At 35.4% G+C, this 72089-nt stretch overlaps 2 protein-coding genes across 3 annotated transcripts; both read right to left on the bottom strand.

Moving 5' to 3' along the window:
* Positions 1 to 1449: 1449 nt before the first annotated feature.
* LOC121412197 lies at positions 1450 to 13558 on the bottom strand. The gene is made up of 7 exons (XM_041605106.1): positions 13476 to 13558; positions 6894 to 7165; positions 6213 to 6520; positions 5928 to 6073; positions 3474 to 3637; positions 3039 to 3129; positions 1450 to 2405 (listed from the first exon to the last, which is right to left on the bottom strand). Exons 2-7 carry the CDS (start codon positions 7161 to 7163, stop codon positions 2032 to 2034), a joined length of 1353 nt encoding a protein of 450 aa, XP_041461040.1. The 5' UTR covers positions 7164 to 7165; positions 13476 to 13558; the 3' UTR covers positions 1450 to 2031.
* Positions 13559 to 17956: 4398 nt separating this feature from the next.
* Positions 17957 to 34820, bottom strand: LOC121410750 (TELO2-interacting protein 2-like). 2 transcript variants are annotated; one of them, XM_041603029.1, is made up of 11 exons: positions 34319 to 34820; positions 27461 to 27662; positions 25635 to 26195; positions 24794 to 25023; positions 23109 to 23177; positions 22565 to 22618; positions 21978 to 22145; positions 21141 to 21281; positions 20679 to 20791; positions 19387 to 19475; positions 17957 to 18608 (listed from the first exon to the last, which is right to left on the bottom strand). In XM_041603029.1, the coding sequence occupies exons 1-11, from the start codon at positions 34409 to 34411 to the stop codon at positions 18454 to 18456; spliced, it is 1875 nt and encodes a 624-aa protein (XP_041458963.1). In that variant the 5' UTR covers positions 34412 to 34820; the 3' UTR covers positions 17957 to 18453. The 2 variants fall into 2 exon arrangements, with proteins under 2 accessions (XP_041458963.1, XP_041458965.1); XM_041603031.1 differs by lacking the exon at positions 23109 to 23177.
* Between the last annotated feature and the right edge of the window lie 37269 nt (positions 34821 to 72089).

A 72089-nucleotide genomic window follows, 5' to 3' on the forward strand; every position in this document is an offset into this window, starting at 1 on the left:
TGGGGTGGATTTTGGGGCAGTTTCCTCCCCCATCCCATGTCTCACCCAAAAAAATCACGACCACCTCCTCCCCTCGGTGGCATAGCTACGGAGGGTCCTGGGGGCACGTGCCCCCCCCCCTGAGATTTGGTGTGTCCCCCCAGGTGCCCCCTGAAAAAAAAAAATTGGCAGAGCAAAAAAGGGAGAAAGAGAAAAAGGAAAAGAAGTGGAAAGACAGAAGAAAAAATAAGAGGAAAATAAGATGAGGAACACGAGTGAATGAAATAGTGTGAGGGGAAGACTTGCAAAAAAAAATCTTTCATGTTACTATATAAAATTTTTGCTTGCGCTTCGCGCCAGAATTGCCTGTTCGATGAGATTTATATCTTGCTCAATAGGCTGATATGGAACAAGTTTTGAAGTCAATATACAAAATATATTTTAGCTCAGACAACGAGCTTCATTATTTTACAAATTTAAGTGCTCTGTAAAATTTTCGTTTTATGGTCTACAAATCAGCATTTTAAGCTCACGCTGCGTGGTCACATTGTTTGATTAGCCAGGTTACTATTGTCTACGTGTACTCCATAAAGTTCCATTAAACAAAAGTATTCAGATTCTAGGTCTAAATCTAAAACATGCGCGATACACTGCATGTTCTTCATTGAAAATGTACTTAAATTATCCAGTTTCACATCAAAATATCAATTGTCTGCTCACGCTTCACGATCGCATTTTAATGATATTGAACTAAAAATATCTTATTTATGATTTACAGAATATGAGTAGAGTTTCCCGCTTTTAGGTCTAAAATCTCAATTTTCTTCCTCTCGCGCTTCGCGCTCGCATCAATTGTTTAGTTACATACCCATCCCATTTCTTAATACAAAGAGTGTTTAGAATGACCAATTTTTTTAGGTCGGAATGTGAAATATTTTTTTTGAAATATATACCGTCTTCGTGGGTAACTGCATGTAAGCAGTCGTTACTAGGTCCCTTGACGATAATGCTAGAACTGTTAATAAAAATTTCTGCTCGCGCTTGGCGTTCGCAGTAACCATCTAGTTACATACCATCTTGTTCAGGATCACACATAACATTGCCCAAAATATCAAATTTTCAGAACAAAATACACGAAAGTAAAAAAAAATAATCGCTCGCGCTTCGCGCTCGCACTTTTTATAAGGCTCATGAGATTATTTCATGTTTATGTTGTTTTATAAGAATAAAGACTGATCGGGGAAAATTTCGGGCCCCGTCCCCTATTTTGCGAAAGTCGGATCCGCCCTTGTGACACATACATACATACACACCGGAAAAAAATGGTGCCCCCTGAAAAAGGAAGGACCCCCAGTGCCCCCCACCCAGAAAAAAATCCTAGCTACGCCACTGCCCCCTCCTCCCCCAAAAATGATAACAAAGAAAGAAAATATGTTGAAAATGAGAAAAAGATGAAAGATACTATGATAGTATTTTCTGATTAGGTCAAAGTCTGTAATGAAATTAATTTTTATGTAACAAATGCTAAATTCTCGCGGCTTTTTATAAATTTTGCCCAATTCGCTAGGTTTTACTACATCAAAGTGTTTAATCATTCACTTGGACCTAATTCGATGAGAAGAACACAGGTAATAGTGTTGACACAGGTCAAAATAAGCTTTACCAAACGAAAGACAATGAATATTATCTGATTTTTTTCAACAAGGAATAGAATTCAAAATATTTGGACAAAAAGTGTAACTCAGTTACCACATGCATAAGGCGCAGTCACATTTCCCCTACGACGGCCGTACGGCAAAACGAAAACAGCAGTTTTAACATTTTTTTACCAGCTACATATAGATGGTTTGAATAAAAATGAATAAAGCTCTTGTTTTCGTCTTGCCGTATAGGGGATATGTGACTAATCCATTATTCTATTATCTATTTTTTTCTTTACTTTCTATAATATCGTCTATATGGTCTAGTCCGTCAACTATCCTGACCTAACAGCTTACTATACCAGAGGATCGAGTTAAAAAGTTCAATCGATCCCTATATCGAAATAAAGCACTATTCCACATCACTGAATTTTTGTTTCATGTAAACATCATTTAGACACTTGGTAATCTCCTCCGTGAAGTAGTACCACTTCTTGCCATGGACCTCTTTGTCCACCTTGTCCGGATGATAGTGACTGATGGCCTTCAACAGCAGCTTCTTGGTAGCAAGTTTCTCATTCAACGTTGCCCCTGGAGCTTTGGGTGGCCATGTCTTGTACAGAGTTACGACATACTCCTCGGGAGATAGGTTTGAGAAGCCTTTGAGCTTATCAAGGTCTGCCTTCATATCAGCCAGAGCTGCATCCTTCTCCTTGTTCTCCTCACTGCCCTTGTCAAGTCGCTTTTGGAATTCCTCAATATACTTCTTGCTCTCCTCGAACCAATCTGGGATAAGTATTGGGGATTAGAAGTTATTTACGAGTATTGTTTTATTCTCATGAGTCAATCCTTTCAATGTACAAAGAGTATTGTCTTTATTGTAACACTTAACTAATTGACACCCCATTTAAGAGACCATTTGCACAGAAGTTGCTTTGCCATCCATGATAATTATTCCAAACAACCCATCAGATTCAAGGATTTAAGGGAAATTAACATTGGATGGCACACTCCATATTATATTGCAAATTCTTTGGTTCAGAAGTATAACTTTTCGAGGATATTTTTTGTGACTATACTGCAAGTGGCACCTTGCCACAGAAATGTCCCTCACCTCCACCCCAACGGGTTACTCCGCTCATCACCACTTGATGGTGTACACTAAATAGTATTCAGCCATGTACTTGGCACAAAAGGAGACCCTAGCCTTACAAGCCCTGTTTTCTTTTTTTCATGGGTTCTCCTTGTCTGTCGTCTAATAAGTTCGTTATTTGCTGTGCTTCTTTTTTCTATTGTAACAATGTTTTATGATTAACCGATTTGCATTTGCAGAATGTAAAATCACTTGTAAGACAAAATGTATGTGCAGAAAGATAGATGATATCTTATCTTATGAAATATGTATATAGGCCTACTTACCAACGTTATGGAAGTTTCTTGGAGCCATACTAAGGGCAAGCTCTATAGCCCTTTTATGGCAATTCTTTCCTTTCACTGTTAACTTCAGGACCTAGTACCAATGATAACATACATTATCATTGCGTTATACATGTGATACAATTAAACCATATATTTGTTATAAATTAAAATTTTGGCTGTTTGTGTTATTTTCTATTTGTTTGTATTTTATCAAACATATAAACAGTGGGGAAAAGAATAATGCAATGCTAATAAACTGTCGATAAGATTTGCTAAGAGGTGAGGAAAAATCATATTAATGCACATCTTGTATTACATCTTTATCTGTAATTTCATCACAATGATTTCATCACAATCACAATTATGGTCCGGATGTTTTATTCATTCCCTTTTCTTCTTTTCAAAAAAATACTTTTCGTATTCTATATTCTTTACCTTGCCATAAATCCTTCCCATCCGGCTATAAGCAATAGCTTCTTGTTCAATATCACTTCCTTTACACAAGATAGCAGACTGTCTGTACCAGTCCATGATGGACCACACTAACTCTACGTTCAGATCCACATTGTCCTTCAGTCCTGTCTCCAAGAGCGCATCGCCTAAAATTAATGGTTGGCATGTTTACAACAAAAGGGGAAACGGAAGATTAATACGACAATTAAACGTCATCTATCTTTAAAATCGAATCGATTTTAAACAAGGCCTAAATTACAAGATATAATATTTAACACATATACTTCTAAGATTAAAAAAATAAATAAATAAAATCACTTCATCTTAAACTGTGAAATGGCAATCTATAGATTTCATCATGTATACACTGTCATGACTACAGTCCTAAAGAACATTCCGTTATTTGCTAAACTGGGACTAACATAATGTCAGTAAGTATTCATGAACACTCATATCTAATTAGTTTACATAATGTGTACACAATGTAATGGTATTAAAGTAACAATATTCAATTTAACTTATTTGTTGTGAATAATCAAAGAAAGTGCTAAACTGGGTTTGAAATAACTTCATAACAGGGATTCTAGTAGACATATTCATTAACCAGGGGCGTCGAACCATATTCCGGATTAGGGGAGAGAGCAAAAGTGAAAAACAAAAATGTCCAAGATTATAGATGAGATCTGCTAGCCAAATTATAATACATTTTTTTGGCTTAAATTGATATTTTTGTATGTTTAATAGTATTTTGTGCCAATTAAGTTTAATGCTTTACAATGCCTTTAAACATATATATAAATATACATATTTCCATTGAATTATTAATTTTTCAAGTTGTAAAAATTATTTGTAGTGGGGGCGATCGCCCCTTTGCTGCCCCCCTCCCCCATGCAACGCTTCTGACTTTAACCCTATTGCGACATTCCCAGGTGTGTGAAGGTGCCGAATTGCGAAATCTTTGTCTGTCCAATGAGGTTACTATTTGAAACATAGCAGTCGGATATTGCCCAACAGGAAGAGATATTTAGACAACAGACTGAAATACTTTATTCAGGGCGTACATCGCGAAAGTGACTTATATATACGGTCAATGTGATACGACTCTATCATCAGTTAAACTTGTTTTATGACGTTTTCTTTAAATGTATATCGTATTCCCGGTTCGGAGATTGAATATACATTTTTCTATTATACTACTGCCATTCTGGTCCCGTTTAAATGCTCTCTTGTTCTTTGCCTATATTCTCTTTCTATAGTTCATTACGTGTCAATGTAGATGTATCTCTGGGACACAAACGCTGCTGTTCAAAACAATTTTCGTAAGTTTTTGGTGAAAGTAAATTTGGGCATTATCAATCAGTCATTTATCTATTTTACAATTTCTTAAGTTCTGATGAAGGTGAATTTGGGCATTATCAATTACAATTTTCCTAAGTTCTGATGAAAGTGAATTTGGGCATTATCAATTACTAAATTATCTATATTACAATTTTCCTAAGTTCTGATGAAAGTGAATTTGGGCATTATCAATCACTCATTTATCTATACACTGTTAAAAAAACCCTGAATTTACAGAAAAAGGAAAGAAGATTTTGCAAAAAGCAATAACAGAATCATTCTGTAAATTCATAAAACATGAATTTTTCTGCAATTTAACAGAACAGGTCTGTTTAAAAAGGGGAAAAGGGTGTGTTATTAAAGGAAATTTGTAAGGTTCCGTACACTAAATACCAATTTCCTGTAAGATTACGCAATCTGGTAAGATTACAGGTGTTCTCGAGACTCTGCTGCAGGAACTTCTTTTATTTTAAGGACATATTTTCTAACAGTGTATTACGATTTTCCTAAGTTCTGATGAAAGTGAATTTGGGCATTATCAATCACTCATTTATCTATATTACAATTTTCCTAAGTTCTGATGAAAGTGAATTTGGGCATTATCAATCACTCATTTATCTATATTACAATTATCCTAAGTTCTGATGAAAGTGAATTTGGGCATTATCAATAACTCATTTATCTATATTACAATTTTCCTAAGTTCTGATGAAAGTGAATTTGGGCATTATCAATCACTCATTTATCTATATTACAATTTCCTAAGTTCTGATGAAAGTGATTTTGGGCATTATCAATCACTCATTTATCTATATTACAATTTTCCTAAGTTCTGATGAAAGTGAATTTGGGCATTATCAATCACTCATTTATCTATATTACAATTTTCCTAAGTTCTGATGAAAGTGACTTTGGGCATTATCAATCACTCATTTATCTATATTACGATTTTCCTAAGTTCTGATGAAAGTGAATTTGGGCATTCATCATATCAATCGATCATTAATCATCTACATGTACATGTATATTCATTATTCCTTGGTTGATATCGAACAATCTGGCAGAAGGACAAATGTAACGTTTGAACTTGGAACGTACCAGTAGCCCTTGCCTTTCCAGCTTCTGCGAGACACGTATGCTGATGAACATCCTCCTTGAGAACTTCCACTTCGGAAAGAATGGTTGGGTCTTTGCCACACATTCTAGCTGCCTCTTGGATAGGGAAATAGCACTCTTTCATAAACCTGTAGATATTGAAAGTAATTCATCATAATCGATAATAATATTGTTTGGATTAAGACCTATTTAGGAATGTAAAGTATATCGAATTAATTACCAAAATATCATTTGCAATCTGAATCATTACAATATTGTAAAGCTTACCTAAAACATTCTTTGTACTTGAGCTCTCCAAGTGCTGTTAGTCCTTGACCGAAGAGGTGGGTTGCCAGTTGGATGTAGTCTTCTGCCTTTTTCTTGCCATCTGACATGTGAGCAAGAGTTTCAGTAAGGAAGCACATTTTCTCTTGCTCATCTTCATAAGATTTGTTAATCCATTCGATGGCTTCCTCTCCACACTTCTGCATGGATGTTTGTAGGTGGTCGGTCCAGGCGGCGGTCTTACAGGACTTCAGCAGAAGTGCCTTGTTGAAGTTCCGGAGGGCATCGTTGAAGTGACGCCTGGCGATGATCTTGAATATATAAATGGCATTTTTATTTAAAAAGAAAAGGGAAGAGTATAGGTCTATATATACCAAATAATAGGCAAAAATAGTCTAAACTGAATGGCTCTAAATTTCATGGATTAAAACAAAAATGGAACCACTAAAGTTGTTGACTAGCCGAACACTAGATGTATATTTACTGAGCTCAAATATTTTAATCTAAATTTGAATTTGAAAATGATTATTTTAAAGATTCAAGTTAAATCCATTGTGTGACGGATCACTGACCAAATCTGATCAGGATTTGTCCTTTTTTTGTAAATTTGAGATCTCAAAGCACTTGATGATAATATCAATAAATATGAATAACCAATGTTCATTTCTCAGTTCCATATCTCACCTTCTGCACTTTTTGATCTCTGTCTGTCACTGACCCGTGCAGTGAAGCCAACTTCCAGGTTGCCATGGCAATATTCTTGATTGCCGAGACCGCATCATCGTCATTATCGCTGCAGCTGTAAGCACATCGGTACCACTCAAGAGCAGACTCTAGTCTCCCACTCTGGATGATAAACCCGAAACCCTCTTGGGAAGATTTAAAGAAACTGTTGCCATATTGCCGTTGCTGTTTCGACAAAGACTGTGCACCGGGTGCTCGAGAAGCCGCCATTCCTGATTAAGGAGAATACGCCTTTATAGTTACCATATACATTCATATTCAGACATAATATATAGTTTCAAGATTGCAAAAGTATTTCTTCTTATTAAAAAAATGTTTGCTTGCTATTCTGGTAGTAATATAGCAACAAAGCTTAGCAGCTAATAAAATCGAGATTTCCATGGTAGTTATTATAATTTCAAAGATTATAGTGTCGATGTAATAAGGACCTGGATGGGCGGGTCCAACTTTCGCCAATGATGGGAAGGGGAGATTACATTTGCATCCACATTTTCCCCGATAGGTCGACAAAAGCTTATTTTAGTTGTAGCTTTTTGAGGAGAAAAGTTCTTAAGGACTTATGTTTTAAGTACAGCCAGGTATATCTAAAGGCCAGTGCACACCTTATGACGTACTGGTCAACGATCCGATTTTGGAACAAATCACATTTTGCTCATTTTCTGAACATGTGAATTAAAAGAATTGTATTATTTGAGGTTCAAATTAATAATAATATTTCACATTTACATAGCGCTTAATACATCGGAACGATGTCTCTAAGCACTTTATATACAGACGTTACCCCGGTCATCGGATCCTTGCATGCATGCATACAATGTATGCACCTTCTCAACTCCCTGGGGAACGTTCCAACAAGAGTTCCAAGACTCAATTGCTAGGCATACTACTTATAGGCTTTCACATCCTACTGGGTACCCATTTAACACCGGGTGGAGAGTGACAAAGTGTGGATTAACGCCTTGCCAAAGGCGTTAACCGATTTAACCGAAACGATACTATTCTGGATGATTGCAAGCCTTTATTTTGGAGTAAAAGCCAAATTGGTTTAAATTCGTAGCCAATCGTACGATTGCTATGCCGTATTACGACTAGATATTATATCTTTTTTCTAATAATGAGGATAGCACAGTCACACATTTGAACATAGAAGATGAAGAACATTACACTGTAAGATATTCAATGTCTCAACATTAACACCAAATTCTACTGCGTTTTATTAAAAAATCGGATCGCAGACCTAATCGTAAAAGTGCGCGGTGGCCTTTAGCTTTAACCTTACTAATAGTCTCTCAAAATGCGCGAGGGCGATCAAATTTGTGGATATTTCATGTATGTAAAACCCATATGTGGCCCATATGGTTTGTCCCACCTATAACCCAGATAATAAAAACCATATGGGCCCCATGTGGTATCTATATGGGCGATGTGGTCTTATTTCAGGGTCGACCGAGCCCAGATAGAAACATATAAAACCCATATGGGGCCCATATGGGTTTCCCCACCTAGAACCCACATAATAAAACCATATGGGCCCCATGTGGTATCTATATGGGCGAAGTGGCATAATTATGGATCGACTGAGCCCAGATAGAAACATATAAAACCCATATGGGGCCTATATGGGTTTTCCCACCTTGAACCCAAATAATAAAACCATATGGGCCCCATGTGGTATCTATATGGGCGAAGTGGCATAATTATGGATCGCCTGAGCCCATATAGGAACATATAAAACCCATATGGGGCCCATATGGGTTTTCCCACCTAGAACCCACATAATAAAACCATATGGGCCCCATGAGGTATATATATGGGCGAAGTGGCATAATTATGGATCGACTGAGCCCAGATAGAAACATATAAAAACCATATGGGGCCCATATGGGTTTTCCCACCTAGAACCCAGATAATAAAACCATATGGGCCCCATGTGGTATCTATATGGGCGAAGTGGCATAATTATGGATCGACTGAGCCCAGATAGAATCATATAAAACCCATGTGGGGCCTATATGGGTTTTCCCACCTAGAACCATGTGGGCCCCATGTGGTATCTATATGGGCGAAGTGGCATAATTACCCAGATAGCAAAATATCTGGGCCCCATATGGGTCCAATGTGGGTTATCTGGGACCCATATGGCCCATATGGAAACCATATGGGCTAGAAGTGGGTAGGTCCACATGGGGCCCATATATATTGGGCCCATCTGGGTTATAGGCCTATCTGGGCCCATATGTACCAGATGAATATCATCTGGGCTGGAGATGGGCATTTCCAAGTGGGACCCAGATGGGCTAAAATATATGGGACCCATCTGGGTTAAATCTGGGCCCATATGGACCAGATGAATATCATCTGGGCTGGAGATGGGCATTTCCAAGTGGGACCCAGATGGGCTAAAATATATGGGACCCATCTGGGTTAAATTTGGGCCCATATGGCCCATATGGAAACCATATGGGCTAGAAGTGGGTAGGTCCACATGGGGCCCATATATATTGGGCCCATCTGGGTTATAGGCCTATCTGGGCCCATATGTACCAGATGAATATCATCTGGGCTGGAGATGGGCATTTTCAAGTGGGACCCAAATGGGCAAACATGTATGGGACCCATCTGGGATGTATCTGGGCCCATATGTACCAGATGAATATCATCTGGGCTAGAGATGAGCATTTCCAAGTGGGACCCAGGTGGGCTAAAATATGTGGGGCCCATCTGGGTTATATCTGGGTCCATATTGTTATGTGATGATAAGACATATCTCACATATTCAATATTATATCAAGTATGATCGATACTTAATCAATACTTCTACAGGAAGTATACCAGCTCCAACTTTCATTAGAAAGTATTACTCATTCTTCTTCCAGCTAAACTTCTGACGCACACACATTTTATGGGTTTCTTATTCACTACATTTCATGTTCTCCCTAAAAGGTCAACTCCCCCAATTCAGAGTAAAGTTATGACGTACAGATTGTTTTGGTCAAGCGTCCAAGGTTGACCAACACCTTTTTGGTTGTAAAGAGTCTAGACCAGACCAATGTATAAGGGGTTCACTTCTGAACCCAAATCAGAGTAGAGATTGGTTATAGATTATTACAGAATGCAGATTGGTTAGACTTTACAGATTGTTCCAGCATACAGATAGATTAGAGATTGGAGTTTAGAGAGTATAGTCACCATCAGACTTACTCATGTATTTGTATTTGTCATCAACTTAGTTATCATCTTCAATAAATGTATATATGAACTGTATAGGCTTTGCATTGCTTCGTCTCATTTAGTCTGGTTGAAAGCAAAAGTGCATAAGATCCAACCCCAACACAACAATATGTACCAGATGAATATCATCTGGGCTGGAGATGGGCATTTCCAAGTGGGACCCAGATGGGCTAAATTATGTGGGACCCATCTGGGATATATCTGGGCCCATATGTACCAGATGAATATCAGCTGGGCTGGAGATGGGCATATCACTGGATCGATCGATCTAGACTGCAGTCATGAATATTCATTACAACAGTAAATGACCAAAATTTTAGCTAAAACAGCTACAATAATTGAAATGTTTATGTTTATGCAAGGATTCAATCGTAAAAAAGTATGTAATTTATGACTATAAAATTAAAAATCGAAACATTTAATTTCAGGACAAAATTTTCAAGGCTAAATATTGAAAATAGTTATTAACCGTTGCCTGTCAAGTATAGAAAACTCGCTGTATATATAGAAGTCAATAACAATCTTGATTCAGTGGTTAGGTGTAGGATAGGATTAGGATAGGATTATGATTTAGGGTTAGAATATAGGATTATGATAGAGATAAGAGTATTGGGTTGTAAAGTCACCTTAATGACACAAATTAATACTTTTTTTAATTGATTAAACACAGTATTGTTTTCATATGGGGCAACCCATATGGAGCCCATATGGGAGCAATGTGGGCCTGCCCATATTCAACCCACACTATACCCACTTGGCCCAAATGGGCCCCACATAGGGTGTACATATGGGTCCCAGATTGGCAAAGTGGGGCCCATATGGGCCCATACATAGCCCAAATGGGCCCCATATGGTTTACATGGGTACGATGTGGGCCTGCCCATATTTACCCCATGCGAAACCCAAGCCCATATGGGCCCCAGACGGGGTGTACAGTGCAAAAAGCACAAGGGGCCCAGATGGGCCCATATATAGCCCACATGGGCAACCCAAATGGGTCCCATATTGGCCAGATAGGGCCCATATGGGCCCATACATAGCCGAAATGGGCCCCATATGGTTTACATGGGTACCATGTGGGCCTGCCCATATTTACCCCACGCAAAACCCTGACCCATATGGGCCCAAGACGGGGTGTACGGTGCAAAAAACACAAAATCAAACATTCTGAGCAGTTCTTTTTTATCATGAACAAGTTGCATATCCATCAAATAAAACAAATTTATAGGCCTACTTATATAATAAAGACCGTTTGCCTAGACTCATAAAGACTGTTCATATCTGAGGGATGAATTAATGCGAGCGCGAAGCGCGAGCTGAAAATTGTTCATTATTCCAATCTGAAAACTGGACATTCTAAGCACTTATAATCTATGAATATGATGGGTATCTAACTAATCAAGATGGAGGCGCGAAGTGCAAGCTGTAAATTTGATTTTCCGAGCTGAAAACCGGATTTTCTATGCACTTTTTGTAATCATCTAACAAAATCTAATCATCTAACAAAACATCTAACAAAAGCTGTTTTTTTATATAAGCCTACTGGCCTAAAAGGGAACAATTAAACACTACCTAACATGTTGACAAATTTTGAAGAGTATATGGATCTCACTACATAAATCATGTGAGCGGCAGCTGAATTCCTCTTTTTTTAGATGTAGACCCACCTAAAAAAAAACCAAACCATATCATTTTTACTTTTTATAATCATGAGCAGGATGAGTACACTCGTACAAATATTGGGCAGCATACTGTCCACACAACAATGGTTAAAACTTTATCCAATTCTGGGTAGTTTTAAACCAATGTGTGTTTGGGTGAAAACTACACAGTATTGGTTGAAAACTACCTATACATGTTGGATAATTTTTTAACCAATTGTTGTCTGGACAGTATGTTGCCTAACATTTTAAGAGTGTACTAAACAATACAAACCGCAAACTGAAAACATTTGATAAACTGTCGTGAAAAGGGGACACTTAATTGACTGTTTGTGGAAATTCAGGAAGATCTCACTAATCGAATGATACGAGCTACAACAAAGTAGTAATACCTGGGGTGATACCTCGAATCACGAGCAGATTTTTGCATATTAAGTTGATTTGAAAACGGGATTTTAAGTCATATACGTCATATTGTCACTAAACACTCATGCAATGCCAGCGCTAAGTAAGAGGGAAATTTGTTATTTCATCTATTGTTCAATGCCCTGAATGTTTTTTTTATTTTACAATTATTCCCCTCCTCTTATGTCATTAACCCCCTTATCTTTCTTCGTTTTCTCCTCCCCCCCCCCGCCCCTTCGTTCTGTTTGCGCCGACCGCAAATAGGGGACAGCGGCCGATTCGCCCCCCCCCCCCTTCCTGGATTCGCCAAGCCTTGTGTTTACGACATATACCAAGACTCTCTCCCCTTCTAACCCTGCTTTAAATCTTGCACTATTTAGACGTCTTGCCCCCCCCCCCTCTCAAAAACCTCTCTATCATAACATTCTTCTGTGTCCCCAATAACTATCATGTAACAAAACAACAACAAACAAACCAGAAGTATGAAAGTACTCATGGGTGGAAATCCAAGGGGGAGGCGTCCCCACTACCCAAAATAGTAGGGGGACACCAATGTCCCCCTACTATTTTTGGTCTTTTATGATAAAAAGAAAGAAAGAAGTACATCATTCAAAGTCGAGATAAGACAAGTATTTTGGACGAGATGACCACACTTTTTGGGTGATAACTTTTTTTATGTGTGTTTAAATTTTTGTGTTCAAATTACCTTACATTTTGGGGTAACAACTTTTTTTTTTGCTTGTCAAATTTTCCAGCCCCTGGTTCCCCCTACCTTTGGGAAGATATTTCCGCCATTGAAAGTGCTTCTTAACAAGACACTGTTGTCAGAACCCCTATCTGGTAACGATTTTTTTTTTAAACAGAGGGTGCTGGAGTAAATTTGGATAGAAATTTGGCAAGAAAAATAAAAGGTCTTCTCTATAAAATGTAGTTAATTTTGGTTACATTTAAGCTATTAATCACATCTACCAGATTTCCAGGGGGTGTTTCCTATCGAGGATAACAGCTTCAGGAACCCTAGCATCTCCCGCTTTTTAGGGCAATGACCACCACCACCACCACCACCACCTCCACCACCATCACCAATATAATATAAGACTTGTCACTTAATTGTTTTTTATTATATTTTGACTAAGTAACGTATGCATTTTGTCAAGCAGAAATACTCATATTCCACAGATTTTATACAAAATTTAGTGACAGTATTGTAGGCCTATGTACTCACGGAAATGTTGAGATTTTAAGATGATCGGTACAGACTTCCATCCAACCCTCTGTAGAAACAGTCTCAGTCAGGCCTGGCCTCAGTCGATCCCGGGAGTCGATCATACCGTATCTGGCCGAGACACTGATGTTGCGTGTAGTTAACAGAGTGGGGGAATCCCCATACATAATAAACATAATAACATCTACCGCGTTATAAAATTGCAAATACAGAATCTTTGTGCAGGGGAATTTCGCAATACATTTCAAGGTGATTCATGATAACACTTTACGAAGGGGAGGGATGCCGACATGCTGTTTATCGTTTAGACAAGAATTAATTAAAATCACCATGGAATTTGATTACAGAAATTATCTACATTGTGGATATTTTTAACCGACCCCTGTCATTCACAGCCTCGTCATTCTCTTTTCCCTCACTCCCCACCCCCTCTACACATTATGACATACACACCAATACACCGTCATTGAGCTGTACGAGGAGTTCAGACCTGGGCATGATAAAAAAATATATATATTTTTTGTTGGTCTAAGGTTTGAGACGACTCTAGGTAAAAAAAAAAGAAGCTTCTCATGGGTTAGGGTATAAGAATGGTAGAATATAAGTTAAAATGCAAAATAATACCCTGCATCAGCTGTGTAAGAGCAACATAAAGGCATGTGATAGGGGAATCTGTGAGACAAACTATTAAAACTTGACGTTTTTTTATCTCTTACAGTAAATAATAGGGATATTATGAGTTTCACAACACACACTTTTCATACTCTCTTTCCTGTTCCCTCCCCTTTCCTTCCTTCACTTTTCCTTGAAAAGTCCAGAGGGGTCGTCGTCGACCTTCTCCCCGCCCCCTCCGTGTGCCACCGCCCCTGCATCTATGTAGACTCCAAGTTCTGAAGCTGTGGCCAATGAGACAATTTAGCCCACTATCTTCTTTTAATTGAACAGTTATCATCATATTACATTATCATATTACATTATCATATATATATATATATATATATATATATATATATATATATATATATATATAGTAACAAAATATGCTGGAGATAAATGGTAATGCTTTCAAAGCCAATATAGTTTTTATTTCCTCGAATTTTCGACGGACCTCCGTCTTCTTCAGGAGTATATACAATAAAATTCGAGAAAATAAAAACTATATTGGCTTTGAAAGCATTACCATTTATCTCCAGCATATTTTGTTACTATAGTATTAGAGAAGCCAATACGTGAAACTTTAAGATATATATATATATACGTATATATATATACATATATCCCTAAAATTCTGAAAATGGGTATCCGTTTTTGTCTCACCTGCATAGCAGAGTGAGACTATAGGCGCCGCTTTTCCGACGGCGACGGCGGCGGCGTCAACATCAAATCTTAACCTAAGGTTAAGTTTTTGAAATGACATCATAACCTAGAAAGTATATGGACCTAGTTCATTAAACTTGGACATAAGGTTAATCAAGTATCACCAAACATCCAAGTATCACGTCACATGACCAAGGTCAAAGGTCATTTAGGGTCAATGAACTTTGGCCGATTGGGGGTATCTGTTGAATTACAATCAAAACTTTAAAAGTATGTTGGTCTAGTTTATAAAACTTGGACATAAGAGTAATCAAGTATCACTGAACATCCTGTGCGCATTTTAGGTCACATGACGAAGGTCAAAGGTCAATGAACTTTGGCAATAATGGGGGTATCTGTTGAATTTCCATCATAACTTTGCAAGTTTATTGATCTGACTTTTTAAACTTGGACATAAGAGTAATCAAGTATCACTGAATATCCTGTGCAAGTTTCAGGTCACATGATCAAGGTCAAAGGTCATGTGAGGTCAATGGACTTTGGCCACATTGGGAGTATTTGTTGAATTACCATCCTATCTCTGTAAAGTGTATTGGTCTAGTTCATAAAACATGGAAATAAGAGTAACCAAGTATCACTGAACATCTTGTGCGAGTTAAAGTAGTTTTCAAAGTCAGCACTGCTGCTATGTTGAATCGCGTGATGCAGGTGAGACGGCCAGAGGCATTCCACTTATTATGGAATATAACTGTATAGTTATTTATGCTCTTGTTCCTTTTCTTATCCTTTTCCTTTAATTTACCCCCCTTTTTCTTTTTTGTTATACTATACAAAAATTCAAAACAAACTGATGACAGACTAGAATTTCAATCTCTTTATTACTACTTTATTATTATTATTGAACTGTGATTTATATCCATCTTCCCATCACAAGAATTAAAGACAATCAAGTCTGTTCCATGTTTTAAGAAGAGAATTAGCACTCAGATATCCAGGCAGCACACAAGGAAATCTGTTAAATAAAATGCTAAATATGAAGTGATAACATGAATTTATTTTACTGTGGAAGGGATGTAATACTGGGTGCCATTTCGTAAAGCTGTTCGTAAATTAAGAGTGACTATAAGAACGACTGGTGAACCCTTTCATACACGCCAATGAATATATCATTTACCACAAGAAAGGACCACCAGTCGTTCTTTAAGTCGCTCTTAACTTACGAACAGCTTTATGAAATGGCCCCTTGGACAGATACAAGCAATGTGTTAAAGATTGCATGAAAAAAAATCCATCATCAAATGATTAAAATTACTTGAATTAACAACTTTCTTCATCTTGATAAGATTTGTAAGAAAACATTAAATAAGAAGATTACATGCTAATAATCATATGTGCATTAGGCAACATTAAAACTGTAGAAAATAATTTAGACCCTGGCAAAACTTACAAGATGATAAGATGAGAACAATGTTCCAAGTGAACAAGTTAAAAATTTAGAGCCCCAGGTGGTACTGCTGGGGTATAACCTAACCTTTGTTAATATTCCTATAAAGGAAATAAAAATAAAAACATATTACAGTACTTTACATATACCAGTTTAATCCATTGACATGTTGTGAAAAAACTCTTTTTCCTTACACAGTCCAACACTTTGTACTCTGCCTTTATAATCTATACTCCGCTTTTCCAAATTTCTCCACTTTTTTTCTTCTTACTTTACTTCCTCAGACATCAGTGAGGAACACACATAATTTTGATCATTTTTATAATTATAGATATACCTTCTTGATATCTAAAACATATCATGATGAATTTACAAAGTGCGATAAGAAAACAAAGAGTCACATGATCTTGGACATCTGGTCCAAGATTATTCATAATTCTTTGGTAGAGAAGCATCTGAGGGGGGGGTATCTAAAACTTTGCAAAAATGTTATCATGGTGAAGATGAACATGTACATATCTGACAAATTATGTTTGTTTAGTTACATGTTATATGTTGGCTGTGTACACCTTTTATGAAAAGTGAGATTGTGAAGAAGAGAAAAGAAGTGAACAAATGCACTTCGTTTAACATTCAGTTAGACTAACTGAATGTTAAACAAAGTGCATTTGTTCACTTCTGAGTACTGTATTCTTGAAAAGTAGATGAGATTGATAAATGTTACAGGTGCTCTATCTTGCGGTCAAACAGTGCAGACTACATAAACCTTCCCATAATCATGACACCAATAAATTCATTCTACTACTCAAAAATACTGATAAACTACAAACTTAAATAATGATTATCCTGGCATAGATCACAGACTTGTACAATGTTAAAAAAATAATCGCAAAATATCCCAGATTTGAATTAGTGTTTCATTACACCACTCACTTAACTAAAGGTCAAGTCCACCTCAGAAAATGTTGATTTGAATCAATAGAGGAAAATCAGACAAGCATAATGCTGAAAATTTCAGTAAAATCGGATGTTAAATAAGAAAGTTATGACATTCTAAATTTCCGCTTATTTTTCTCAAAATACTAATACGCAAAATTTCTACACATACAAATTAGAGAATCGATGATGTCCCTAACTCACAATTTCTTTTGTTTTCAATTGTTTGAATTGGACAATATCTCAATTTTCACAGATTTGACAATAATGACCAACTTGACTGAAACATGAATTGTTAAACAATGGTAATTCTACATGTTCAGGGAGAAATAAGACTGTTTCACAGGATGTTGGGGAGAAAATCAGAATATTTCATATTTCATATAATAAAATAAAAAAAGAAATAGTGAGTGATGTCATTAGTTCCCTCATTGCACACTAGCCGGGGTGTGCACATAACTGTTTTGTAAATAACTTTCTTTTTTTACATCTGATTTTAATGAAATTTTCACCGTTATGCTTGTTGGATTTTCTCTTGGCATTCAATTCAACTTTTTGTTGAGGTGGACTTGTCCTTTAAAGGAAAAATTCACCTTGGCGATAAGATTTTTTTTTATAACAGGAGAAAATTTTTTAGAAAGATATTGGTGAAGGTTTGATGAAAATCTGTAAAAGAAAAACAGAGATAAAATTTTAAAAGTTTTGATTTCATGACACCACAGACAAGCAGCTCCTCCTTAAATGTATGTTGTGTGATATAAATTCCCTTCATTGTCCTTTCCTGAAACAATTGAAATTGATTTTATTTGAATGGTGGATATATCACCAGACACATCATTTAATACCACCTTGTATAAGAAAAATATTAATATTCATTCATCAGGTTCCATTCAAAATTGATATTCATGGAACTTATATTACATGGCGGAGCTGCTCGCATAATCAAAAACTTTTGAAAATTCATAACTCTTATTCTTAGACAGATTTTCATCAAACCTTCATCAATCTTTGTCTCTAATTTTTCTGCTAAAAACCAGATTACTGTCAAGGCGAAATTCCCCCTTAACAAGTTATTGTGCAGAATCAACATTATGTACTTGTTAGGTTGACTGATAAAAAATATTAAACCAGACCATGTACATGACTACTTATCCATATTTTTTTATTGCATACACATTGAAAAATGCTCTTGCTCAGGCTTACCATGATGTAAATGCAAACAAAAAAAATTGGTTGATATTTAAAATGACCATCCAAACATGTAGGAAGCATGAATGTAGGTTAGCTTTTCAGAACATTCTCCAGGCAATCTTTCACTAACTTGTCTTCAAGATTTGAATCCAGGAGCTTTGTCACTGTGTCTTCCACAACTGTACCACAGCACCTCTTCAGCAATGTCATGCACTCGATACACTCTTTACCAACTGTATCTCTCACTGCAAAATCAAACAGCAAAATTGACAATAGACCATGGTTAATGATTATCAACTGAAGACATAAAGGTAACATTGTGGGTGTAGAGGTGCCGTGGCCGAGTGGTCTAAGGCGCCTGGCTATACATGGAAAGTTCGGGGTTCGATCCTCAGCCGCGGCACCTATGCCCGTGATCAAATCCACAATGCTCTTTTATCTTGATTTCAAAAAAATGGAAATGCTATATGCATTATTGGTTACTAGGTGTGCACTTGCAAAAAAAACAACAGGATAATGCGCTCTGTGACCTTTGAGCTGATCATCAAAATCTTATTGTAAATAAGACAATTTAATTTGGAGATAAGGCCCTAGCAATTAATGATTCGCATCTGCTAAGCATAATGCCAAGAAATCGGCACAAATTTCTAAGAAATTTCCAGAAATAGGAACATCCTTAAATTTCATATTCAATACATAAAATATTGGACAGAAATAGGAACACATGGGATAAAGAAAAAAACAGCATTTTCCATTCCCCTAAAATAGGAATGTTTCAATATAATAGGTACACTTGGCAATTATAAATGATTCTAACATTTCTGGTAAGATTACAGCATTGGTAAACTTTCAGTGGTACACTTTCAAATTCTTAATCTTAAGCTCAACAACCTACTTACTACCCAATCTTAATATATGATATTCTTTAGTAGAGGGGGATAGAAACAGCTTTGAGAGAGAAACAGTGGGTTGAGAGCAGGAGAGAAAGAATGGGAAAGAGAGAAGATGGGAGAGATAAGTTACCTTCAGGTGAAATGTCAGTTGGTCCTCTGGAAATATCAAGAAGTAGTTTTAGGAGAGATTTCATCAGGTCAGAACAGTGAGTCATCATTCTGTAAAAAAAAATATTAACAAAAATCAAAGTTGAATAAAGATCATTGGGTACTGTATGAATGAGGCTGCTGAAAACTTAAAAAAAAACATTGACAACTGGAATAATAAAGTGATACTGAGTGCATTATTGGTAAATTCCATGCATTTTTTTTTTGGGGGGGGATGAAAATCTGTTGTCTTCAAACTCATGTGAAAAGTCTGGACAATGGAAGTGAAATAAGAAATGGCAGCTGCATTTTGTTCAAAATGAAACATAGGTAAAAAAAAATATTTGGAAAATTAATCAAGGGATGATATAAATAATACATTTACTGATGAAAGACATACTTATTTTGGCTATCAGGCCTATTATGAAAGAAATTTCATCATATTGCAGCACATGACAACCCATGGAACATTCCTGTTTAAAGAATATTCATTAAACATGTACTTTACTAAGAACACAATAAGAATCTCCTAAAACTTTTTCATACAGGAAACACCCTACAAAGAAAACAAATTAGAGCATGATAATAATGTAACCATTTGTGTACAAAAAGAAACAAGGGTAGCATCAACTTCACACACCCAAAGTTTATAGAAGATAATGCTTCCAGACACAAGAAATGCACATGACCTTTTAAATTCCTTTACACAGGAAAAATTTAATCAGTTTTCAACAAAAACTTTTGGAAAACTTCATATTATTTTCTTTGGTCAATCTCAATATGAGCCTTACTTAAAGTTTGATGCTGTGTACACTGTTGGCATTTCTCTGACATTAACAATCAAACTCATTATCAAAATCATTACCTCATCAAAGACCAAATAGTTTAATACAGCGATAAATACGATAGACTCATAGAATCATTAATTAGCATGAGTAGTAAATTAGCTTAAGGTCAAATATTCAAATGAGGTGTTTAATTTGCTATGTTGCTTTTATCAGAATACTGATAAAAGCAATAATACCACTTATAATCAAAAGTACATGTTGCAAACAAGTTTTGTAGGTAAAACTTTACGCCCACAACAAGGCACGTTACAAGATATGTATTCATTCAAATAATGTACTCATTATTTTTGGTATATTACTTGATTGTCATTTGTGTCGATTCTAAAGAATATTCATTATCAAATGTAAATGTGAATCACATTAAATCACCCATACAATTTCAGCTCTAGGCAAGCTAAAGATTGTGACCCTGTTTCGGTATACATACCGTGGCCATGCTTGAAGAATGACTGCTTGCAGTATCCTGAGAGTGAGGAGTCTACCAGTCTCCTCTGGCCCATCACTTGTTTCAAGGTAGGCAATGATAATACGAATCAATCTCTGTACAATAAAATTATATTACATAAAATTAACATTATGACGATGACAATGACAAAAGTGGCGATGATTATCATGATGGTGGAGGGAATATGATGATGATGAGGTTGATGATGATGATGAAGATGATGAGGTTGATGATGATGATGATAATTATGATGATGATGATGATACTAACAATTTTTAAAGTAGACACAACTGAAAACTGAAACAAATACCTGCTAAAAGTAAAATATAAAATCTGATCATTTCATTGGATCAACTTTTCATGATCTCTTTTTTCTCATTTTCAAGTCTCTGTTTCAAGAACAAAGTATAATATTTAATACATATTTCAGTTTTCAACTCTTACCTTCATATGCCACAGGATGGTAATTCCCATCACATCAATGAAGGAAGGAAGATGCCTTGCGTTAGCTTGTCGTACCAATATCCTCTGTTCACCTTCCATATTGTTGAGTATTATCTGAAGAGCCTTGTCATATCTCCCGAGCTGAATCATAAAACAGGAGAGATTATGATGATGCTGATGTAGACATGTAGAAGTGATTACAGTCAACTCAACTAAGTTGGTTCCATTCAAGTTGCATAATAAAAAGAAATGTGGCCCCAATACATATATCTTTGATATGCATTTCTGTACAAGACTGGACAATGTGATGAAATTTACATGGGTTTAGAATGCAAAGTAATGTATCCAAGTTTGGTCCCTCAAATAGTTAATTTGTTATCACAATATTTTTTTGACCGATGAACATAGTTATTCTAAAATCTGATCGGATCATTGTCTGAAGTTGAACTTTCAAAAAGCACTTTATTTATCAAGAGAATAGAAATTGGATGGACTGACAGACCTGAAAACATACTGCCTCCATCAAAAGCAGCTACAATCAACAGAGAAGAGCTGATTGTACCCTGTCAAAGGGATGACATTCCATTGGATAATATTGTGTAGCAGCTATGTTTTCCCACTCTCCTGAACATATGACTTTTCATAAAAGATTTGGTTATCCAAGTAGCAATATGTAAATACAAAGTGTTCAAGTACCGGTACGCTAAAAAATAACTTGGCGGAATTGTGTAAGCAAGCTTTTTTATAATCAAATTCCTAAATGAATGTGGTTATTATATTGATGCTATCATCAATATTTTATTACCATTATTAATATGGATTCGGTTGATAGTTTACCTTCCTCGGTTGGTCTGTCTTCTTGGGGTCTTTCTCTATGACTTTGAGAATCGCTAACAGGCAAGGAAATAGGATATCAATCAGGTCTGGTTTATGGTTATATAACAATGGATGTAAGGCCTCGTAGATCACTTCTGCTCTCCCATACCATCTCAATTCAGTTGGATCCTTAATAGACACAAAAGGGGTAACAATTAAAACATGAGAGTATTGTTCTCCTGTATATTAACCTAGGCTCTGTAACACAAAGCTCTGCAATCAATCATTATCAACGCCAATCAACATCATTTTTGCAAATGCATTTTGTTGTGAACATCTACCTGTACCAATCAGAAGCATTCTTTCATATTTGTTATCCATTGCAAAGATTTATTTTGTGTTCCGGGGACCCGAGGGGGTTTAGTCCAGACGAAACACAAATTACTAGGATTGATTAACTTGTAAGTTGAATTAATTAACTATTTTTCCTGAGTACTATTAAACCCAAGTCTGTTGGATTATTTAAAAAGTTGTATGGCTAACAAAAATGATCAAACTTTTTACTATTTTTTCAATGCAAAGTGTGTTTTTAGGATACTATCACTTACCACATTATCAATGATGTGCCTCAAACACTGTATTCCAAGTACCTTGTTCTCCATCTAGTTCAATGAAAAGAAAAGGCAAATATGAAATATTCAGACAACTTTAATACACAAACGGGGGGGGGGGGGGATATCTCTCTTTTCCAACTAACCAAAGCACCCAAAATTTGAAAACTTCTACTGCAATAGCAAGCATCTGAAAAAAATGCATTTAATTACCATTTCTTGTTATGAAAACATATTGTTTCCAATATTATCATATTTAGCCAAAATCATAGTAAATTTTTTCAGTAACAGAGATTTTGAAAACAGAAAGCAGAAACGTATAAAAAAAAAGCCTCATGACATGTAAAGGTACATGCAAAAATGATACTAGCATTCAGAATCAATACATATGTCCCTTATAAAGTCATTGACCCCCCCTCCCTCCCCACATACACTATACTTAAAGCCATGTTTTTGAGAGGGAACAGGAAGGGAGGGGAATAAAACCCATTAAAATCGTATCTCCCTACCACACCCCTCAGGAGGAAGGAACACCATGTACCTCATAATCATCAACAAAGAGAAGAGAAGGTGGAAGACAGTGGTCCAGTTGATCTCCTACATACGGATGCTTAAGAAATCAAGAAAAAGAAAAATACTTGTTAAGAAGCCATCATAGCAGATTGTAAGCTGACAGTGAGAGCTCAGTCTGTAGAGTCGTTTTCTCATCATCCAGCTTCAATTGTTTATAACAAAGTTGATCCAACTTGTGCTGTTTCATAGGGCATAAATCCTCATTACTGGGTCCCTCATGGAAAACCCAAGACCGTAAGTCAATTAGCTATTACTGACATTAAGCATTAATGCTTTTCCAGTAGTCAGGTGTACCACTAGTTCACAGAAAAAAAAACTTCTTTTACTTATATAATATTGTTCCAGCTGCTCCACAATGTGAGTAAGAGTTGACTGATTTCAGCTCATTTAGGGTAAACAAGTGGAATGCCTCTGGCCGTCTCACCTGCATCATGCGATTCAACATAGCAGCAGTGCTGACTTTGAAAACTACTATAACTCGCACAAGATGTTCAGTGATACTTGGTTACTCTAATTTCCACGTTTTATGAACTAGACCAATACACTTACAGAGATAGGATGGTAATTCAACAAATACCCCCAATGTGGCCAATATTCATTGACCTCACATGACCTTTGACCTTGGTCATGTGACATAAAATGCGCACAGGATGTTCAGTGATGTCCAAGTTTTATGAACTAGACCAACATACTTTCAAAGTTATGATGGTAATTCAACAAATACCCCCAATTCGGCCAAAGTTCATTGACCCTAAATGACCTTTGACCTTGATCATGTGACCTGAAACTTGCACAGGATGTTCAGTGATACTTGATTACTATTATGTCCAAGTTTCATGAATCAGATCCAAAAACTTTTAAAGTTTTGATTGTAATTCAATAGATACTCCCAATCGGCCAAAGTTCATTGACCCCTAATGACCTTTGACCTTAATCATGTGACGTGAAACTCATGCAGGATGTTCAGTGATACTCGATTAACCTAATGTCCAAGCATAATGACCTAGGTCCATATGTTTCTTAAGTTATGATGACATTTCAAAAACTTAACCTCAGGTTAAGATTTTGATGTTGATTCCCCCAACATTGTCTAAGTTCATTGACCCTAAATGACCTTTGACCTTGGTAGTGTGACACGAAACCATAATAGGATGTTCAGTAAAACTTGATTAACCTTATGGCCAAGTTTCATGAACTAGGTCCATATAATTTCTAAGTTATGATTTCATTTCAAAAACTTAACCTCAGGTTAAGATTTGATGTTGACGCCGCCGCCGTCGGAAAAGCGGCGCCTATAGTCTCACTCTGCTATGCAGGTGAGACAATAAAATGAGGACTGTTATAAAATGAACCTACATCTTGAGGTAAATCTATATTTTCTATAGAAATTTGGTCAGAAATGATAATATGAAAACATTTGATTTTGTATACCCTCCCCCCAGCACACAGTAAGGATTAATGGTGAAAAAGAACTATTCCAAGACAGTGTTTATAAAAATAATTTGAGTGCCAGATATACTTTTTAGCTTTCTAGAGATTAGTGTCGCAAATGGCTACACATCGTTAAATGATTGAGTGTAATTCAAAATATGGGCATATGGGAATGGTACCGTACAGCAAAACAGTAACTGTATAACAAAAAAATAGTCATACCTTCAAATGAGCTAATAACCAAGCAAAAGTATGTTTTGCTGCTGGATATTTCTTCCAATCATTTCTTGTGAGTTGTTGCTTTAATTCTACCATAGCAAGACGAAATGCACCTTTGGGTATCAGTCTCTTGGTATTTACACCATCATTTCGCTTGGTATCACTATGACATCCAGAGAGTAGTGTTGGTAAAGAGTTGCAGCCACATGTACTGGTGAGTTGATTTAGTAATGCTGCAATGGTATGCAATAGAACAGACGAAGGAAGAAATAAATGTAAACTTCGGATAATTGCAAGTACATAGATATGGATATCATTATGGTATGGCTGAATAAAAAAAAACATCAATCAAGTTCGCCATGGAACAATAACATGTAGTAATTACCATATTAGCAAAGTTTCTAGTAAGCTCTTTATGAAATAAGACCCATACCTTTAAAAACAGAGACACCACAGCCAGCTACTGTTTCAGAGATTACGATACAATCTCGATCTTAATTAATCATATTGATTAACATAAATACCATACCTGTGTACGAGAAAATCATACATTTTTTTAATACACTTCATTATCTAACAAAAATAAGAGAGATCAGAAAAAATGATGAAATCATCTTGGAAGGTAAATCAGAATCCAGACTTGATATCACAATTAAGAAAATCTTAATCACCTACTTCCTCTTACTGATCAATCAGAATTCTTTCAAATAAAACAAATAACAATCTACCACACTAAAGGCATAGTCCTGAATGATGACTATTAGGATATTCAAATGTAACAATTTTTTTTCTCTTCAACTGATACAAAACACTTGTAATACATGATCAAATCATATTTTCTCACCATTTGCTGCTTGAAGGCTTGCTTTATTTGTCCATGGATGCTTCTGAGCATGTGATGCACACAAGACAATACTTGGCCCTACTGTAGCTTTCATCACATCTCGTAATAACCTGTCCGAACACTCAAACTGTTCCTCAGACTCCCCTTCAATAGTCGTTCTCTCAGAACCCTCTTCAGTAATACCAGGTGGAAGACTTCCAAAGAGACCAATGCCCTTTGGTCTGATTGAGAAGTGGCTTTCCATTTCTTGGGATACCACAGGAGAGGATTGCATGGATACATCTTGTGATCTGCACTCTTGACTGTCCCGGAAAACCTTATTCAATCTTGGGAGTCTTTGCTCTGCATCTTGGTATCCAACTTGGCATCCATTTGATGCAGATGAAGCACACACTTCAACGTGTTCAGCGTGAGTATCACAGGACCTTACAGCGTTGCCCCTCATTATGTCTTCTGATAACTTTCCCTTTTGAATTGGGCTTAACTTTGACAACAGAAGCTTGACTAAGGACATAGCGGAGTAAGCTAAAGAAGCATGTTCCTTATACTTGTAATCACCAGCTTTGAAAAAAAGAAGAAAAGGAATGCATTTATTAAGGAGGAATCCATGAAACAGCTGATAATTAATTCATAATACATGTACCTGATTTCTCTGAACACAAAATGGCCCTTTGTTTCAAGAAAAATGCAGACAATACTGATTATTGTGCTCAGTTACTTTGCCCAGTATGCTTTCTCATATTCCCTCGCAGGTATATAACTTGGGAGATCAAAGATGTGATAAAAAATTATCTTAGCATAAAATAATCATGTCTGCAGTGATTTCTGTATACTTAAATGAAAGTGTAAGGCCCAAAGCATACAAGATCTTTTGCAATCTGATTTTAAAAGAAATTATAATAGCTTTTGATATGAACATTCAAACCCTATAAAATGTCAATGATAAAAGTTCAGAATATTTGTATCGATACTAAATTCAAAATTCCAGCCTATTTCAAGCCTTCCTGTCAGATTGAAAGCAAAATCATTTCCAAATTGTAATGACGCCATCATTAGCTGCAACTCGAAGCCAATTTTTACTTTACTCTGATCACAAGTCTTGAAGAAAAGCCAAATTAATAATAGCACACTAATAAATATTACACACATGCATTTTCACTTTTTATCAACATGATAACTTTCTCATTTGAATTTGTCTTTCCCTATCTATTTTGGGGGTAATATTCTTATTATTTTGTACAATAAAAGATAAGCCTCTTTTATTGCACTGTTTGTCTTATTTTCTTTCCCTTTTCCTTTTGAGGCCTTTATCAATTTCAAGCTCTAAGCTTAAGTTGGAGGTCTCCCACATTTCAAAATGTATTATGTCGATATATATATTTTTTCTGCTATTTGTTTTAATAATTAAATAAAAATAAATTTTTCAGGTATAAATATATTTCAATTAGATTGTTAGAATGTATGTATGCATATGTTATTAATAATGTCACTTGCTTATTGTTGTTATGCTGATAAAAATGATTACACTTGCATACACTTGTGTATTGGAGTGTGGAAATACATAAATCAAATCAGATTCTAATTTTAATGTTCCTAGCATTATGCTAAACTTCAGATAAAATAATAAACTACTTGGAATTTACACATTTCATGCAAAATACATTTTATCATCGGGTCGTTTATTGTAGGCAGGCTTCATTCAGTTCAGCAAGCATATTTCTCTGTACTATTATGGTAAATATTAATGCAATTCGTAGTTGTGTGTCCAAATATTTTGAGTTCAAACATCCTTATGCTCCCAGGACTAACATCCCAACCCAACTTACCATCTGATTCATGACAGCTGGCAAGAGAGATCTTGGTCTGCTTGATCAACAGTAAGATGACTTGCGTGCAGATATCTCTGAGTTCTTGGTATCTCTTTGTCTTTAGGTCATGATTAGTCCCTGGATGAAACCATTCTGCTGGAGCATGCTGCAGCAATTGCTCAAGGTTCACTCTCTTTTGATTAAGATTACCCGTCTCTACCTGTTTAAATTATAATAAATGTTGATAATTATATTTATTGATTGTTACCATTAATACAATCAAGCAATGACAAAGAGTTTTCTCCCTTTTTTCATGTGTATTCATGAAATAAGGAAGAAAATCATCAAAATATTTGATACTGATTAGGTAAAATGAATACATAACATTAATCAACTACAGAAATAATGCACTGGCATACCATAGTCCCACTCAAGGGTTCATTACCATCATGCCTATGGGGAATCTACAGGTAGGACTATGGTATGCCAATGCTGTACACAGCACACAATTTAAACAAATCATTTAAATATCACTTTTGTGACCAAAATACTAACTTCCATACAGTTAGTAGACTTGTTAAGAGGTTGAACGCTGCATTTTTTAGTACAAATGTCCCACTTGGCACAAATGTTCCTTGAGTCAAAAGAAAAAGATTCATCCAAAGAGACATACTGTCTCTATGCAAATAAGCAAGTAATTTGCATAAATTTGCATATTAGGTCGATATAGTAAAAACAAGTATTTCAGAATATATATTTTACCAGAACTGCCCTAAAATTGGAAATAAAGACTGAGGGTAAGACCGGGAAGAAAATTGACATATAATAATTGGGATATCCTTGTTTATTATTACCTCATTTACATAAATTATGCAAATTATAATTTAAAACAGAGTATCTTTTCATGAATCCTGAACTGTTTTTGAAAAAACAGCAACTAATACACAATGTCAACATTCTACATGAAAGAGAATATATTAGCGAAAACATCGATATGCTTCATGACAGTATTAGTGTCTTAATTTGCTTAGAAAGAGGGCAAATATGTCAAAATGTATGACGTGATATTGCACTAAAACGAGACCAAAACAACCTCTATGTCACAGTCACACTCACGAATCGGACAATAAAGCGATCAATGGTATGTCATTCGAAATAACACAATCTCAACACAATAGCTTCCATCGGCTACTCGTATCGCTTTTGTTGGTGTATCTGCCACACCGTAATCTACGGGATATACGGGCAAAATGCATTTCGGTATCGGTAAAACACTATTAATTTTGTTTTGTTTCTCTTGGAAAATTTACAGGGGACATTGCTTTGCAGTTTACTGCTTTTATAAAACTCTGGCACATGAATCATGACAAATGTATCCTACCTCAATCCATATTTTAACTTTATCAAAATATATATCTTTTGGAGACCCCAAAGTGGAAAACTGCTTTCCCTGCGGCATTCCCGCCACTTTCAAAACCAGTTTAACTTGTATAATTGACTTGGAAAAGACAGATGTATGAGACATCAGTCAACACGTTTCCTGAAGAAAGTTTTTTTATTTTTTTTATTTAAGCCTACGCCCACGGGAGCCCTCCGAATCTATTCAATCCCCTCCCCGTATTTCGACTTTAAATTTAAAAAATATCGTGTTTCAAAACCATCGGCCAGGTAAATTGCGTTATTTGGTATAATAAAGCAACTTTTATATCTATATTTTTATATTTACATTCATCATTACTGATATTATTATAATTATTATTAATATTATCATTATTGTTCTGCCGTTTGTAATAATGCTCTAGCACAGTAAATTATATAACCCAACAGGAGAATGTCTAGGATACACTTTCCCTTTTTGGTTTCATGTATTAAAAAATAGTTTATTGTCTTTAGAACTCTTAAAAGATTACTTTTGCTTGTATTGAAATCTTGGAATAGATTGAGGAGAAAATACTCTACAATTGACATGAAGAAGAGCTGTGGTACATTGAAGAACAGCCACACAGCCCTTTATTTATTCCACTCTGTTAAATTCAAATATTTTTAGGGCCCAATCAGAAGAAAGATGCATTTCTTCTACACATAGTAAAGCCTCTTTGCGTTCTCCTCTAGAAAAGAAAAGAACATATAGAAGATGGTTATATATCTCATAAAATAAGTTCGTGTACATGACGGTGGTCTGTCGAAGTTGCCCAACCGTTTATTTTGTTTTGACAATATGTATTTAGAATATCGTCTAAATGAAGCCCTCATCTGGAAAAGGGCACTTATTAAAGGCAGCATGTACATTATATACATGTAGAGGAGGCCCTGGTACTTGGAAGCGGGGGCTGAAGCTTGTTAAATTTCTTGGGACCTAAAATTTTACATTAAACCTTTTTTGCTTTTCAAATTTTACTTGGATTTACTTGGATGTTGAGACGTAAAGCAATATGCTTATGTGCCCATCAAGAATTGACATCAAGAAATTTAACAAGCAAATAAACAAAAAGGATCGTACTAACACACGCAGCACCCCACCCCCCTTTCCGGAAAATCTTGCGGGGGGCTTCAGCCCCCGCTTCCAAGTACCAGGGCCTCCTCTATATAATGTAGATGCTGCCTTTAATAACTGTCCTTTTCCAGATGAGGGCTTCATTTAGACGATATTCTAAATATATATTGTCAAAACAAAATAAAGGGTTGGGCAACTTCGACAGGCCTCCGTCATGTACACGAACTTATTTTATGCGATATAAAACAATGCCTTCTATGTTTTTTTTTTCAAGAGGAGAAAGTAAAGAGGCTTTACTGTGTGTAGTAGAAATGTATCTTTCTTCCGAATGGGCTCTAAAAATATTTAGATTTAACATAGAGTGGAATCAATAAAGGGGTTTGAGTATTTTAGAGCTTACGTGTGGCTTTTCTACAATATACCACAGCTCTTCTACATGTCAATTGTACAGTATTTTCTCCTCAATCTATTCCAAGATATCAATATATACAAACAAAAGTAATCTTTTAAGAGTTCTAAAGACAAACTATTTTTCAATACATTAAACCAAAAGGGGAAAGGGTATCCTAGGCATGCTCCTGTTGGGTTATAGCCTTTACTGTGCTAGAGCATTATTACAAACTGCAGAACAATAATAATGATAATAATAAAAACAACAATAAATATAATAATAATGCTAATAATAATATTAATATAGATAAATATGAAATATAGATATACCAGTTGCTTTATTATACCAAAAAAGCAATTTGCCTTGCCGGTGGCTTTAAAACACGTTTTTTTTTGTTATTTAGTGTCAAAATACAGAGAGGGGACGGGGTAAATTAGGAGGGATCCCGTGGACGTAGGAAGTGGTGTACCGTGGGTCATGGCATGGGGGGGGGGGGGCACCAGCAAAAATTTTGAGTCACTAATGAGCGCGCGAAGCGAGCCCAGTTGCCAGGTATACTGACCTAATAGAGTAACTTTAAGGACAGTGCCATTAAACGGATATGTATTTCATTGGTCAAATAATGCGAGCGCGAAGCGCGAGCTTAAAATTTTTGATATTCAGCCCTAAAAAAGGGACACTATAATTAATCTTTTGTAATCATGATACGTACCTGTCTCACTAAATAATGTGAGTGCTAAGCGCGAGCTGAAATTTTTGTTAATATTGACCCCAAACAGGAAGATTTTAAGGACTATATTTTAGGAATTCATTAAGAGTATACACATCTCACCATAGTCATCTAATGCGAGTGCCAATAAGCGCTTGCTGATTTTGTTAGAATGACATCTAAACATGCACATAATGCACTTGTAATCATGATTAAAATACCCATCTCACTAATCAAATCTTGCGAGCGCGAAGCGCGAGCTGAAAATTTAGGAAATTCAGACCCGAAGAGGGGCATTGTTTGTAGGAATTCACGAGACCATACGTAGTTCACTTACCATATGATGCGAGCGCGAAGCGCGAGCTGAAAATTTTTGATATTCAGATCAGAAAAAGGGACATTTTAAGGACTGATTCTAGGAATTCATGGAGAGCAGACATATTTCACCAATCCACTACTGCGAAGGAAATGTTTTATATCAAGACCTTAAAATGGGGCAATCACTTTGAGTAGTCATGAAAAAGAAGCATACTATTGTACATAAAACAATAATAACTCGAAGTGCGAGGAAATATATTAAGCAGTATGTTGTATATTGACTTGAAAACGGGAAAATTTAGTATAACAGGGTTATATATCTCGTTAAACAGACAATGCGAGCACCAGGAACAATGAAGACATAGGCCCTGAGCAAATTATGTTTCGTAAAGTTATGAAAAAAAATGTTTCTTATGTAATATAACATTACATAATTACGATATAATATGACATTATACATATAATGAACAATAATATCTTTTTTTCCCACTATGTTTATTTTCCTTTCTCCCTCTTTTTCTCCTTTTCACCGTTTTTTTTGGTCAGCCGATGGGGGGGGGGGCACGTGCCCCCCATGCCCCCCCCCCCGTAGTCTTACGTAGGCTTAAATAATAAAAATGAAATATCTTCAGGAAACATGTTAACTGATGTCTCATACATCTCTCTTTTCCAAGTCGATAATACAAGTCACGTTTTGTAAAGTAGTGGGAATGCCGCGGGGGAATGCAGTTTTGCCACTTCGGGGTCTCCAAAAGATATAAATTTTAACAAAGTTAAAATATGGATTGAGGTGGGGTACATTCGTCGTGATTCATGTGCCAGAGCTTCATTAAAGCAGTAATCTGCAAAGCAATGTCTCCTGTAAATTTTCCAAGAGAAACAAAACAAAATTAATAGTCTTTTACCGATACCGAAATGCATTTTGCCCGTATATCCCGTAGATTACGGTGTGGCAGATACACCAATAAAAGCGATAAGAGTAGCCGATGGAAGCTATTGTGTTGAGATTGCGTCATCTCAAATGACATACCATTGATCGCTTTATTGTCCGATTCGTGAGTGTGACTGTGACAGAGGTTGTTTTGGTCTCGTTTTAGCGCAATATCACGTCATACATTTTGACATATTTGCCCTCTTTCTAAGCAAATTAAGACACTAATACTGTCATGAAGCATATCAATGTTTTCACTGATATATTCTCTTTCTTGTAGAATGTTGACATTGTGTATTAATTGCTGTTATTTATAAAACAGTTAAGGATTCATGAAAAAAATACTCTGTTTTAAATTATAATTTGCATAATTTATGTAAATTAGGTAATAATAAACAAGGATATCTCAATCATTTTATGTCAATTTTCTTCCCTGTCTTACCCTAAGTCTTTATTTCCAATTTTAGGGCAGTTTTGGTTAAATATATATTCTGAAATACTTGTTTTACTATATCGACCTAATATGCAAATTTATGCAAATTTCTTGCTTATTTGCATAGATACAGTGTGTCTCTTTGGATGAATCCTTTTCTTTTGACTTAAGGAACATTTGTGCCAAGTGGGACATTTGTACTAAAAAATGCAGCGTTCACCCCTTTTTTTGCAGTTAACAAGTCTACTAAGTTGCAATTTATTTTTCATAAGTAACTTGGGAGTAATTATTAGGCATATTAGGAATATTAGGCATATTTTTGTGTATGCCCTCTATCGGTGGAAAGTAATATGGCAAGACTTTTTTTATTTTTAATTAAGAAAAAATAATTTAAAGAATCAAATTTACCTAAGAGCCAATATAATGAATAGCTGTAATGGAAACTGACAGCATCAAAAAATCAAGCATTTTTCCAAAAGAAAAAGAGAAAATAATCCAAACATTGTCAACCTTATTTTACCACACATAGAGATGTAACTGAGAACAAGGTTATATCATAACCTTTTTCATTGAATGAGTGCGTTGTACGGTATGTCTACCTCGAGCGAAGTTCGTGCAGGCTCCACTCCACTTCACTACCGTTACACTACACTCCATCTATCTATCTGATATTCCGAGTGACAAAGGTGGGATTTTATGGGGGGGGTCTGTGTAACGTTGGCGAATAACAAAAGGAAACAAGATGGCGGCGTAAACATCGGGCAAGTCTTTTCTGTCTAGCCATTATATTTTCTCATTTTTTTTTATGAATTCTTCTTTAAAAATAAAATCGATGGCGCAAAAATGTTGGAAATGAAGTTGCATCCCATGTACAGGATTTAGGGCTAAATCTTTTAGAAGGAAAGTAGAAATCTTGGGGGCGAAAGTTTCAGGTTTTGGCGGCCTACAGTGCTACACGCACGTGAATGGATAGGGATACCTGGCTTCGTTGAGATTAACCTTACGTTGGTAAATGATTTTTACTCTCTAGAAGCCTCCTGGCTGGGGGGGGGAATATAAAATTCATGCAACATCACAATCTTTAAAAACAAAACCAATATTCTTACTTTACACCAAGTTTCACTCCTTTTCCATGCTTCTATCAGTCTCAAAATTGATTTAGAGCCAACATGAAGTTCTCACACGTATAAATAATTCGCTGCCGATTTCAAAACATCGCATGCCCGCAGGAGGGTCTGAGCTCGGACCGGACTCGGTAACTCACGCATATCGCATGCGATACCGCAGAGAATTATTTATACGTGTAAGGAACTTCATGTTGGCTCCAAATCACCAATTTTGAGACTGATAGAAGTATGGAAAAGAAGTGAAACTTTGTGTAAAGTAAGAATATTAGTTTTGTCTTTAAAGATCGTGATGTTGCATGAATTTTACATTTTACCCCCATAATATCCCACCTTTGTCACTCAAAATACCAGATGAAGTTCATGGTCTCGAAGTTCGGGTAGGTGGAGCATAGTGGAGTGGAGCCTGCACGAACTTCGCTCGAGGTACGGTATGTCAAGACTTGATTTGGCATTTGCTGAATTCTCAATCTCACCTCTTCCCAAATACGATGCAGAATCTCCAGTACAGCAGATGTACCATCACTTTCCGATATGTTAGATGTTGACTGACTGATTTCAAATTGCATCTTGAACGGGGGTCTAAAACATTAAGATCTACAAGAAGTCTGGACGGGTGAACGAAGTCGAAGCGTGCCCGACAGCATGCAATAATCGGCAGCCAGCTACAGTTCAACGACGGTCACAACTGAGCCTGACCGCCCGCAACTGCCGGGAGAGGTTTTCTTGGAGACGCGGTCCAGGTACCCGGTACGGTACGAACGACGGTCCAGTGCAGTGCTCCCCGACTCTTTCATTCCCATGTGCTACTATTTTTGGCAATAATTCAACTGGTTCTTCTGTAGCTACAGGACTACATAGGCCTACATGAAAACAGTCTAGTTTTCACATGAAATCAGAAGTTGTCAAATTTGGCCAAGGCCAAGCAGAAAGAACGGAGCAGAACTTTCGATTGCTAGCATCTCTTGATGTGTATGGTGTCTTACATGGGCCAAATAATAATTTCTGCACGAAATGTACCGGGTGCATTCACCGAAGCAAAGATACTACTATGGAAGCTTAAAAGTGCCACCGAGATGTTGAGATAATTATCTCGGGAAGTCGATGTTGACATGATGAGATCCGGGATCTTGTCATCTCAACATCTCTTCTAAAAGATGTTGACATGATGAGATCCAGGATCTTGTCATCTCATCATCTCTTCTAAAAGATGTCGACATGATGAGATCCAGGATCTCGTCATCTTATCTTTTGCTATCAAGATGTCGACTTCCCGAGATAATTATCTCAACATCTCGGTGGCACTTTTAAGCTTCCATATACTACCGAAGCAACGTGGAGAGTTACATATTGATGCAGAGGTTCGAACTCTGTCTTTCGGACAGTGACGTTAAAGGTTGGTCTCAGACGTAGATAATTATATTTTATTGATACACGTCTGTAATACTCAATATTGGGGGTGCTGATTAAGTAAATTTGACAAGCAAATAAAAAAGGGGAGGATATACAACATGAAGGTGGTTTCGGCTCCCCAGAAATTTGACAAGCAAAAAAAAAAAAAATTCGTTCATTTGGTTTTTACATTTTTGCCATTTACCATACCTACCAGATTTCCAGGGGATGCTACCTGTGGAAAATAACAAACGCAGCACCCCGGGCCCAAGGAAAGTCTCGTGGGTGCTTCACAACCCCCAGCACCCCTGCTTCTCAGGGCCGCATGCCTAATATGGCCCAGTGGCGTTGAGTCCAAAAAAAAAATTGAGAGGGCGAAATATGCGGGGAAATATGATGTTTCGAGCAAGCAAAAATTTCGACATATTTGTTACAAAGATCCAATTTTGTGATAGATTTTGATATAATATTTTAAAAATAATATATTTCATCCTTCTCACGTGTCAAAAAAAAATCATAAATGATTATTATCCCATAAGATAAGGAAGAATTTCATGAGATATAAGGCCTTAATTTAGGCAACGTTCATTAGTTCGAGTAGGTTTTGATACACTTCTAGGCCTATTATACAAACTCTAAAAGATACGTCTCTCTGCTATATTTGCAAAATCTTGCGTTTGTGCATGAGAGGCGTTTGGCCGCCTGGTCAATCTGAGAACAACATAATTGTGAAACTGCCCCATCTACGACATGGTTTATTATTTTGAATGACGATGGTTTGGTTTTTTCCATTGATTGGAACATCTGCTCGATACACGGACTTATACATCGGATCCGTATTTTTTTGTTGAGAAAAGTAGGCCTAGTGGTGCAATTAGCAAAACAAAAACTTGAGGGGGTAAAACATAGCATAAAGGGTGAGGTTTCTAAAAGCTGCGAGAGCGAGCAAAGTTACCGAGACAAAACTCTGACCGTTTTTTTATTAAAAACCCGATTGTGTGTTAGATTTTGACGTGATATTCCGAAGATGAGACCATATTTCACCCCTTTTCCTTTTCTGTCTTTTCTTCTTTTTTGTTCGTGTGTAAGATGGATTCGCACTCCCACCCCCTCTTTAAAGTCGGAAACTGCCAAAAGTGGCACGTAAGTGCGTATAATTTTTTTATCAACAACTCCATCCCCGAGTATATGGGTTGGATATATAGACTAAATAATCAGTCGTTTTAAAACCCCTTGTCCGATTTGTAACCGTGTAGAAAAATATACGTTTCTATATATTACCATTATTGTTATTTTGTCTTTATGCCGTGCCGTTGCGTGTGCATCTTTTTTATCCTGTGGCCTAGAAATATAATAAATGGATGGGTAATTATTCATCATCATTTTCTCTATTAATGAAATAGAAATTCACGTTTGATTGATTTAATTTTTTTTCTATTTATGCATTCAAGATAAATATGCAACATAACATCTACCGTAAGGTGATGCATTTAAGTTTTACAAAACAATAAAACAATAGTCATAATAAAGCAATGTAAAACAGATATCAACAAGAAGCAATATTCAATTAAAAGAAACTATCAGTTAAAACAAATGCAGGAGATCGCCATCGTGAGCGGTTAAGCTAAAAAATGATGGCGGCCTTGTAAAAATAGTACATAAATGTCTTTCTTCATTTCCGGTGTGATTTCCTTGCTAATATTGATATTTTGAAAATCATACATATATTTTTTTTTTCTTTAAAGAGTAGGCCCATAGATCTCTCTATATCAAGTAATTATGGCCTGAAAACTAATGGCTGGTAAATCTATTGTGATGGGGTAGGTCCTCCAATGGTTGAACTTGCAATGGTAAACTATAAACATGATACGGCCTCTCTGTGAGGAGCCCAACCATGGAAATCATTTCATCATGCTTGTCAGCAGTAGCGTATAGCTGGGAGGGGAGTTTTTAGGAACACTGGACCCATAGGCCTAAAAGTTCCACGACTAATAAAAGTAGAGGGAAGAAAGAAAATGGAAGAGAAATTGATGGAATGTGACTACAATCTTATTAAAATATTTTGTCAAAATATATTTTTTTAAAAAGTATATTTCCATTTTCAAAATGTAATTTTTTCTAAGGCATTCTCCCGAGTATTTTTAGAATTTTTGCCCCATATCCACCATAATGTGCCCCCATCCCCTTATTGCGCTAAAACTGGTAAGACTACTATTTGCAGTGTATGCCCAAACTACAGGGTGGACGTTCTGAACATCTGCATGTATTTTGCTGAAAAAAATATGTCAGATCTAATGGATGAATAAATAGGGAATAAACCAAACACACGATCTCATGAAGATGAATGGTTTCCAAACTAGATTTGTCATTTTATGCCAACTGATAACACGCGTTTACTGTTCCTGTTTCATTTGGATATAAATCTTCGTTTTGAATCAAGATTGCCAATGACTGCTAAGCTTTTCTAGAAATCTAAGCAAAGGGCCGGAGAAAATGGCTTAGATTTTATCGGTGAAAAATGGCTCTAAATGACAAATTGCAGTTATTCAGATTTCCATCAACAATACGTCAGAGGTCAAAATCCTATATAATCGCGTCACAAAAAATCTGGATACGAAATCATCTCACTACAATGAGCTAGTACCCCCAACTCACAATACTAATCAAAATCATTCACATCAAGATTATGATCATGGTGTCTCTGAAAAGATTTTTTCATATAATGGACCCAATGACGACGCGGAGAAGTTAGAGAATAGCCCCCGTTCAAAGAATGTTTGTTCGGACTTAAATCACAATAAATCACAGATTTATCAAGATTTTGTGCACGGAATCTGACTATTATCTCTATACCATGCCTGTTTAGTGTATGGCAAGGATGGCTTTAAGTTTTTTGGCATGGATTTAAACGTTTGTGTGATATATATCGAGTCAATTCAAGGTCATAAGTAAAAAGAAAAAGTAGAATAAGACGTACTCTATATAAAATACAACGGTCAATATCTTCATGACATCTTCCTGAACTTTTTTTTATCAATAATGTTTCCATCATGTAAACTAACGTTTTTGGTGATATTAAATTGAATTCAAAGCTCTATGTTTTTGCATGTGCGATGATCGATCATTCCAAACGCCCCTTTGACATTTTAAATCTTCAAGACTGAAAAAAATCATATACTAAATAATATAATTTATTGCAACATCTCATCATTGGGCCAAATCCATTGAAACGCAATCCAGCAAGTGTTGCCATTTGGTGAAATGTTTCAGCAAATTTTGGAAATGTGGAATTATTTTATACGTATTATTTTATTGAACTCCTACCAACAAGCAATACAATGTCCATTTTCGGGTTAGTATATTAAACATTTCAGTTAGCGCTTCACGCTCGCTTTCAATATTTGATTATGTATACGTCCTCTCTATGAATTTCGACGGACAGGCACGATATGTCCTTTTTCAGGTCAGCATTTTCGAAACAATAGTTTGCATTTTGCGCTTGCCATACATATTAAGTTAGATACGGATCCAGTTCATGGTTACAAAAAAGTGCTTAAAATGTCCCGACTTAGGTCTTAATCTCAAAATAATTTAGCTCGCGCTTCGCGCTCGCACTATCAGTGAGATACGAATCATAATTTGATTAGTGAATGCGTATCATCTCCATGAATTCAATTAACATCAGGCATTAGAATATCCAATTTTCAAGTTTTAATCTCCAAAATATTCAGCTTTTTCTCTCGCCTTTCAAACACAGGATCGTGGATTCGAATCCTAGCCATGGCATGTTTTCCTTCAGCAATAAATTTATCCACAATGTGCTGCACTCGACCCAGGTGAGGTGAATGGGTACCTGGCAGGATTAATTCCCGAAAGGCAGCTCGAGCTAAAGCCTGGGTAATAATAATAACAACAAAATGCGCCTTGGAATAGATTGTTTCCAGATATGGCGCTATACCAATGCCAATTATCAATATTGGTAGTAGTAGTAGTATTATGTTTATTTTTATCATTCCATCTTAAATACATAATCTTGTAAAGATAGAACTATCAAATAATGTTTGAACTTTAGTCTTATGAGACTTTTCCCACTATTACCTCTGCAAACAACAAATCGACGAATATATTTTCTTCGCCCCACAAACACTACCACCACCACCAGAATCACCGCCACCACCACCTCATACCATTAGTACAACCATGGACCCTTGGTTCTATCGAACACCGCCATGACGCCAATGTCTAGAAATGATTGATGGCCCGAGCCTCACAGTCTCTTTTCTTTCCCATTTACCCTCTCTCGTCATCCATTCTTTTCTCTTTTTTCCCCTTCGTCTTTTTCCCCTTTCCACGAGGGTTTAATCTGACACCCTTCTTCTCTTGGTTTCTGTGTAAAAGTTATTGACCTACCGAGACCCTGGGGGAGAACAAATGCTTTTCAAAGTTCATTGTCAAAAATGACGTAGGGACTTATTTCTATAAAATGAGGGACTATATACCGTCAAACATCTCAACCTCTAGTTCACTTTATCGTGAGCTTACATGATCATGATGACTGACTATATGTATATTCGTACAATGATGTTAAGTTGTTTCAAGCTTGCTTACGAAAGCTACAAATAATTCTGCAAATGCTTATCAGAACTTTTATCATTTTTTTAATGTGAAGTCGAGTCATGTGAACTTGTTTTTGGAACTGACTGCCAAACCCTACGCACACAGAGGGGGCCGACACAAGTGCTTTAAAGTCGCGAACGAGTGATTTTTTTTCCTTCTTTAGATGATAGATTTTTACATTATTATTTAGGAAATTATATCATACCCCCTCCCCCTCCCATCTACATGATCTATACGCCAGTGACAACACTATAGTGCACACTCTGGTGCTGAATATACCACAATATAGATGTTCATAGATTTATAAAACTTCGAGTCGATGTTACCGAGATTATATTATATAGGCCCTAAATCAAAGAGTTCTGCGTCGGCGTCATAATGTAGACACAAAAGAAGACTTGATAGAAACGCCGTGAGGAGACATAATTTTCCAAATTTTCAGTCACAGACCTTCTTCAGCGATGATTATATATATGTACAATTTGATCATCACAAACAAGCGTTACTATATGACTATATTTGTTTTTATGAAGGGCGCGCATCCTCAGCCCTGCCTCAGCCAGTCATCATAGCAACATCTGTCTGAAGATGCGCTCTCTGATTGATCTGATACCACACATTGGAAACTCCTGAAGAAGACGAGGACCGTCGAAAATTCGAGTAAACGATAATTAATGGAAATTTTATGCATAATCACCTCTTACCAACTAATCGTATCATTAAGAAATCTCTAAGCAAATTATAAATGTGCTTATATTGTTGTGTTTTGAGCCTTAAAGCTTTAGATTGGCTTAAGTTTAGTTATAGTTATTACTGGTATTTTGTAATTTACACACTACTTTTCTTTTGCCAATGATTAATATTATCATGTGTGAATTTGAATATGAACGAGTGATGTTATCATAAAGATATCAATCCTTGTAACAATCATACAAGTTACCTGATTTAATATATTACGCTCTAAATAGAGGGGAATCCATTCAAAACTTTTCAAAAGAAAACCCCGCTGATCTCTTGTGTCAATTTTGGCGTTTTCTTTGGATAGAGACGAGATTACATTGAATAAACTCGTTCATTTTGATACCCTAGAACCGCCACCTAACTGTGGTTGGACCACCAAAGCGACAGGCTTTGATCGTCATTTTCTTAACACCGTGTGAATCTTGTATCCACCCCCTAAAGCTAAGCACAATACTCTATTCCTTGAATCACATTCGTGTGGTCTTCTTTTCGCTTCTCGTCCAGATCTTTCGCAACTGAGGGGATAGAGATGGGGGCAGTGTCCCTCATTGCGGGGTAAGTGTCGACAGTTGAATCACCCTCGATGCTGCAAACTCCAACACAGCCATCGATCGACCCTCCCCCCTCACTCTATCCGAGATAATTATGGTTCCATGTATACAAACTAGGGAAATAAACCCATTTCAAATTCATAACGATTTTATTGAGTAACTTTTACGTTACGTATTATGTATCTTAATTGTATATACATGTAATGTGATTTTAATATGTATGCACGGACGTTCAGAAGAACAGCCATTGGCTGAAGTTCGTTTACCGTGTTGAAATAAAATAAAATGAAATAAATCAATGAAATATGGTATAGCACTTTTTCTAAAAAAAAGTTAAATGCATCTCTCTTGTATTACCTATCATTTGCTTCAATCTGCTTCCTCTTTAGTCTACCCCCCCCCCCCCAAAAAAAGGAAGAAAATATCAGATTTGACGTTGCAACATTCACCAAAGAAAGTCGTTCAATGGATCTTTGCGTGACCGCAAACATCCGTCTGTAACCGAGACGAGCTCTCGCATGACCGCAAGCATAGCAGACAGACAAGGACTAGAAAGGTTTACTTCATGGTGGCATTGACCATGATAATCTGGTAAAAAGTACGATCACAACCATGGTCATGGATTTCTTCGAGGGCGTTTCGCTTCTTTTATACGATCACCTACATTTGCACCTTCACTATCACCTTGCGTGTACCTTGCGAGTGTCTTATCAACACCTTGCGAGGACTGCATCGCCTTAGTGAAGCAACCAGTATCTCACTTTCTAATATACTTTATCAAATTCACAGACGAGTGAAACGAGCGATCAAAAAGATTAATTTTATTTCGATATGCTATTGGTAGGTTGGTTAGCTGCGTTTCCAGGGTTTAGAGTGTTGAGGTTTCAGTTTCACTTTTGGCTTATTTTCATATCTCACAACATACTATGTAACGTCCATACAAAAACAATCAGTCATTAATGACAAAATTATACAATCCACAATAATTCGAGTAGGATTACTATGGATTTCATCATTCCTTCTAAATAAGGGAGAGACATTGATGGGTAATTCCTTTCTTGAGAGTTGAAACCTAAATATTCCAAGGTTAAATGTATAACGATAATGGATTTGTAGAGCATTACATGAATAAAAGGGTGGATTAGAATGAGCCCCAAAACTTGTATTATTTTTGGATATGTCAAATTTTATTAACATAAAGTTTTGAAATGTTCCCCTAAGAAAAGATACTGTATAGAATTTAAATATGGCAAGATTAGAGTGGAGTATAAACATGACAAGACACGGATGGGAAAGAATGAAATAAGTTTGCGAAGGACACCAGTATTTCTGATTATATGTTTACTCATGTGATTTATGTGAGCTATCTAAGTTAATTTGCTATCGATACATACTCCAGGAAATTTTGTCGTGTCAAAATTTAAAAAAAACCAGGTCTGGGTAAATTAGCGATCGTATTACTGAATAAAATATAATTTGATTTTTTTATGTTAAGAGATGACTTATTGGAATGGATCCAGTTCAGAAAAAAAATCAGTTCATGATTCAGTTTACGTAAGAGTGGTTTTTGGATTTTTTGTTAGAGAGGAATATATTGGAGTCGTCTGCAAACAGAAGGGATTAAAGGACATTTTGAAAGTCATTAATGTGAATGAGAAATAACAAAGGGCCTAGTAAAAAACCCTGTGGTAATCCGGATGTAATAGGTTTCTTCCGAGATTCTTGATTTTTATATACAAACTGACGGTTAAATAGGTATCTTCTGAACCACTCTAAGGCTTTCCTACGTATTCCAAAATTTGATAATTTAAGAATAAGAATGTCATTGTTTATTGTATCGAAGTCCAGAAATAAACCAACAGTATAGGAAAAAAGCGTCTGTACATGTTGCTATTTTATCTATAAATAGAAACAATGCATGGATAGTTGAATGTTTCTTTCTAAAACCAGATGAACCTTAGATAAAACATATTTATTTAGAAAATTTACAGTGATCTATTTTTGATCATTTTATGGGAATCCATGATCCCATAAAGGGTTGTCGATGTTCTGCAAACGCTCACAAGTGTTAATCTTAGATATTTTCAATAGAAGGTTAATCGGAAGTCGCCTAGAGGGTGTGTAAAATAAGAAGATATTGGCCAATCACACCTGATTTTTTTTAATACCATTTAGCAGAACCTGAGTAAGTTTCACTCTCTTAAAAGATTTACGCAATATTTGATAAAATGGGAACATGTATTTTGGTTGGATAAAAAGATACCAAATATTTTTGTGAATTTATGCAATGTTGCGTTGAAATTTACGCTTAAAACATGCATTTAGCCCAATATTGGGTAAAACAAAAATACCCAGCAAACATGCATGTTCCCTATCGACCCAAAATTGGGTAAAATTTTACCAAGTGTTTTAGAGTGCATGCAGTGATAATATGTCACAATTTACCCGATTTTTTTTTATCAATAACAAGCCTGATAAACATTTTTTATAGCTTCGGTATTTGATATTCAACCTTATCAACGGATCCAATTCATTTGCACAGTACATGGACGTGTTTAGAACAATCAGAGTAGTCAAACGCAGTCATACTTCTCATGAAAATGAACAGACTTTGTGCAAAAAGAAGTTGAGATACTGAATGCTGAATATTGTAATTTTCATCATCTGCTCAATTCCAAGTTATACTGAAATGTTTTTTTTTACATAAATATTTATATACATGTATAATTTCATCATGGCATTTTATGAATTGCGCTAACCTCTTGAGCAGTGATTATTTACAGTAGGCCTACTGGTTGTAAGAAGGTATTGATGATGAGACACGCTCACTATTGTTTGTTGTTTTATTGTATGAATTTTTTTTTCTTGCTTACAACTTCGATCGATGAATAAATAAAATCAAAATTGTAACGTAGTATAATTTAATCACGAGCTTCTTGATTTTCAAATTTTACCAAAGTATTTGATATCCTACATAAAAAAATGCTTTATTTCTGAATCAAATTTAAAGCTTTTATTCGAGAATCCTTTTTTTTATATAGGCCTCTTTAAATTGCATGACTCTAAGGGCAAGGTGAAAATATTTTTGAAATTGAATAATCAGTAATCCCGATAATACATTATAACTTCTCACTTACCCAATACATTCAATCAAAACGACCTTCCAATATCAATAAATAATTTATTGCAGATTTATTATCCGTCATTTTTAATAGATTCTTTCTTTACAATTTTTCATTGACACTTTCAAGCGGTAAAAGGACAGAAGGCGGGAAGTCCATCCATTCGCCCACCATTATTTTCTTTTCAATAAATTTTTCAGAAAAGTTTGCTCGAATATCAAAAAAAAATCCGAGGGGGCAGTGGGGATTAAACGGTTTGAATACATCAATTTCAATAGAGCGACCATAATTCCTCTATTTGATGAAAATTTCACCAATACAATCAAAAGTTGTCTCTCTAGCAAACACAATTTTACGGCCAATCGAAGGATTTATTCGACATTTCTGCTTTGCCTTTGTCAAAGTGTGAGTTTGGAACAAGTTAATGTTTTCCCAGCAAACTCTCATACACCTTCGTGATCTGAGCTTGTGCACCTGCACATCACTCACGCATAGTTCCCATTGACGATTTTTTTTTGTCCACAGATATTAACGAATCAGTCTAGATGATCATATGGCAATATGGGGGGGGGGGGGTAAAGCATGCCCCATCTCACACACGCACCCTTGCAGAAAATTGTGGAAAAAAAACATTAAGTGCATGGGAGAGAAGGGGTTTCTTCCGGGGTTTCTTCTCCTATGTCATGGCTATCCGGGTTATGTGGTACAGCTTGAGAACATTTTAGATGGCCATGGAAACACACCCAAGTTATTTCATTTAACACTGTTTAACACCTCCATTCGCCGTGAGATGCAGAGTTGTATACATGCGACAAACCCGCCAAAACTCCACAAGGGCGCCCTTATTGTTAATCTTCAAATTTGTAACGACATGCCCTCACCTGTGTGTTGGTACCTATTGGTCTGGCCTTAACCCACACCTGGCAGGTGAGACCGTAACATATCCTTGGTCTTTTATCTTTCAAGATGCTTTGGTCCTGGTCACACAAATTCTGTTTCACATTTTCAATCGTAAACTGGCAAGTTCAATGATAGCCTTATGTGGATTATCGTTGCATTCACGTTTTTTTTCTTCTAGTGACTGTCAACCCCCAACCGATGTTTTGTGCTACAATTTGGCAATTTATGGCAAACGTTTTTGTTGGTTTGGTTTTATTTTACGTATAAAAATCACAATAAAATACATTGCACAATAAATGATATCAAATATAAATATATAAACATGCACATAAAAATATACGGATGGATCACTCTATTCAGAGCCATTGATATAATGGCTCTGTTCTTCCTAGAGGTCCAGTCCAGTGTTGTAAAGAATCCTGCAAGTAAAGAGGTTTGCAGCCTGGTCACATCTAAGTAACAATGATGTTTAGAATCGAATACTGAAATAAATGGCATCGATTTTTTTGTTTTCATGTTCAACCTGGAATATGATTGGGGTGTCATCATCTGCTTTATCACTCTACTTCTCAGTGAAACTATTTTACATGTAAAGCTTGCCCAAAGATTTCAACTTAATCTTCGACACGAATGTGTCGAAAATCAAGGTTTTTTTATGAAATAGAGCAATCTCGTTTGATCATGATAAGGTATTATAGGGCTATACTTGAACTAACTTTGTAGCTCAGGAGATTGTAATAGTCTGCAAGAACGAAATATATATTTATAAACGGTTCACAATGGACAATCCAAGAGACTGAGATCTACCATGTATTTCGGTCTATGTATGTCATCCACATTTTTGTTCCTAAGGTCTTGTGAGCTTGGCTCCTGTGTTGCCTGCCGATCTCTAGATCTGTTGTTCTCGAGGTCTGCTGATCTCTGTAAGTCTTTCACATTGATTTTCTTGTGAGATCGTCTCCCACGTTTCCTGTCATTAGCGAATAAAAAAAAATAATGACTGTATCAATTACATTCTCTTTTCATTAATATCCATTATTTCCTCAGACTTGACATAACCGTTAAACGCTTATGGCAAATCTGTCATGCATACGGCCTTAATTGCCATTTAGTTTTGAGTTTTTGGCACCCATTTTTCTCATTATTATGTCTCTTATTTCACAATCCCACTACACACGAATCTGAAAGTGCATACTGTACATTAAAGGGATCTTTCAGAGTGAAATTGAATGATATGTGTATGGATGAAGTAAAATTCAACAAAAAAGGGCTAAGAATTCAAAAATATTGAATTTCAATAGTGAAGCAATATTAAACAAACATATAAACAGTACCGGTACTTTTCACACCGCCATGAATGTGCAAGAGCAGTGGCGTATGTAGGATTTTCCAAAGGGGGGGGCAAATTCGTCCGCCAAAAAAAAATGACAAGCAAAAAAAAAAGTCTTCAACCAAAAATAAAGGATTTCGTACCAGAAAAAAAAATGACAAGCCAAAAAAAAAAGAAAAAAGGTCTTCAAGTTTTCAAGTTCAAAGGAGCGGACCACTTGTGGTTCATCAGGGGGTGAGGGATAGGTCACTTTGCATGGTTTGTGACTCGTCAGGGGGGCAATCCCCCCCCCCCCGTAGGTACGCTAATGTGCAAGAGGTTCGATGTTGATCTTTATACTTTCCTTATTCTTATTTTGTTACGTGAAATCGTAATTATTCTACATGTGTGAAAATATGTCTCTCATAAAACAAAGTAAGCTTCAGCAATAAAGAACATCAATTAAAAGACGTCAGTTTATAGAGAAAAAAAATACAAAGGAATAAGTGAGGACATGACATCATTACTCATTACTCATACACGCACAGCACTGTTCCAGCAAAAAATGTTATATTTGTGTGTATTTCTCATCCAAGTTTACTGAAAATTTTCAGCGTTGATTTTATTAAAGTTTATCAAATCCTGGGATACCCCTTTAAATAATGAAAACAATTTTTAAAAAGAGAATAGATCCCGATCTTGCATTGCAACTAACGATGTACTGGGGGTAACCACACGATCAAGCAGCAGAAGATTCAAGTTGCGTAAAAACGTCAATTATACTTGGTAAATCAACGGACTTTATGAGGAATAGAATAAAATGGTTTTATCACGCTTCAGTGGACACATCAAGTAGTTCTATTTGCACTTGAATAAATGGCGTGCTCAAATCAGAATAATAGACCACGGATCTATGAAAGACTTCAAAGATATCTTTCACGTTTCTTTTCATAAAAAGGCGTTTTTTGATCTTGATCATTGTGTGTAAAATCTCCTCTTTTACACCACGTGAGCAATTTTGATGGATTTCTGATATTCATCAATCCCTCGCCTTCTTTTCTTTGGCGATACCATACCTTAAATTAATAATGCCAATAAAGCCTTAAAGAAAATCTTAATTCGCATGTGCCAAGGTGACAAATGTTTTTTGTTCATAGGCCCACCTGCGTACTGTGAGCGTCTTTTTAGAGGACCTCCTTTATGTTTCTTATCTCCGTTTCCTTTGTCACAAGCACCCTCAATGTTTGGTAGAGAAATGCATCATGGTCTTGTATTTCTTTTAACTCGATTAATAATTTGTGAAGTGGAAAGAATAGTTTTCTTAACGTGAAAATGTGTGAGAATCTCTTGCTTACATAAGCGACGAAATTATGATAGATAAGAAGTCATTCATCTCACCTTCCTTGTCTAGATGATTTAGAGCAGCTCGATGACAAATAGAATGAATAAAATTTTAACCTTCTGTTTCTCACTCTGTCAAACTAAAAGATGATATCGATAGTGAACCATATATCATCCCCGTACTAGCTTACACCTAATGGTTATTAATGGTCTATCAAAATGATTGTATCGGATAAAACCTGCCAGATAGAGTGAGTTATGAGGGAGATACAAAACAAAAATCTCAAATATTTGATCTGCCTTAACCTCTAAACGTATTAGGGTTGATAAATTGTAAAGTCATTTCATAATCTCACAATTTGAAGCTAGGAAATGTGTAGGCTCATCATGACATAGAACCATAGTTCGATATTGTATGCCTGATTTGGATACATTTCCATCTGGTCTAAAATATATTTGATTTAACTGATAACAAATGAAAACATCAAAGAAGACTACTATGTTTATGCCAGAAGACCCCGAACACTACCGTAAATTTGACGTATTCTCGATTGTTAATAATAATCATGATGATAATAAAACAATAATAATACTACGAACAAAAATTACGGCAATGATTATAATATGCGCGCCTTTCCATCCAAAGCGCAACTATTATTTCAACCGAGGCTTTATAGCTAGCTGCCACACACAGTGCTCAGTGTTTCATGGAATTTAATCCTACCAACAAACCCTTTAACCTACCTTGAAATACAGTAGATATTTCTGTGACTTCAGATGAATATGAAAAGGAAAATAAATCATAAAAATAGTCTCAAGAGAGAGAGAGAGAGAGAGAGATAGAAAAAGAGAAAGTCAGAATTGACAAAATGAAATAGAAATGTGAGTAAAAATACCCCCCCCCCCCTCCACGAATCATGTACCTTGGTGCTGGGGGTGTATGAATTATGTAATATACATCTACGATTTAATAACACCCCATGATTTATGAGATATTATTGCAGCCTAGATGTATATTACATATAAGGATTTTTATAACGACATTCCTTTCTCTCTCTCTCTCGCTCTTATTCTGTTTCATCAAACAAAATTTCGGAGGAGAGAGTAGCAATGTGGTGACCTTAGCCTCTTTTTGGGTCCCCTTTATAAGAAATCGTGGATACCCTATGTCGGGCCCTATGTGCACGTCTAAACAGCTGATGATGGTTATTAACATGCATGGTTACTGTCTTAAAGTATGACAAGTTTTTCGTAAGCAACCACAGGGGCTTGGTACCAGAATAGCATTCACAAAGTCACGGTTATGCTAATTCTAACACTTCGATTTGTATCTAATCTATTGATTTGTTTTGAAAAAAATTGATATTATAGGGAGAAGTGCCTGTCAGGGAAATTCATTATTTCATACACACTTCTGTAAGAAAACCCTTTTCAGTCACCATGAACCATTAAACTTGGGATATTTGCGTGCAATTCATATGTGACCGCTGCACGCACGTGACATCGAAACACATTTTTAAAGATAATTCAGTCATTGTTTGACGGATATTCAAAAAACCTTAATCATTTCATTCCTCTAATTTTCTGCTTTTATTAAAGCCACAAAGGGAGTTGATGTCAAGTATACATTGGACTTCCCCTGTAAGACTAGATCATGAAGGGAGTTTCCCCAACCCATTCGAGTCTAAACTTAATTCAGGATTAATCTCATAATTACTTTGTCATGTATCGATTTTTTTTTGTATGCAGGTAGAAAAAGAAATACTGTCGCGTGACGATCATGGTGCCACATTTGATCAATAAATTCATATATTTACTGCTATGTACAGTTCTATATTTCGCAACAGAGATATTTAAAAATCACTACGTTTGATGATGTGTGAATACATGTACAACAGATTTGGCAACTACTGTATTTAAAAATGTTGTGAAAGAAATTAATAAAGAGGATAATATATATGTATATATATATATATAGTATATTGTTCTCTTTATCAATTTCTGTATATATATTCTATACATTCCAGCAGCTTAAAACATTAACTCATACTAAGATCTTGACATGTAGATTTATATGTTTTCATTCCTTTTTTCTGTTTTTTTTTATAATGTTTTAGTGTATCATCATGGACCATGGTATTATGTTACTGATCTAGGCACTTTTTATTTTCCTTGAAGGTATACATTCTGCATTAATTTAATCAGTGATCTCTAATTTCGTCATTTTACTGTTATGATTTTAGGAATGTACAAAATCACCTATTTTTTCTAAAAGTTTTATATTCAATTTGATATGGCGAGGAGATATCGGTCCAAAAGAATGATTTATTCCGCGAAGATTTGGTCTCGCCGTGGCTTGTATTCTGACCTTTCTTTCAAAGTTTTTTTCTGGTTCTTTTCTTCCATCCTTCTATTATTTGATCGAATTCAAGGTCAACCTCCCAGGTTTAAGGGTAATATTCAATAAGAAATGACGTACCTGGGAATGTACGTCATGGCTTTACCAATTATTACCAACAACAAAAGATCTGTTCTTGTCTCCCAGATTGTATGCTTTCCTCTTACCCCTCCCTCTTTTTTCCACAGGTATTTGCTCTTAATCATCTACCCGTATATATATACCATTCCAATCATCTCTGTTATCCTTGTGCACTGACAAATCAGAATGTTCCATTCGCTATTTATCCATCTTCACGAAGCACAATTGAATTCAATAGAGTAGACCGAATTTTGCTACATAAACAAACTATATTATGAATATACGAATTTTACTCGATATGAATATTCCGGAGATAATGAATTTCCATGACATTCTTTAAGCGACCCTTAGTAACTTTCTTCGTCGGGCCTTAAGTTTATCTAATAATCGATGTTAATTTATTTTTATGTGTTCTATAACAATACTACCTCCACCCCTCCCCTCTATCCCCATTTTATTCTCTCTCCCTCTTTCATGGGTTCTTTTGTTGACTTTTTAACCATTTATCAATCGTAAGAGAGCCTGGACCCTGGATCTTGAAGCGCAGGTGCATTTTCAAGTAGGTACAACCGAACAAAAAAAATGACGTCGCACAGGTGACCGAGTTTACACTGCCCTCCTATCACTCTACTCCTTCACACAGCTACTACTCTGCTCGGGGTGATGTCATAGACAGTGGGAAGAGGCTGGGGTCACGCGACATTATTTTGTTTTACATATGCCTGTGAGATCAAATATGTTTAAACAAAAACACCCATTAGTTTTTATGTTGATTCAATTGATAACCACTTCAAGTATTTCACCTGCTTTCTTTGTTTATAAACGCATACTGTCTAGCCCCTTTATAAGATATCCCTCTAATAAAAAAATCATACGATAAATTAAAAAAAACTAAGGGATAGCATAAATATCAGGGTCTAAAAAACATGTTTTTAAACAACAATTTCGAAATATAAGACATCCTAAATAGCATAACGCAGTAAACGCACAAACTGCAAAATATTTGTGTTAGTTTCTCGTGAAGATGTTAGAGTGTCCGCAATTCAATAAATCTCATCAAAATAGTGACTGTCTACTATATTCTGATTGTATATACGAAATCAATTTTTGAAACTAATAATTGTGGTATAAGGAGTGATTTTTGACAAGAAAGGGATGTACCTTTTCTTTTCAATACGTCTTTAACCAGGGGCGGATCCGGGATTAACCGGGGGCATTTTTGCAAAAACAAGAAATGACAAGCGAAATGAAAATAATATTACCACTTTCGGGGAGCATTTTATAATCATTATCATAAGATGGGCGTTGTGGCGTGCGACTACAATCCATTTATAGTGGATATTACGAATTTGATGCAAGGGTTCGAGCCCCGGTAAGGTCTTTCGGATGGTTATACGTTAAAAGTTGACCCCGGACGTGAATGATCATGATAACTGCACATACACATCAGCATGTGTTTGAAGAAGAGGTATAAGTCAATCACCAAAGTACCTGGAAATTTACCATGCTCTACTAATCAACTGAGGTAAAACAGCGTGGCATTTATTTGAACAGTATGAAAATTAAATAACTGACTTTCAGGGGGAAACGGTCATTGGCGCTACAGGTAAGATAATTATTTAGTAATTTGAAAATATCGAAATGGTTTGGTTTTATTGCTAAGAATGCTAAATATCAAGCAGAATGAAGAAAAGTGCAATAAATAAGACTCCATAAATTATTTATCGTTATTTCATAGCTAGTATATTTTCATTTCAACCTGTGGGCTTATCGTTTAACAAATTTCCATCTTTCTCCTCGTTTAGGCCATTTTGAACAGTAAGATGATTCGCTTCTACATCCAAAATATTTGGTTTAGAATCGGAGAGCAGATCAGTCGTGACTCCGTTAGGTTGTGCGGTGATATTGGCAACTTTCACATGAAGAGCCTCCAAAATTATACCACAATAAATACCAATAACGACAACCCCCCCCCAAAAAAAATCATTCTAGTTAACGCAATATCCTGCATGAAGCGGAAAGCGGACAAAAGGGGGTTTCTCATATACGCAATGTTTAAAATATGAATTTACAAATTATATAAATACGGAAATTGCTTTCCTAGCTTAATCATGGAGTAATGTTTTATGTGTAAATCGTTTTGGCTATTGACACCCCATTCTTATCGAATATTAACTGATTTCAGAATATATGCAAAGTGCCCCCACCCCCAACAGTAAGCTTATGTACATTTCCCGTGTGTTGTATATATCGACAAAAAAAAATCAAATTTACATTTTCTGAGAGAGCTTATAAATTTTGATCAGAAATGTCGGGCGATAGTAGGCCTATAGTCCAACACAGTGTTTGTCTGTAAAACTGATTTATATATTTATTGATACAAAAGAGGTATATAGAGCGCTTATTCCAACATCGCAATTGATTTACCCATGTATCTTTCCATAGCTAATCTCAACACGAACATTTCGTCTATACCCATCAACCTCAGACATTGTATTTTGGTTTATATTGTATTTCTGTAATGTTTTTTGTTGATGGAGGAGAGGTTTGATCTAACAACAAAATTATATTTAAGCAAGTTTCTTGCATTTTTACCATTATGAATGAAGGGGATCATTTAATGAAAGAGTTGGAATGCCCCATGTGGCCAACCCATTTCCTGCCGCCCTATTCTTTGGTCCGCTATTTTTCCGAATCCTGTAATAATAACATGTTATACATAATCATTGGTGGTGAAAGCGGAAGGATTTTGAAAGTGTTATGAAAAGGTGACAACAGCACCGCCAATCACTGCTTTCATTCATCTTGGATCCCAGAGAAAAAGGAGCTGGGCGATCGTCCACCAAGACAGAACAATTGCACTCCTCTTAGCTTCCCCCTTTACCCCCTACAAATCCGTATTGTTCTGCTTATTGCTCAAAGTGACTTGGTACTTGAGGCGCGTTTTAGTACGCGTGGATGATGGCAACCAAATTCAGATTGACAACTCGCCATCAAAATAATCTTTCTTCTTATTCATGAATTTTCAATAAAATCACTGTCACTCTGAAAAATGAAACATTAAATCAACATTTAAAAGGTTGGAGGGGTGTCAACCTTTCCAATGTTATATCCAACCTTGCATTCAGCTGAAACCAACATTTTAAGTGTTAGGTCGAACCATTTGAAGTGGTAAAAGCAACATTTAGAAAAGGTTGTCACTCCTCAAATCTTTGATTTAATATTTTATTTGGGAATTCAAATAATGCTATTATATTTTGCAAATTGAAAAAAATGAACCCAGGTGGTTCTTGTTTGTAAGCATTTCTTTCCAGAAAATGTGAATGTGGGAAGTTTCTTTTTTCCCCAAAAAGTATTTCAAAATCACTTGGGCTTTACACCCAAGCTCCATCTTATTGTTCAATATAAAAGCTGATATACAAATGTCATTTAAGTCTACATATCTTTGACTTACTTATTAATATCCTTAATTCTGTATATGTCATAACTACCAATGCGATAGATTGGACTTTGTTAGTAATTAATTATATCAGAAATATTATTTGAATTACTAAAACTACTCCAGTTTCCAAGTTTACACTTTTGCTTTCGGTATCATATGAAATTTCAAACAACTAATTTTGCCACATTACATTTCTATTTTCTTTGGCTTGCACTCAATGATCGTGATAGCCGAAACTTTGGGCTCACTCGTTAACCAGTACCCAAGGAAAACAAATACGAATCTTAATGCCATTTATGATGGTAATTCTTAACATCATTTTTAAATTTATATGAATTTACATTCATAGTAATCTGTATCAACAGTATTTCCATCTATATTTACACGTGTATCATATATTTACTTCGTTCTACCCATTTCAATGGTTTTGCGGGGAGATCGGCTCTTTTCCGACCCTTCCTATCTATATATCGCAATGATTAATTTGTCTAAATTCACTGATCCGTGTTCTTCATGATTTATAACTATTTTTAATCCAATTATGATTTTCAAGCCCAGCACATTAACCCTCTGCCTATACTAAACGATATCATCAATTCGTCATATTTATAGTGTGAAGCGGCAGATATATTTACCTTTGACGGCGAAATCTGTTTCAAGTAAATAAATGAATAATTAAAACCCCTAGAGGTTCCACTGCTCGTATAATTACCCATATCCATCATTCTTGAGAGTTTTATTTCTCACAGTCGTTTCGAAGCTTCATCCAGCATCACTGTCACGTGACAAACCAACGTATGATGATTTATTCCATTATCTTCTTTAATCCATTTGTATGAAATACGACAGAGCTATCTTTCATTCTTCATTATTAACACCAAATAATACAAAAACCACACATTGAATCACAGGGAGAGAATAGCACTGACCTTGCCTTTATGATCTTTTCGCTTCTAGCTCGAGTCGAATTTTCTATAGAATTTTATTCAAAAAGAAAAAGAAACGACCTTTGTATGGTATCTTTTAAAAAGATAAATGTATACAAAAAATAAAGTTGGAGTAGTTTGGTATAGAGAGAAATAATATTGAGGAGCGTGCCCGGGTGACAGTGTCATTATATGAAGAATATTGCTGATTTATTGATACAGAGGGGTGAGGAGGAGTTTACCTTAAAATGTTTAACATCATCACCCCAATTTCATATCACCATTACACCCACTCCCTGTCATTATTTTATCAAATTGAATGGTTAGATGGGAGGGGAAGGACTCCACTCTACTCCTAGCAATCAAACACACCATGGAAACAAGACTTTCTTCCCATAAATAAATTAACTGGATCAGAAAAAAAAATAAATGATTTAAGTAAGTTATAATATAAGCACAGAATTAGCCAATTTTGAAAAGACGATCATTATCTTGTCATTTAATAGTTAATTAATTTCATATTCTTTCTTGGTTAATAATGTGGATCCAAAGAGAATGTCCCATCTATAACGTGTTATTCCTAGCCTCAAATTTTTCAAACGATGCAATCTGTTTAAATATCTCATATTTATCGGTGATGATACGAAATTGTGCTAAGTGATTGATATAGCTAATACAATTTTATATCATCTCAAGTAAATTTTATCTCCAGAGAATATTATTTTTACTGTTTTAATCTAAATTACGTTAAGAATTTTCAAAAGTCTCCAAAAAAGAATACATTTACAAGTTTCAATGTGCATAAACCAATGTAATCAGATCGATAAATCTTATCAATATGGGGCGAAATATTTGAGGTATAGTTTGGACTTCAATCTACATTCCTATACAAAGCTTATCGGTATTGATTACTAGTATTTGAATCTTTGCTATTTTTAAATTGGGAAAATGTGTGAAAAGCAAGAAATATAGAGATGAAAAATGGGCTATACTATAAGCTAAAGAGGGGAGAGGGGTACCGGCATTCCTGTCAAATATGTGCAAGAAAATAGGATAGTTCGCATTCTTTCAATAATTTGATTCGGGCGAGGAATTGTTATTGGTTTGGTCGTCCAAGGCGTCTTTATATATGTTAATACTAGTAATGACTCGAATCGAGTCCTAGCAATATTGATAATGAAATTATCCGGTTCCCATGATCCGGCGAAAGTGTTTGAGTCTTTAGTTTCTTACATCAGAAGTGTATCAATCAGGTAAATTATGTATCTTTAATAACTGCAAACTCCGAAAGACGTTACCATGCGGGTCTTGAACATCGAACTTCTGCATCAGTTCGTAACTTTCCCAATGTAGCTTGAATTATAGGCACACTCCTCAATGCCAAATTGATACAGCGTGTCTATAATTAGAAGATTGATGTGAACATCAATGTTGGATTATTCAACGCCCATCATTTTATTATCAGTAATACCGGTCTGAAAATAGATAAGACCTCATCTACGAATTATGGACTCCATGCAGTCTCACGGATTTCATCTTTTCTAAATCCATTATGTTCTCTTGAAGTTTTATTCTACAACAGTCAGTGATGTTCTTGATGGAAATGTATGTCAAGCATGTCAACTGCGAGTATAAAAGGGCTAAGGAAACTCTTTGTTACGTCGAACAATGTTCTTGCTTGGCCCTCCAACAAGACTAATTGTCTACATTATCATGGCCTATGCCAATATAGTTAAGTCTTCCAATGGAGCGAGTCAGACCGATCGTACAAGTAATGTCGATCATAAAAATCTCTAAAGTACAATAACCCTCTATTAATAGCTGACATGTTTCCAGTTGCTTGGCTTTAAAACCCTTTTCCCTTTTTCTACAGGCTATATAGAGTAAGAATGCTAACTCACAGAGAAAGAAAGGAAAGATATTGGCACAAAAAGTGTTCTGTACCGTTAATAAAGGCAATGGGCGGCACGATTTTCCGTTCAAAGTCTTTGTATTTGGAGGACAAAACGAATAATTGTTGGTACTTGAACTTCGCGTGCTATGATCATGATGATGAAAAGAGGAAGATAAGTAAGAAAAGACAGGCTAAATAAGTTGTAACGAGACCGCTAATTCACAGTGATCATCCTATTGGTTGACGAAGTCTGTGGGAATAGAGCCATGAAATGTATGACAGTGAAAATGTATGAAAAAAAATAGGGGCTCTAGAGTTGTGATTAGAGAGGGGGAATAGAAAAGTGAACATAAAAGAAAAGCCCTAAAATGGAAATTTACTGGCTTTTCAAGCAGAATTTATTTTTTGCACAAAGATCTACAGATTAATTTTTAAACATATGTGAGTAATCTTTTGTTTTGGTGATTATCAATCTACATACTGTTTATATTCATTTATTTATTTTGTTTTATTTATTTTATACTGCAGGGTAGGCCTGTTCAGTTCTTAAAACTGCTTTACAAAGGCGCCCTGCAGTTTAAAATACATGTCAAGATAACTATGAAATATATCATTAAAAAAAAATCAACGTCAAAAATACAAAATACAAACTATTTAACATCAGAAACAATTAACACCAAAAATATAGAGTGGGAAGTGACAATTTAAATATACAAGTACATAGCATTGTAAATCAATGGAATATTATTTCGCTCTTTATCAATTCGTATGAAAGGCTTTGCATAATTTTATTAAAAACTAAAAAGGAGGTACAGGCTTGTAAATTTGAAGGAAGTGCATTAAATAATTTGGGTCCGAAATATGCGAAGGATTTTCTTTTATATTCAATTCTAGCTTTGGGAAGCTGAAGGGGGCATCGCAAAGAAAACCGTGCCCTGTATTTCACGGGCCGTTTACATACTAAAGGTTTTAAATAATTTGGAACTAAATTATTCATTATTTTATATACAAGAACACAATACTGATATTTTATATGCTGATCTACTGAGTGCCACTTCAGTGACGGCAACAAAGAAATTTGTGATGTATTATAATCTTTTTTCAAAAGCATCCTGGCATATTTATTTTGAAGTTTTTGTATCATATCTAAATGTATTTTTGCACTGCTTCCCCAAGATGTACTACAGTAATTAATGTAAGGTAAAATCATAGAAAAGTACAGCTTCTTCATGATATCAAAGGACAGTAAATGCTTAATCCGCCTTATACAACCTATTGCTCGAGATATGTTACAAACGATATTAGTAGTATGTTCACACCAAGTCAAGCCCGGATCGAGCATGACACCTAAGTATTCAATCTTTTTTTACATTTTCTAATTGTATGTTCCTGAATTTCACTGGCAAATAAGCACCCCTCAACTTTTTCTTTTGACCAAATACCATGGCTTTTGTTTTTTGCGGGTGTAAAATGCATATTATTTAAGTCTAACCATTTACATATTGAATCAAAATCATCTCGCAAATACTTTTGTACCTCCTTAATTGATTCACCGTGATTAAAAATGGTGCATGTCTTTTAATAAAATTTAAACTTAAATGATGCATATGTTATAGAAGCTCCCCACCACTCAATATATATTCATCACAACCTTAACTATCCCTGTCCGATGGGATCTAAAATGTATGAGAATTCATAGAAAACCGATTCATGACAGTTATCAACACTGAAAAGTTGTCATCATTATCCGACAGTTGTCAGATGTAATTGAAACGCCTCCCTGATCTTGACGTATTGTAAAGTATTATAAATGTACTATTCGCTTAGCAATTAGAAATGAGATTATTATACTTTCATCTTATCATACACAAAATCATACATTGAGCAAATCAAAAGAAATAATAATTGCACGACAGGGTGGCGCACTTGTTGAGTATGTATTCCCGTACGATGGACGCACATTGTTTTCCCCCAACGTGGAAGTTTAACGCCGCAGTATACGGTCCTCTGCATATTAAAGTTGACGATCAATATCACGAATTTATCAAATAATGTTTGCTCTTACATCTTTAAAACCATATTTCCACCTAGAAATACATCTTCTTGGTATATTTGCACTGGTAAAATGAAATTTGGAAGTTAAGAGATTAGTGAAACGGAGGGGTGACGAAGTCGTAAACTTCCCGTAATGTTTGAATTGTGCCCGTTGTTAAGGAGTGACTCGTTTTGAATATCAGACATTAGTATGGTGCAAGAAACTCTAATCGTTGAGTCAACATTTCTTTTAAATGTTTTATTGTAACATGCCACTCTAATTTGAGATATTTGCACTCCACTCTTCTATTCCATTCTCTGCAGGAGACCAAACTAGATTATTACTTTTTATTTCGTTCCGTATACATCATTAATGTGTCCCTTATATCAATCATTTCTTGCGCACGCTCTTTCACCCTCTCTCTCTCCCCTCTACCTCGCCTCGCCTCTACCACATTTTATACCCTGTCACTCCCCTTCTCTCTTTTTCTCTTTCCCTTTCTCTATTCGCCTTTCTCTTTATCTTAAAGTCCTTCCAACTTTGCCTTGGGTCAGTGAAAAAAATATTTATTACATATACTGTACAGTGAAATATTCCTTTTCCAACAGATGAATCTATACGTTATCGTTTTCTCCTAATCATACTCTTTCATCTGTTTTTCTTTCTATCTTTCTATCGACCTATAACTCTACCTCTTACTTGTTTCCTCCCACACCCTCGTCTTTCTCATCCGCTCTCTCTCAAGACGCACCCACACCATGTTGCATAGAGATATAGGACCCTTTGCTCTAGTACCTTGGGAGGTACCTGTTTGTACCATGTATGCAATCTCACTGGAAAGAGCTTGATCTACACTCACACTTGGGATTAACGATAACTCTTTTAAACTTCGAAAAACTACTTTATCCTCGTACCCCCTTCCCCATGATATGTCTTCATCTTATCTCCCTGTACCTCTTTCTCACTTATATGGCTGTCATTCTTCTCCTTTATCGACACTCCCATTTTTTCGTCTCTTTCACACTTCCCTTCTATTCTTCACTTTCTTGTTTATCCCACCATCGGGCGGAACAAAATAAATATATCTTCCTTTTCTACACATCCTATTAGAGGCATCAGAAACTGTGACGAAGGAAAGACTTTCAGTTGCTAATACATCAAATTATCATCTTATCTAGCACTGTAACATTTGAAAGTACAGCTTTTGTTGATGAAAAACACAATTGCAGCAGCATCATCATAACCTCTTGTGCGCACTTTATTCTACAAAATAATCTCCCGCTTGGGTGTGAATGATCATTGAGTGATTTTCGAATGGATGACGAACGTAGATGTTCTTTCAAAGGCTAAGATCATGTTGAAACTGTTTCTATGAAACTACATAATTAATTGATTTCATAAGATATTTGGGACACGAGTTAAGATATTACAGTATTTGATACATCAATAAACCATGATTTATTGAGCTATTGCGTGATCATAAACCATTTAATGTCGTTTTTTATATTTTTTCCTCAATATTTCTTGTGAGAAACATATTACGTCGAGAGGTTATCGGTGAAGGATGATATTTTGTTTTGTTTTGTAGATATAATGATTGGGATATGATCGATAGGATGGGTTTATCGGCAGCTTAAATAATTTCAGAAAATAATTATACTCCTAGGCTATAGCATAAATGTCACTTGTTGTTATGCCACAATGTACACAAGCTTTTCCCACAAAAGGAAAATAATTTTTGTATATATATTAACATCTGAATAAAATGTGCTTAACTTTGTACATTACTTTGAATTCCTATAACTCAGTCATCAATTGTTAAAGAGTAAATGTATGCATACCCCTTTATAGATTTAACCTTTTATATGTTAAATGAAATGTCATCATGTCTCGAAATGTAACTTCTTTTAAACTAATGTCTGTAATGGCGTCATGGGTTATCTGCTAAATGAAATTGATAACATGATAAACATTTTATTTTAAGGACGATCTGAATGCAGTGATGACGCAAATTGGAGGAACTAAAGGATATATTTGTACATTTTCTATTAGAAAAACCAATACAATTTATCTTCATTAAGTCACATAAAAAGGAATCTTCTATTCCCAATAATAAGGGGAAGGGGCAATGACGTGTGCAACACTGATGTTATACACATCTAGTGTAGAACTCCACTGAATATTTCTATTCATTCTAAAGAAACGCACATAACAATGGCAAGATATAACGGCAGAAACCATGCAAAAGACAAATATCTTTTGAAAATTCTTGCATCAAAAAATCGAATGAAAGACGATGAAACCCTAGAATGGTGATCCCCTGCTAAAGCTAAGAAAAGAGAGAGTAATTTAAAGGCTTCCAACCATGTTCATGATGATCCCTTTCTTGGTTCCGGTTCGGCATACTTTTATTCTGCGATTGTTCAATTCAAAGCTTTGCACAAAGTTTTAAGTTGAAAATATTACAATATATCATTATCATCACTATCAACGAGCGAAGTTTGATAGGTACAAAGAAGATATAATCTTTAATGGCACAATGAACGAGAATAAGAGCAAATGATTAATAATGAGAAAGCAAAAGCGGAAAAGAGAAAGTGGAAAATAAGAACAAAACCAAACAAACAAAACATGTACCAAGCTTACACGATAAGGGGGTCTAGAACCAGTTAAAAACCTTTTCAGTGAATCAGTAGCTTTTTTTCAATATCACATTCTCGAAAGACGATAGATTGAGAAATGTCACTTTGCATAATGCATACTTTAAAAAAATCCAAAAGAAGTTGGGGCAACACATTGGTATATGAGCTACAAATTACCACCGACTTCTACAAGCCTATATCATTGATATGGGAATAATGTATTCAACTGACTGAAAATGACCCGAAACGTGTGAAGGGGATAAAGAGAACAAGAAAAGAGGAAATATACTACAGCTCGTTATTCATGTACTGGGAACTAGGTTTAAGCTGGCTTATCTTCAAAATGAATTCATAAGCACTAGATGGTAGCTGTGCTAGCGGCCATTAGCTACGGTTATTTGGGTCGATGCAGCCGATTTAGCACGTACGGGGTCCGCCGAAGCGACCCCATACCCATTCGACGTGCCAATAATTTTAAAGAGAACGTTAAGGTTTTGTTCATGTGAAAAATAAAACAATAAGCTTATACGCCTTAGTTTTTCTATAGACAAACCATATATATGATATTTCAAAGTAAAAATTTGAAAATAAGTTTCCGCTACAAAAAAAGAAATGTAGATATTTAGGAACAAGAGGACAATGTAAATGTAAAAGTTTAGGGAACTCAAGTTAAGTGTTATATTCACAGAAGGTTGCTGTAAGGACAATTTATGATGTTATTTCCAAATCACACATTTTGTTAATCAAATTCTGTTCTAAAGATATTATGGTCCAGTAACCATTATGTTATTATAACCGGAAATTCATGAGTAAAATTGAAAATACTGTTTGCTGATAAATTAAGCCGCCACAAATACAGATTTGCGTAACGTTTGCCTATACATATCAAAATCTCGAATTTAGACGTTTTTCCGTAGGCCTATATATTTCAGTTCCAATTCAGACATTTTATTGTGTGGAGGGAGTGATGGTCATTTCTATGAATAATACGCGACTATACTAGGCATTTTATGGCAATTGGAATGGATAGTAGAACACTGATCCACGGACCCCATTAAGAGATGTGAATGACATAACCGTTGCTATGCCCAATTCATGTCAGGCTTGTACTGATGTATAGAAATTCGTAGAGGAGACCATATTTTACAAGTAGCGGGTAGATATATCCAGATTAAGAGGCAGTGGTAACCTTTGTGATCCCCTCACGTATGCTCTTGATCCGATCAGTATAAACCCTTCTATTCTTTCCAAGCCATCGACCAATGTGAATAGAAAAAAAACCTAGTCAGATTCCCGTGTACGTTAAACAGGGAGATACAAAATCAATGGATCACCTTTGTAAATAATATATTCGTAATATCATCAAGGTCATTTTGGTTACAAGTACTATTTTTTTCTGAAATTTAAAAAAAGAACAACGCCCTTGGTCTCCAAATTGAAACTCAAGATTGATCCATTATTTATTCCATACCATTGCAAAGATAATATCAACGTGATGATACAAAATTTCCCAGGTTTAAGCCATTACCAAGACTATAGATCTCTTAATATAAAGACTTGAACACGGCGTTATTCATAGCCCAAATGTCAGATCCCATATTGATTGGTGGAAGACCAAAACTTTACACTCTTTCAAGAGTTCAAGATTTAAACTCAAACTCAAATCTCTTGGTTGCTTTTAATAACGGTGATCGAAGTCATCTGCATATTATTCAACTACAATTGATACTTTATTATCTTGATAACACCTTCTAAAATACATAAATATATACTATGAAATCACCTTTACAAATAATTTTGAAAATCTATATTTCCGCAACGCAACAAGTATATATTTTTGGGGGGTAAAAAAGTGCTATTTTTTACTGATAACTAATGGATTTTCCCCATATTGATCATCCTCAATGGTGATGAATTGGTAAGTGATAAGCATGTTAAAGATGATGATGATGATGATGATGGTGGTGGTGGTGGTGGTGGTAATGACGACAATGGCGAAGAAGAATGATTGAATGAAGGGATTTTATGAATGATCAAATGAATGAGTGAAAGATATATATTATACATAATATTTCACAGATCAATGGCGTACTTTGCTGAAGAGTAGCATTTCTTTCACGAAGAGATTGCTTATTCTTATGGGCAGAGAAGCAACGGATTTAGTAAGCGAAAAGGTATAACTTAGAGAATTTATAGATCTGTGGTGTATTTTCCTGACGAATTAACATTTTTCTACTATGAAAAGAATGTTGTTGTTTTTGTGTTCTCGTATAATACGTTTAGATAAAGGATGATTAAAGTCACCGACGTACAGAGGGATGGGGGGGGGCAATTCCTGGACCCCTCCCACCCTTATAAAAAATGAAAACTAAGAAATAAATAAAACTTCACCACCTAGAAAAAAATTGACAGAACAATGAGTACAATATGATATTATATTCCGGGTATGTCACAATTAATAAAAAAAAGAGTTTTTGGTATTAAAAAGGTCAAAGTTTTGGCTCGCTCGCACCTTTGTAGAAATGTTGCCCCGTATGCCATGTTTGCCTCTCTCAAAACGTTGGTTCATTACGCTTCTAGTTAAAGAATCAAGCGAATTTTTATGATTTAGGTGATATAAATATGATACGTCATAGTCTCATGATGTATATCGGAGACGCGGGCTATGCTCACTTGCTCATGCTATATAAAACTGTGCGACTTGGAATAGTGCACAATCTAAACAGTCAGGGATTGGTTTCATAAAGAGTCACAACTGTTGTAACTTTGCCATTATGACAACTACCATGGCAACAGGGCTCAGCAGCGAATCAAAATCAAGGTTACCGTGGTAATTGCAATAATGACACAGTTAAAACAGTTGTAACATTTTATGAAACGGGCCTCAGGGTGTAGAAAGTGAGTAAAGTTCGGCAGCAAGGTGATAGTGACATAAAACAATGCTCAGTCTCAAGTGGTTTACCAAGTTGTGATTGCGGATTCAAACAGGAAAGCGAGCGAGCGTTTAGAAATTAAATGCTCGCTTTCTTTCCTCGCAAATAACTAGGATTTGAACATTCGTTTTAGGAAGCCTCCCCTCCCCCTAAAAAATCCATCAAAAACAAAATAAACTGAGACATGGCATAATAATAATTTCTTGCTTGTAGAAAGGATGGGTTACCAATTTCTCAGAAACCACTCCTATCGAAATGCAATGACGATGCCCCGGGGATGTATATTGATAAATTGGTGAACGAAAAAAAAATCACCCGAGGGCCGCATCCGACTGGGCGCCAAGGAAGTTGCTGAGTTCTTCATCCAATGTATTGTTAATTGGGCAGCATCCTTGCATTTTGATGAATGCTCATTGCTCACAAAATTCACCTTGTACCGCACAGGCGCCTTCGAACATGTCACAACACACCCAAAGACATTTTCAAAAGGGCAAATCTTAAAACTTGTGGGCCCAGTGTATTTGTGTCATTGGCTTTCCGCAAAGTTAACGACGCATTGGACAGATTTTTTTATAACAGAGAAACAGGGAACTAAAATTCAACGCCATAATTGGGGAAATTTTCAATGCAGAAATTAATTTGATGACATTGGGGAGTTGCATCTTTTGGTAATCACAGACTTCACAAACAAGTAGAACGCCTCTGGAAGTCTCTCCTGCATTACGTTGTTCGATATAGCAGCAGTGCTGACTTTGAAAACAACTATTAAATAATAATTAACCAAAGAAAACATTCAAATGATAATAAATGATAATAAAATACCATGTCCATTTACCAAAATTGACATTTCACCTTAACGATGTGACTCAAGGCTTTTGCAAAACAATCGTTCATACTTGATTACCCTTATGTCTGTTTCATGAACTAGATCCATAAACTTTAAAGTTATGATGCCAATTCAACAAATACCCCCAACGTGGCCAAAGTTCGTTGAACTTAAATTATATTTGACCTTGGTCATGTAACCTGAACCTCAGGTAGGATCTTCAGTGATGAACTAGATCCACAAACTTTCAAAGTTATGACATTTCAGAAAAGATTTCGATACAGATTCCCCAACATTTTCTAAGTTCATTGACCCTAAATGACCCTTGACATCTTTGTGACTTGACACTAAGCAGGATGTTCAGTCCAGTCATAGTTGATTACCCTTATCTTTAAGTTTCATGAACTAGGTTCATATACTTTCAAAGTTATGACATTTCAATAATGAAGATTTCAATGTTGACGACGCGTCACCGTCTGAAAAGCGGCACCTATGGTCTCGCTCATGCAGGCTAAACAGAAAGTGGACATATTCATACATTTTTTTTTATAATTCCCGGTGCTATAGATATAAGAAATGCCATTGAATCCGAGTATATGAGACCATTTTCATTGACATACGTTACCATAATCATCTATATCATCATTGTCGTCACCATCATCATCATGATAAATTGATGCTTTGATTCATCCAGGAAGAAATACAAATTACGAATATCATCATCAATATCATTTTTCTAACATTACCGCCTACACCACCACCACCAAAATCATCATCATTTATACCCATACCATCAAAAAGGCCACTTTCGTCATTGCTACCATTAGGCATCAGTAGCAACATCACCTCAAGACAACCCTTCCAAGATTACTCCATACAATCCCTCTCGCAACCTTAGGTCTTCTAGTTCATGTAGTTCATTCTTATACTCGCTGTACCACAATCTCATAATTCATGGGGGATCGATCATTTCAACATGCTAAGCCATTCCTATGGAATAAACTGCCAATAGAAATCCGCAATATTTCTTGTCTCACCACTTTCAAAAGTTCTCATAAGACCTGGTTATTCACGCAAGCTTTCAGGTAATTGTTATTCTAACCCTCTTTTTAGTAGGTTTTCTTTCTTCTTTCCTTTCCTTTTCTTTATTGCGCCATGAGCATCTTTTTATGATGGATATCGGCGCATTACAAATGTTCATATTATTATTATTATTGATTTATCATCATCCCTGTCATCACCATTACCATCATCAGTTCCATCATCACCATCATCATCATCCCTGTTATCATCACCACCATTATCATCATTATCAAATCATCACTGCCAATGCTAGCAATAGCTCAGTATCATAATTACTTCCATCAACATGACTATCTATCACAGTTAACATCTCATTAACTCATCTTTTTGTAGATATGTGAATTCCCTCACGGCAAATAGATTATTAATACACCAAAACAGTGATGATTATATTTGCGTAACATACAAGTCCCATTACAAGGCTGATATGTTGTTTTTATTTGTCTTTCAGATTGGCATTACAGTTTAGTAAGAAAAACAAAGTTATTTTTACAACTAGACATATGGAATATAAACCTTAAAAATATATAGAATGATAAAAAACGGTTCTTTTTGCCAACATGTATAAAAACCTTTTTTAATAAAAACCTGATAATATTACACAAAATATCATATCAGACTTTCTTTGCTCTTTTGAGCATCAGTAAAACTCTATTTTACAACGAGGTACATGCAATTGAGCAAAATTTCTTAAAAAATAAACAGTAATAACTTAGTCTGAATAGATGGTAAAAATGAATCACAACATTCTGATCTCGTTAAAAAGGTATAAAAGTTATACTACTTAAAAAACAAACACTTTTTTCAAATATGTTAATCTCTCCCAAATAAATTTGGGTGCTTACATTAAGTAATAATACAGTATGGTTTGAAGTGTACACTGAAAACTGCTCCATTGACAATTATAACACTTCTTGAAAGAACTTTTCACTGATTTTTTTTTCATAGTCTCTGCCTTAGATATAAAGAAGAAAAAAGAACCCACTTGAGTTAAGAAATAGTTAATATCTAAAATTGAACACAATCTTTGTTGAAGTTTAAACATATTGAAGTTGATTTTGGCTAAATTTAGAGTAGATCGACCAGCATGATATGGAAGGAAGAGTGTTCCAAAATACCCTGAGCAAGCATTAAAAAAAATCAACCACAATTGAGGTTTTGCTCTGCATTTGCAGTCGTTTCTCTCTGCACAAACGAGAAACCCCATATCGGGTGTTTGGAACATTCTCACAAAAAATGTTGAATAGTTATCATTAATATACTGTATGTCTAACTTAAAGCTGTTGAGGTGAAGATGTCCTTAGCTGATAAGTAGGTCAAGTTTGCTGTAAGATTATTTTCATTTCTATTGAAATATACCAACTGTGTGTGCAGGATTGTTGTATAATACATGATGTGAAGTTATGTTCTAGTAGTATATTTTTTGTTGTTGTGGTCGATTCATATTGGGTGCCAGGATTTTCAAGTTTTGAGAGCTGTTACTCAGATTACAAGGTCTGTAACATTAATTGCATAACAATAATTCACAAACACATATTTTCTGGCAGTGACTTCAATAAAAATATAACTTTATATATTCATGTAAACGAAATTGATTACAAGAAAACAATAAATTTAATTCTATCAATACAATATCAACCGCATGTGACATTATAGTACACGGTAAAACAACTAGTATCTCTTTGAATATAATATACACACAATGTCTCAGGATATAATCAAAATACTCTTGGTTTCTGGCAGTGATCATATTATTTGGGATCATAAACGAAACACTTCATATTAACTGAAGGAAATAACTTTAAAAAATGTTTTTCTTTAATTTTTTTCTTTTAATTCTGAATAATAATGCTCTGCAATTTGCTCCAACATCTAATTCGAGAATTTCAACACAAAATAACACTGTGGCAGTGACTTATACATAATCATCATGTACATGTAGTAGAATATACATGGAAATTTCTTGCCAATGTGAATTGTTTATGCATTGCATAAGATCTAGCAATTGCATCAAATATAACATTGAAAAGTGAGTATATACTTTCAAACCTTCTTACAATATCAGGGTATAAAGAAAGAGACCCTGTAACATAAAGACATATAATCAATATCTACAATTGATTGTAATTTTCAGCCCATGGTATGCCATAGACTAACAATTACAATTCATTGTATAATTGTTTCTTTCTATATAACTGGAGCAATTAGGAGCATAACAGCAAATAAAACTCCTTAAAAAGCAACAAATTGTTGATATTCAATTGTTTTATGTTACAGCCACAACCAAGTAAAGCACTGTACAGCTAACTATGACCAGAAGGATCTTTATTTCAATGGAACAAGATGAAATGGGAACCCACAAAGATGATTTTTTTTATGCCATTTACAACTGAAATGGCAATAAGGATTAAAAAGTATCTTTTCATTCTATTCATACCTAATCAAATCCAAACATGATTCTAGTTAACATGAATGCTGGAGAATACTAGCAAAGTGTAGTTTATGGTGTATACAAATATAATTTCAATCTTTCTACAGTGTATATACATTCATGTGCATAAGAATGCTACTAGGTACATGTATTTATGTAGTGTAACCTTATATCTCATCTTTGTGAATGATAGTACATTTCTACCGATTTTTCTGACATAAACAGAGATGCTGAAAATTTGAAACAGTTGAAATAATTCAGCCTTTAAGTAAAAAAATACATAGGTGATGATATCACTAATAATTATATCTAGCCCTGTAATATTTAGGCCATAAAGCTATCAGAACCACTTCATCTCTGATTCAATAATTATCAGTTTTCTTTCACTCTTTTTATACACTTTGGAAAATTTTCTTCTATTTAAGGCAATAAAGAAACATTGATATGAGACTCTTTTAAATGCAGTTTAGTAGTATATTTTGATAAATCCTCTTTCAATTTAAACTTCATGATTATATTTTCAATCCTTTATAAAAAAATTAATTTTCCATATCACTTTGCATTTGAATGAATGTGAAAATACCAGGTGTCCAAGAAAAAAAAGAATGGGGGATTTCAACAACTTTCTCTTTAAAAATACTTTTATTTTGCATACTTGATCAAATTATTTTCCAATTAAAAACAATTATACAAAGTACTTCAAAATTGGTGAAGGACAAAATATCAACATTTCTTAATTTTTTTAAAGGCAATGTGCTTCCTATCCACATTCCACTTTTGGAGGAACATAGCATATATGACAGGCAGCCCTAAGAAACTGAATATAAAAATCAAATGGAGAGAAATAAGAAATATAATCAGCAATAGTCTATGGCTGTGGTCTGATCGCTACGGCAAACACAGATATAAAAATATTTATGATCTCCTCCCTATAATTGTATAGTCTGTAAACGTAGGGATATGCCGTAAGATGGCGGCAAAGCTATCGTAGGTTGAGCCTGAGCCACCATTGGTTTTCTGTGGGTGATGCATTCATAGATTCATTTCGTATATGTACAGCTGCTGTACACTAGCCATAGAGCTAATATGACTGAGGTTTGACCACTAAAATACAGAGTTAACCTGAATACCTAATGCATGTACCAGGAACAGTTTTGGGAGTGACGTGGGGGGGGGACAACCCCCTCTTCCTATCCCCCATTCTTTGTTCTCTGGTTGTTATTTTATACTTTTTGAGGGGGGTATGCTAGTGCTCAAACCTATTTGTATCACATGGATATCATAAATAATGTGAAATACAGGTTTCTTATCCTTCTGATCGACCAATTTATGTAATTTATGGAAAATCCTCTCTTTATTTTATTCATAGAAGTAATGATAATAACAAAGATCTCTATCCACTGAAAGAAAATTAACTAAAAAAGTAATGATTAACTTGTGTTCTTTAATAAAATAATACATTGAGTTTGTCCAATTTCATGAGTTGATCGATGTTTCTTGGTAATGTTGTCAAAATATTTCAAAAATCAATATTGTATCATTATGTGAAATATGTAAATAAAGTTTCACTCTGTCTGTTTTACAAAATACATGTGACTTTGTGCTTATTTCAAATGGTAGCTTAACTTTAACAATCCTAGATTGTCAACTAAACATGACTATTTAAACTAAATATGGTAAACCTGGGGGTGTTTCACAAAGATTGAAGTATGACTTAGAGTCGCACTTAAATGCCTAGTTGTGTGTGTTATAAAAGGCATAACCACATTGGTCAGGTCACAGAAATAGGACACACTCGAGTGCGTATTGATCAATTAGGTTGCATGTTGCACTTAAGACATACTTAAATCTTTGTGAAACAACCCCAGGTCAAACCAATAGCAAATCATGGCTAGGAAGACATCAAATTAATGGAGGAAGAATAAGAATGTGGAAGGAAATGATGACTGAGATTTTTAAAAAGAAAACAAAACTAACTACATTTATCATCTCCAATATAAACAAATTTCAGAATTTGGTGCAAGCATATAATATTAAAACAAACATATCCATAGACCAATCTGGAATGATACTATATACAAATTAATTACTTTCATTTTACTTCACCTAATTTGGTACAAAACCTAATACACTGTACATGTATAAATGCATGGGTCAATTTATACAAACTGAAAAATAAATATTTTGCTTGAAAATGTACATTTGTCATTATTTTACAACAATCTGCTTGAACCTCCTAACATATACAGATACTGCTCATAATACAAAGATTGTCATGTACAACAACAATTTTACGCCAAAAATTAACAAAAACAAAAATATATATGAAATCAAAGCAAGTAAACTGTGTTTTATAATACCATTGAATCCTATCATGTTAAACCACATGTCTAGAGATTTTTAATTTGGAGTTGAAAACAAATTCTACAGAATTGATAACAAACTACTGTACCTGAAGGATAATACGACCCCTGAATGTTAGTTAGCTCTCATGTTTGTCTTCTTAATTTGACAACACTTTACAAACTCTCTGTATTTATTTGAATACTTTTTGATAGAGAATAAAAAAAGTCATTACCTCCAATCTCTTAGAGGTAGGCCCCACAAGATTAATTGCTATACTATCTTCCAAAAACGACCAATTAGTCGATAATGCATCACAGATGGCAGTGTTAGGTAGCATTAGAATGGAAATTTAAAGAATGAAAAAAAAAACAGCCAAAGTATATTTCAATATCTAAAAAAAGTAATTATCACATCATGTGATTGCGTTACAAAATTGCAGCATGGTAACGATGCAAAATAGTTCACAACAAAATTCCCAGAAAAACATCAATATCTGACGATACTGCCCTAACCATGATGAGAAAGATGGTTAAAACATTTTGTGAGATACATCAGATTCATGAAAGCGAATCTATACTGCTGCTCTTATAAATACAAAGTTTCCCAACATAAAAGAACATCAAAAAAAATTTAATGATGTAAGTTATTCCTTTTTAAATATATGCATGATCTTTAATAGCTTTCAATGTACTTTCCTCAAGTCTTTTGTTCCTGCGGATCTTTCTTCTCTTCACTGCCTGAGCAAAATGATTGTCTTCTTGTTTAAGAGAAAACAGCTATACATGAAGTCATCAAGCATTCTACTCTGAACTCAAAATATTTTTTTTCAAAGTTCACTTATTTCACAGGATTCATGAAGAATTCAAATGTTACTGCTACTATAAATGCCAAAATATGACAACTTTCAGGTAGTATCAATGTTGATGAGATAGATTTAAAATCTGCACAGCATCCAATGGTATGTTAATAAACAGATGCACCACAATCCACATTTCCTAGTCAGTGGTGCAATCATTCCGTTCGCTGCACCAAACCAAACACAACAAAAAACTTGCTAAGGTTCTCCTGCATCCATCATCTGAAATCACAGATGAAGCGAGCATCTGCAATGTTTGACACAGAGCATCTGCACTCGACGTGCCTCTTTTAGTACTGGGCTTACATGAGCTGTGTAAGGTTTTTCGTCACCAAGGACAACTGATCATGTACGCAATGATCATATCCTCTTGAAATGTGA

Source organism: Lytechinus variegatus, chromosome 3 (genome assembly GCF_018143015.1).
Source record: "Lytechinus variegatus isolate NC3 chromosome 3, Lvar_3.0, whole genome shotgun sequence".
In the NCBI taxonomy this organism is placed as follows: domain Eukaryota; kingdom Metazoa; phylum Echinodermata; class Echinoidea; order Temnopleuroida; family Toxopneustidae; genus Lytechinus; species Lytechinus variegatus.

What these genes read in the sequence shown, in the direction of transcription:
- LOC121412197 (XM_041605106.1), bottom strand. Translation starts at nt 7,163, where the DNA reads ATGGCGGCTTCTCGAGCACCCGGTGCACAGTCTTTGTCGAAACAGCAA. An exon ending in AAGTACAAAGAATGTTTTAG is followed by an intron (nt 6,074 to 6,212) that starts GTAAGCTTTACA and finishes CAATATCTACAG; the next exon opens with GTTTATGAAAGAGTGCTATT. An exon ending in TGGGAAGGATTTATGGCAAG is followed by an intron (nt 3,130 to 3,473) that starts GTAAAGAATATA and finishes CATTGGTACTAG; the next exon opens with GTCCTGAAGTTAACAGTGAA.
- LOC121410750 (XM_041603029.1), bottom strand. Translation starts at nt 34,411, where the DNA reads ATGCAATTTGAAATCAGTCAGTCAACATCTAACATATCGGAAAGTGAT. An exon ending in CAGCTGTCATGAATCAGATG is followed by an intron (nt 26,196 to 27,460) that starts GTAAGTTGGGTT and finishes TTTTTTTCAAAG; the next exon opens with CTGGTGATTACAAGTATAAG. An exon ending in AGACAGACCAACCGAGGAAG is followed by an intron (nt 21,282 to 21,977) that starts GTAAACTATCAA and finishes TTTATGATTCAG; the next exon opens with CTCGGGAGATATGACAAGGC.